The 72089-nt window shown below is 44.5% G+C and overlaps 1 protein-coding gene across 1 annotated transcript; it reads left to right on the top strand.

Moving 5' to 3' along the window:
- Nucleotides 1-29683: 29683 nt before the first annotated feature.
- On the top strand, nucleotides 29684-46614 carry LOC140719975 (zinc-binding protein A33-like). The gene is made up of 7 exons (XM_073034888.1): nucleotides 29684-30961; nucleotides 32579-32674; nucleotides 33093-33326; nucleotides 35049-35071; nucleotides 35159-35277; nucleotides 46320-46516; nucleotides 46603-46614. The coding sequence occupies exons 1-7, from the start codon at nucleotides 30551-30553 to the stop codon at nucleotides 46612-46614; spliced, it is 1092 nt and encodes a 363-aa protein (XP_072890989.1). The 5' UTR covers nucleotides 29684-30550.
- The last annotated feature ends 25475 nt before the right edge of the window (nucleotides 46615-72089 follow it).

Genomic DNA, 72089 nt, shown 5'->3' on the forward strand with positions numbered 1-72089 from the left:
AAAAGAGGTTGAAGAAGCTTTAGGATCACTCCAGAGTAATAAATCCCCAGGAGAAGACGGTTTTCCGCCTGAATTTTATTAAAAAAAATAAAGATTGATTAATCCCTCCTTTTATGGAGTTAATATATCAAGCGGAAAGAACACATAAACTTCCACAAACTTTTTCGACAGCGATCCTAATAGTATTGCCAAAAAAATATAAAGATCCTTTAAAACCAACATCATATAGGCCTATCTCTTTGTTGAATAGGGATTATAAGATAATAGCAAAAATTTTATCTATTAGATTATATAAATATTTATCAAAATCAATACATGTGGATCAAACAGGCTTTATTAAAAATAGACAATCGGCGGATAATGTAACTCGGTTACTTAGCATAATTCATCTGGCACAAAACAAGGAGGAAATGAGTGTGGCAGTTGCTTTGGATGCAGAAAAAGCATCTGATAGATTGGAATGGGACTTTTTATTTAAGGTATTGGAAAAATATGGATGAGGAAAATCTTTTATAAAATGGATTAAAACCTTAAATTCTAGTCCCAAAGCTAAAGTAGTGACAAATGGTCAAATTTCAACATCATTCCACTTAACGAGGTCAACTAGACAAGGCTGTCTATTATCACCTGCCCTATTTGTATTGGCGATAGAACCATGAGCTGAATTAATTATAATGGATCCAGATATTGTGGGCTTCAGAGATAACCAGGAGGAATATATGATTAATTTATTTGCTGATGATGTTCTGATTTATTTAACAAATCCATTGCATTCGTTGCATAAATTTCTTTTAGATTGGAAGAATAAGGGAAAATATTAGGGTATAAAGTAAACTGGGATAAAAGTGAAATTTTACCCCTTACTAAAGGAGATTATAGTCAATGTCAATTAGTAACTCAAATTAGATGGCCGACAAATGGTATAAAACATTTAGGTATATGAGTCGATAATGATATAAAGAATTTAAATAAATTAAATTATTTGCCATTACTGAAAAAAAATACAAGAAGATCTTGATAAATGGATGATGTTACCAATAACATTAGTAGGTAGAGTTAATGCTGTAAAAATGATTATATTTCCCAGATTACAATATTTATTCCAAACATTACCAATACAACTGCCCCAGAAGTTTTTTCAAGAGTTGAATAAATGTGCGAGGACGTTTCTTTGGAAAGGTAAGATGTCAAGAATATCGTTTGAAAAATTGACATGTAAATTTGACCTAGGAGGGTTACAACTCCCAAATTTTAAGAATTATTATAAAGCAAATCAACTTAGATTTATTGCATCTTTTTTTGATGAAGGAAAACCGGCATGGATTGGAATAGAATTAGATAAGATAGGAGGAAATATACCAGAAGATTTTATATATAAATGGGAATCCAAACGGATACGGGAAAAGAAAGAATCTCTTATATTAAAACATTTGATTGATTTATGGAATAAGGTATTAGCAGAGAACCCTAATCCAAAACAAACTAATTCCTTTTACAATGGATAATCAACTTTTATACAACTGATTTCAAAAAGGATCAGATATATAGGTGACTGCTTTGAAGGAGGTATATTGATGTCGTTTGATCAATTAAAGAATAAATATAAAATATCAAATCACACTCTTTTCTGCTATTTTCAATTAAAGGCCTATTTAAGAGATAAACTGGGTCAAACAATGTTAATGCCAAAACCTGATGAAATAGAAGCATTAATTTCAAAAGGAAAAATTAAAAAAATACGTCTTGTATGTATAATTTGATTCAAAATCAGATAATTAAACCAGGAATTCATAAGTCAAGACAAAAATGGGCAACTGATTTTAATATTAAAATTGATGAAAAAAATTGGTCAAGACTATGTCTTGATAGTATGACAAATACAATAAATGTCCGACTTAGATTAGTACAATACAATTTTTACATCAATTATATATTACACAACAAAAAATAAATAGATTAAACCCAATTTTATCTGACCAATGTTTCCGATGTAATCAAGAAATCGGTACTTTTTTACACTCCACTTGGTCTTGTTTTAAAATTCAAACTTTTTGGATAAATTTAAGACTTTTACTGGAACAAATTATTGGAATACAACTCCCACATAGCCCAATATTATTTTTATTAGGCGATATTGAAGGGATAATACCGAAACCTAAATTGGATAAATATCAGAAAAAAATGTATAAAAATTACATTGGCAGTAGCCAAAAAAGCTATTGCAGTTACTTGGAAATCAGATTCATATTTAACTATGGACCGTTGGAATAATGAAATATATAGCTGTTTCCCACTTGAAAAAATTACTTATAATTTAAGAAATGAATATGATATATCTTTGAAAATTTGGCACCCCTATCTACAAAAGATAGGATTAAATATATAGGTCCTTTGAAGATAAAATTATTAGTTATTTGTGGGAAAAAATAAAGATATATAGTAAAGTTATTTTGAACTCCATGGAGCATGCGGGGATCCTCCGATATCCAGGCAATCTTTCTTTCTTTCTTCTTCCTTCTTTTTTTTTCTTTTTTTCTATTTTTTTAGATAGCGATCTTAAGGGGGGGAAGGGTTAAGGGGAGAGGGAGGGTTAATATTAATTTTTCATTATTCTATTATTCTATTCATTTTATGTAATTCTCTGAAAAATGTAATAAAAAATGTATTTACAAAAGAGATAGTTTTGTGAAACAAACTCCGTACATTAATTAGAGATGACCCCGCAACCCCCATATCAGTTTGGAATCATAAATTGGATCTTGGAAACATAAATTAGACCCTGGAAGCATAAACTGGAAATAGATGTTCTCAGGGAAACGTACGGAAGAAATGTGACAAATGTTCAGGGGATATTTGCGTGCGGTTCTGAGTAGGTACGTTCCAATGAGACATGGAACGGATGGTGGGGTACAAGATCCGTGGTTTACAAAGGCTGCTGTAAATCTAGTCCAAACGAAAAGAAGAACTTACAAAGATTCAAAAAACTAAGTAATGATAGGAATCCAGAAGATTATAAGGCTAGCAGGAAGAAGCTTAAAAATAAAATTAGGAGAGCTAGAAGGGGCCATGAGAAGGCATTGGCGGAGAGGATTAAGGAAAAACCGAAGGCATTCTGCAAGTATGTGAAGAGCAAGAGGATCAGACGTGAGAGAATAGGACCAATCTAGCGTGACAGTGGAAAAGTGTGTATGGAACCGGAGGAAGTAGCGAAGAGAGATCTAGGAATAACAGTGCATAGTTTCCTGAAGGTGGAGTCTCATGTAGATAGGGTGGTGAAGAAGGCTTTTGGAACGCTGGCCTTTATAAATCAGAGCACTGAGTACAGAAGTTGGGATGTAATGTTAAAATTGTACAAGGCATTGGTAAGGCCAAATTTGGAATATTGTGTACAGTTCTGGTCACCGAATTATAGGAAAGATATCAATAAATTAGAGAGAGTGCAGAGACGATTTACTAGGATGTTACCTGGGTTTCAGCACTTAAGTTACAGAGAAAGGTTGAACAAGTTAGGTCTCTATTCATTGGAGCGTAGAAGGTTGAGGGGGGATTTGATCGAGGTATTTATAATTTTGAGAGGGATAGATAGAGTTGACGTGAATAGGCTGTTTCCATTGAGAGTAGGGGAGATTCAAACGAGAGGACATGATTTGAGAGTTAGGGGGCAAAAGTTTAAGGGAAACACGAGGGGGTATTTCTTTACTCAGAGAGTGATAGCTGTGTGGAATGAGCTTCCTGTAGAAGTAGTAGAGGCCAGTTCAGTTGTGTCATTTAAGGTAAAATTGGATAGGTATATGGACAGGAAAGGAATGGAGGGTTATGGGCTGAGTGCGGGTAGGTGGGACTAGGTGAGATTAAGAGTTCGGCACGGACTAGGAGGGCCGGAATGGCCTGTTTCCGTGCTGTGATTCTTATATGGTTATATGGTTATATGGTACTTAATGCATACGTTGCTTCAGTATTCACCACGGAAAAGGATCTTGGCGATTATAGAGATGCCTTGCAGTGGACTGAAAAGTTTGACAATGTCGATATTCAGGAAGAGGATGTGCTGTAGCTTCTGGAAAGCATCAAGTTGGATGAGTGACCGGGTTGGACTGGACGGGCTGTGACCCAGGCTACTGTGGGAAGAGAGGGGGGAGATTGCTGACCCTCTGGCAGTGATCTTTGCATCATCAAAGAGGACGGGAGAGGTTCCAGAGGATTGGAGGGTTGCGGATGGCATTCCCTTGTTCATGAAAGGGAGTAGGGATGGCCCAGGAAATCATAGGCCTGTGAGCCTTACTTCAGTGGTTGGTAAGTTGATGGAGAAGATACCGAGAGGCAGGATTTGTGAACATTTGGAGAGACATAATATGATTATAGTCAGCATGGCTTTGTCAAAGGCAAGTAATTCCTTACGAGCCAGATTGGATTTTTTTGTTGATATGACTAAACACATTGATGAAGGTAGTGCCGTGGATGTAGAGTATATGGATTTTCGCAAGGCATTTGATAAGGTACCCCATGCAAGGCTTATGGAGAAAGTAATGAGGCATTGCCTTGTGGAACCAGAACGGGTATGCCCACTGAAGGCAAATGGGGTTGTAGTCGGGTATATTCTGCATGGAGGCCGGTGACCAGTGCTGTGCCTCAGGGAACTTCGGGGAACCATACTATTTGTGATTTTTATAAATGACTTGGATGAGGAAGTGGAGGGACGGGTTAGTAAATATGCTGATGACACAATGTTGGGGGTATTGTGGATAGCGTGGAGAGCTGTCAAATGTTACAACGGAACATAGATAGGATGCAAAAATGGTCTGAGAATTGGCAGATGGAGTTCAACCTAGATAAGTGTAATGCGGTTCATTTTGGTAGGACAAATATGTTGGCAGAATATAGTATTAATGGTAAGACTCTTGGCAGTATGGAGGATCAGAGGGATCTTGGGGTCCGAGTCCATAGGACACTCAAAGCTGTTACGCAGGTTGACTCTGTGGTTAAGAAGGCATTCGGAGCATTGACCTTCATCAATCGTGGGATTGAGTTTAAGAGCCGAGAGGTAATGTTGCAGCTATTTAGGACTCTGGTCAGACGCCACTTGGAGTACTGTGCTTAATTCTGGGCGCCTCACTACAGGAAGGACGTGGAAACCATAGAAAAGGTGCAGAGATTTCTAAGGATATTTCCTGTGTTGGGGAGCGTGGCTTATGAGATTAGGTTGAGTGAACACGGACCTGTATTGTGCTATATGTTTTTATTCTATGTTTCTATGAGGAGGTGGACTTCGAGATGCATAACTAATCTAATCGTTTATTGATGTCAGTTGTGGGAAAGATGCTGGAGTCAATTATAAAGGAGGAAATTACGACACATTTGGATAACAGTAGAAGGATCAGTGAAGGGATTTATGGATCAGTGGATTTATGAAGGGGAAATCATGCTTGACAAATCCTCTGGAATTTTTTGAGGATGTAACTATGAAAATGGACAAGTGAGAGCCAGTGGATGTACTGTACCTGGACTTTCAGAAAGCCTTTGATAAAATCCCACATAGGAGATTAGTGGGGAAAATTAGGGCACATGGTATTTGGGGCAGAGTACTGACATGGATTGAAAATTGGCTGGCTGACAGGAAGCAAAGAGTAGCGATTAACGGGTCCCTTTCGGAATGGCAGGCTGTGACCAGGTGGGTACCGCAAGGTTCGATGCTAGGACCGCAGCTATTTACAATATACAGTCATGATATAGATGAAGGGATTAAAAGTAACATTAGCAAATTTGCCGATGGCACAAAGCTGGGTGGCAGTGTGAAATGTCAGGAAGATGTTATGAGAACGCATGGTGACTTGGACAGGCTAGGTAAGTGGGTGAATGTATGGCAGATGTAGTTTAATGTGGATAAATGTGAGGTTATCCACTTTGGTGGCAAGAACAGGAAGACAGGTTACTATCTAAATGGAGTCAAGTTAGGAAAAGGGAAAGTACAACGAGATCTAGGTGTTCTTGTACATCAGTCAATGAAAACAAGCATGCAGGTACAGCAGGCAATGAAGAAAACTAATGGCATGCTGGCCTTTATAACAAGAGGAATTGAGTACAGGAGTAGAGATGTCATTCTGCAGCTGTACAGGGCCCTGGTGAGACCCCACCTGGAGTATTGTGTGCAGTTTAGGTCTCCAAATTTGAGGAAGGACATTCTTGCTATTGAGGGAGTGCAGCGTAGGTTCACAAGGTTAATTCCCGGAATGGCGGGACTGTCATATGTTGAAAGATTGGAGCGACTGAGCTTGTATACACTGGAATTTAGAAGAATGAGAGGGGATCTGATTGAAACATATAAGATTATTAAGGGACTGGACACGCTGGAGGCATGTTCCCTCTGATGGGTGAGTCCAGAACTAGAGGCTACAGTTTAAGAATAAGGGGTAGGCCATTTAGAATAGAGAAGCGGAAAATCTTTTTTACCCAGAGAGTGGTGGATATGTGGAATGCTCTGCCCCAGAAGGCAGTGGAGGCCAAGTCTCTGGATGCTTTCAAGAGAGAGTTAGATAGAACTCTTATAGATAGCGAGGTCAAGGGATGTGGGGAGAGGGCAGGAACGGGGTACTGATTGTGTATGATCAGCCATGGTCACAGTGAATGGCGGTACTGGCTAGGAAGGCCGGATGGACTAACCGGGCACCTACTGTCTATTGTCTATTGTTTACTGAGTTATTTATCCTCCAGTTTGACCACTTTTGTGGCACCAAACCAATCTGAAAGCAAGAAGGAAGTGTGAGCATTCCCCATACGGGAAAGATTATTGAATTGAACAATCAAACGAAATGCCTTCCTTAACCTCAGAATCTTAATGCGCTTCGCCTATTGTGACTATTGTTGATTATTTGAGGGTGATAGTCCACCTTGTAACGAAATTGAGACTGAGGATTATTTCATGTGAAACGCACCAACTCTGTGTCAGAAAATTGTCATACAATATATATAATGTACAACGTTTTCGTTTGAAGGTGTGAATAAACAGAATTGAACAGAATTGTTATTTTGTAATTCTTCCAAGAGAGCGATTTTCATTGTACGATGACGCAATTCATATAAATAGCTTACCTCAAGTGTTTGTTTAGTGGAATGTCACTGATGTGACTAACCACGTGGGATGATTAATTGTCAGAGGGCACTTTCCTCTCCTGTATAAAAACTTGCAAAGCAATCAACAGTAGCGATCAGTATCTGGACTGCTTTCAACTGATCACCAACTCACACAGAAAATGGGACATCCAGCAATTTACTACATTGCGAGAATTTACTATCCTGTACTGGCAGCGATTGGTATCCCTGGTAAGTAACTGGAATTGGTTCCGACTGTATACGTGTGTTTTGCTCTTGTTGCATTTGTTACAGATGGTGTCTTCTCCGGTTCAGATTTAAAGTTATATTTTATTTTATTCTTTAATTTTACCCTGGAATTGTTGCTCTTTTCTCAGGTCTGATCACTTTGTCAATATTAACAATTGATTGAATGCTAATATTGATACTGTTCCAGCATTTTACCTTTCTCGTCTTTGCAGCTTTACCATCACGTGTTGTTCCAAATCTGATTCTACATCGATACAGAATCCCAAATGTTCACTAAAATGAAAACAAATCCTACAGCATCGCCGCAGCTCTCTTTGCCAGCACCCCGGTTTTTCGGCAACACCCAGTTCCTTTTTTCTCCGTCTCAATGTCACTAGAAAGACTTCTTGTCTGTTTATTTATCGACATGTCTCTGAAATTGCCACGATAAGCTGAAAAACACTTTTATTTTACCGTGTCTTCTTAGTCCCAGTTTTAATTTAAATAAAAAATTATTTCATTTCTTCCATCGAGCGTACAACATGAGGGAGCAAACATCCTTATATTGTTTCTCGGTCGCAATGTACAAGATTGACGTTTATTTGCCACCTGTACATCGAAACGCATTTAGCCGTCCTATCCCTTCACTCCAAATGTCATCTCCCTGAATCTATTTTAACCCTGCAATATATGAAACCTTCAGCATTCTCAGCTGTCTGGGTGAGTGAGTCGATAAGCCGCTCATTGATAACTTGCCGACAACTGGAAAGTTGTGGCTCAACTGTTACTCGGGTCCGTCGTTATCATCCAACCGAAGGACAGTGACGGAGCCCGTACGGAGAACATTTCCGCTCTCGGAGTTGAAGCCTGTCACACCCGGGATATGATCAGATGTCTGAGATTCACTCAATCCGATGTAACACATTTCTATGCGTGTATTCCAAGCTAACATGATCTGGGTGTCTGCGCATGAACCTAACTCTTCTTTGCTTCCTTGCAGTTAATTTAGTGGCGATTGTGATCCTGTCTCTGGGAAACTGCGGACTCTCTAAATGCATCTCCCGTTACCTGGTGGGAATGGCAGCAGCTGACTTACTGGGTGTTATTATTTCTGTTGTATTCGATCAGATCAATAATATTTATGTTTATGCCCTTCCTTTGCTCATTACGCCGGTTTGTGCCGTGACGCTTGTCCTGAGTGTTGGAACCATGGACTGTTCTGTTTGGCTCACGGTGGCTTTCACGTTCGATCGCTGTATTGCAATCTGCAGTCAAAAGCTGCGGGAACGATACTGCACCGAGAAGACGGCGACTATTGTGATAGTAATTGTGTGTTTAGGATGTTGTGCGAAAAGTGTTCCATTCTACTTTGTGGTAGAACCTTACGTTATCATTGACAACATACCCTGGCGGTGCATTTTGACAATGGATTTCCTTACTTTACCAGCGTGGAAAGCATTCCAGTGGTTTAACACCATCACTACACCTTTATTGCCGATCGGTTTGATTCTACTTTTTAATGCTTTCACAGTCAGTCATATTATCGCGGCAAACAGAGTTCGCCGGGGGCTCAGGAACAGCAGTGAGAAAAAGAATGATCCAGAGGTGGAGAACCGGAGAAAGTCAATAATTTTGTTGTTCACACTGTCAGCCAATTTCATATTGTTGTGGATCCCCTATATTGTATATACTATGAACTGGCAAGTTGAGAATTACTCTTACACAGACAAATATTTGAACACCCCGACATATATCCTGCAACAGTTTGGGTTCATGTTACAATATCTCTGTACCTGCACCAACACGTGTATCTACACTCTGGCACAAAGGAAATTCAGGCAGGAGCTGAAGGCAGTAGTCAAACATCTGGTTACGTTATATGATCGACTCTGTCGCTAAAACGCTGTTCGATTATATGCTTCGAATGAGTTCAAATGCATTTCAATGTTATTTCCATGTCTGGTAAATGTGTCTATATTCCAGCAGCCAGGGGAGCAAATGTTAGTAGTTTGCCGGTTCCAGTAAATTCAGCAAAATTACTTCAACAATACGGGGAAGAAACAACAAATGGGCTCTCCAAGGATCTCCAATCCTATTTACCCGTTCCCTCACAAAAATTACTATCGTAACGTTTCAGAAGTTCACCCTGACAACCCTCTGCTGAACCCTCACCAACATTGCTTTTGGTCCATTACAGAGGTCCACAACCCCAGAGACTGGAGACGATACACTATGGGGTTGACAGAGACTAGGGACTATACAGTATAGGGGTGACAGAGACTGCAGACTATAGAGTATAGGGGTGACAGAGACTAGGGACTGTATGGTATAGGGATGACAGAGACTGCAGACTATTGAGAATAGTGGAGTCAGAGACTGGAGACTATACAGTATAGGGCTGACAGAGACTGGACACTATAGAGTATAGGGATGACAGAGACTGGAGTCTATAGAGTATTGGGGTGACAGGGACTGGAGATGATACACTACAGGGGTGACAAAGACTGGAGACTATAGAGTATAGGGGTGACAGAGACTGGAGATTATAGAGAATAGGGGAGTCAGAGACTGGAGATTATAGAGTATAGGGGTGACAGCGACTGGAGACGATACACTATGCGGTTGACAGAGACAAGGGACTGTACAGTATAGGGGTGACAGAGACTGGAGTCTACAGAGTATAGGGGTGACACAGACTAGGAACTATACAGTATAGGGGAGTCAGAGACTGGAGACTATAGAGTATGGGGGTGACAGAGACTGGTGAGTACAGAGAATAGGGGTGACAGAGACTAGGGACAGGACAGTATAGGGGTGACAGAGACTGGAGGCTATAGAGTACAGGAGTGACAAAGACTGGAGACTATAGAGTATAGGGGTAATAGAGGCTGAAGACTACAGAGTACAGGGGTGACAGAGAGTGGAGAATATAGGATATAGTGGTGACAGCGGCTGGAGTCTTCAGTATAGGGGTGAAGAAACGAGAGACTGTACACTTTATGTGTGACAGAATCCAGGGATAATTCACTGTCGGATTACAGAGTCTGGAGACTTGACAGTGTTGGGTGATAGAGAGGACAGACTGTACAGTTTAGGGGAGACAGAGACTGGAGATGATGCAGTGTCGGTGTGACAAAGACAGGAAACTATACAGTATAGGAGTCAGAGAATGGTGTCTAAGGGAGACAAGGACAGCAGAATATGCAGTATAGGAGTGAAGGAGACGATAAAGTTTCGGAAATACAGAGACCGGGGAATAGACCGTATAGAGATAACTGATAAAAATAACGATTCTGGACACAGTCATTCCAAACAGTTTCATTTATTTTCACTGACACCGTTACTTCGGTTTCCAGACAGCAGAACGATCCCAAGAGACCAGAGAGACCTTTTGGGGTGTCCTGAGACAATACCCGGGTTAGTGGGGTCAGGCGCCCCACACCTTGCAGAGGTAGCACCACTGGTGGGAGGGCATTATTGTTTTATATTCTCCTGAGCATGTGGACACTGATCAGTGGGACATTTGTTGTGGAATCAAACTGTAACATGTTAGAACGCTGTTTAAAAAGGTCATTTTCTTCATCTACGATAATTATTATGATCTGGTCACGTAATCCACACTCACCCCCACCCTCCCCCCCGCCCAGACCAACAGTCCTTCTAGGCCAGGCGGAGGCAGATTTAAACCCTCAGTCTGCCTTTGCTGGGAGATGTGGCGGTTGGATTTGACGTTTGGTGGATAGTAATATGGGAAGGTTAAAAAAGAACAAAGTTTGTTATGAAGAAAGCTTTGTATATTAGTAATTTTTGCGGATATATGTTTGTTTTCATTTGCCTCCTTCACAACTTTTGAAGAGCTTTTGCACTATTTCCGCCTGGCACTGAATGAAACCCTTTGCACGAACGTGCTGTTGCGGCACGTCATCGGTTGCTTTTCAACTGGTGACCCTGGTCGGGTACGCTTCCTCAGCACATCCTAGTGACGTGTGAAAGCCCCAAATGCACATTAGATTATCCCAGATCAGGAATCATTTCAAACAGTTCAAAAAATTGCTGCCTCCATCTCACAAAAATAACGAAAACGATGTTCAAAGTTCTAACTGTATTTATCAGTAAAGTACCTTGAGAGTCATCACACATCAAATTGACCTGCGCCCCCTAATCTCCTATATCCGCCGACACACCCCTAAACCTGCGCACAACCTCAGATCTGTGCGAACTCCTAAACCCGCGGACACCCCACATGCATATTAGATCATCCCAGAGCAAGATTCATTTCCAAAATGCTGCCTGCAACTTAAACTAATGTCAAGAACAAAGTTCAAAGAGCATTTTTATTAAAGTATCAAAACTGAAACAACCTTGGGTTTTATCATAACCCCAGGTCCGCTGACACCTTTAATGATGTTATCCACCGTCCGGGTGGTCATCGGTACTGATGCCCCAGGGCTCTTGCACGCTGCGTGGCACCAAAACGTCAACCGTCACATACCGGTTGTAGAGCGATCTGCAAAGTGGGGTAACCTGGGAACCTGTGTCAAGTATGTCCATAGCACAAACACCCGCGATACCTAGCGATAAGCTGCAGATTTCCCTCACTTAGCCTTCAGGAAGAGGACTTTACACTTCAGTGTTTTTCTTGATGTATTGATTGTATTGTGTCCCTATCGAGAAGCCATGCCGTTCCCTCATTGTGTCTCTCTGAAGTTTCCTGACTTCCCTTCCTGCCGGAGTGTCCGCGGGCTCACTCTCTGAGGGTTTTCACGTTCTTTACACTCCCTCCTAAAGCGGCCGCTTTTTCCAGAGACCCCGTTCAACAGCGTCCCTCTGCTCAGTGTATCCCATCAGTGGGTCCGGCTCCCTGTCGGCTTTGTCATGCCTGGTGGCGGCAGCTACCCACTGTAGCCTGGACATCTCAGTTCACAAATCTGCCACAAACACCTGTAACATCCCCGGTTGTGATATATCATTGTTCTCTTCAGCAACGGAGGCTAATACCGAGGGCGCCACCCTGCTGACGGAGGCCTCCCGCTCACCCGTCGCATTTTCCTCCCCTCTTACTTCTCTGATCAGCTCAACCAACGCCGCGGGGAGGGGTACGCGTCTAACGGACATTCGGAGACAATATCGATCGTCGCCTGTGACTGTGTGCCTTTTTGTCACTTGATCCATCCTTAACAAATTCGCCTCAGCCATTTGATTGGCCCATCTCCGCCGCAAGCAACTCAGCCGCCTCTCCGGCCGTCTCTCTCCCCTCACTCTGCCGAAACGACAGCAGCTTTTCATTAAAGTCTCCGCGCACAGCTGCAGGAATCTCCGCTTCCAATTCGGCAGCCTCGCCTCCATCCCCTCTTCTCGAAAGGATCAATGGCCCATGACCTACCCCCGCTCCCGGGGCCGCAAGAGCACCGGACAGATCTACTGCCCTAACGAAAGCGCTAGTATAAACTCAAGCGAAATCTTTGCCTGCCATTTTGTCAAATCTTCGCTCCATGATCGCAACTGTTGCTAATGTTCTAACGGTACTTATAATCATAAGTAACATTTAATATGGGCTACGAATATCCATTCCATTCCAAACACAAGCATTAGCTACCGGTAATCTCTTTGATTCGTTACTTATGAAGCTGGTTTACCATTTTATCTGGAATTGGACACATTAGTTTTGAACACTATGAGTGCGATGTTGTACTGTGAACACACTGACCACTGTGCTCTAAATGTTTTTGTTCTACTTGAGCTCCTTCCTGTAAAATGTTTGAATAACTTGTGTTGATGTTGTTGTGACCGCGGCTTTGCCATGTGTCTGTGACGCTGCTGCAAGTCTGTTTCTCAGCGCACCTGCCTTTGATGCCATTTTCCGTACACAACCGTAAAGGAAAAGACAATAATTGTTACTCCGGATCCGATGCAGCAATAAAAAAGGAAACACACAGTCATTGTGGAAAATCATTTATTTTACCACAAGGTCATTGCGATTCCACATTTGTGGAACTCTGGGTGAAAAGAGAAATCAGCTTGTGTTTGGATCCAACAGCAGACAAGTGTGTGTGTCCTTAGCAGAACAGAGGTGTTAGTTCAGAATGTTCTTTCCCAACCGTCTGCACTTATCTCATCTGTACAGCTGTATTATCGCCCTACTGAGGGGATGTGGTCAGCACAATAATCTTAGTTCTGCAGGCTTACAACTGAACTGGATAAATACAGGCTGTCAAGTCACAAAGCTTTCACAGCACACAACTGTTAACCCTCTCTTCCCTCCTCCCCTTCTCTCTCTGCCACCCTCACCTTCTCTCTACATCTCTCCCCCAGCTCTCTCTCACCCTCCCCCCACTCTCCACCCTCTGAGTTAGAGGAAAATCAGCTCGTGTTTGGATCCAGCAGCGGACAAGTGTGTGTGACCTTGTCAGAACAGAGGAGTCAGTTCAAAACGTTCATTCCCACCCGTCTACACTTATCTCATCTGTACAGCTGTATTATCGCTCTACTGAGGGGATGTGGTCAGACAATAATCTTAGTTCTGCAGGCTTGCAACTGAATTGGATAAATACAGGCTGTCGACAAAGTCACAAAGCTTTAACAGAACACAACTCTTAACCCTCTCTGCCCCCCTCCCCCTCTCTCCACTCTCCACCCTCTGAGTTACAGGGAAACCAGCTTGTGATTATATCTGTGAACAATCCGCAAGGCCTCCAAACTTTAACAACACAGAGCTCTTCTGACTTTATATTTCAAATGTTCTTCCACAGGGCCGGTGACTTTAAATGCCTTGGTGCTACCAGTTCAGAGAGCTGACACGTAATTGCTGTCACAAAGAAGACACAGAGCTTCCACTGCTTGAGAAGTTGCACAAATTCAGCTTGTTGTCCAAAACTTTGTCAAACTTCAGTAAATGCATGATAGACAATACCCTGACTGGTTGCATCACAACCCGGGACAGAAACCAGTTCCCAAGAACGGAAAGATCTACAGAAAGTGTTGGACACTCCCAGCCCAGCAAAGAGAAATTCAGCACATCTACAAGGAGCGCGGCCACAGGAAAGCAGCATCAATGATAACCATCCCCCACCCACTCAGACCACGCTCTCTTCTCGCTGCTGCCCTGGGGAAGCAGGTCCCACACGTGTGGACACATTTTCCAGGCCTCTGCAACTCATCGTCTCAAAATGATCAGTTTGTCAGTCTTCGTGTGGAGTTTTTTATTGATTCTATTGTATTTTTCTGTTCTACTGTGGATGCCAGCAAGAAAATGAATATCCTGTCTGTATGTGGTTACGTATCTGTACTGTCAGAATAAGTTTAATTTCAAATGTGAGCAAAGGCACAAGAACTCACAGACATCCATCCAGAGGAAGAGTGAGACACCCTCGCACGCAAACACACACACACACACACACACTCACACACACACAGACAGACAGACACACACACACACACACACACACACACACACACACACACACACACACACACACACACACACACACACACACACACACACACACACACTGACACACATGCTCGCGCAGACAGGCCCTGAGACTCACACAAAACACAGACACACACACACATCGAGATACACACACGTGCACGCACAGACACATATACAGTACTTACACACTGACACACATTAATGGAAACAAACACGCACACAGACTCAAATACACACATAGACACTCACACGCATACTAGCACGCAGAGACGACACATAGAGACAGAAACACACGCACAGATACAAAAGGAGACACAACCGCATGCACCACACACACATGCACGCACAAACAACTCTCACATCTCCCTCTCCAGCTCTCCACTGTGTTTTCTGTGCTCTCAATGTTTGATATGTTTCATTCTTCTGAACTCTGCAAGTCCAGGCCTTGGAGACATTATTAAGTTGGCAAAGCGTTTGGACCCTGTGTCCTCTCGGGGCAAACTAAAGGAGTTTTGTTTCTCTCTCTCTGCATAATGTGTTTTATATCATCACAAGACTACAAGAACTTCGAGGACTGTTGGTCCGCTGCACAAGTCAGCTGCTCGTTTCGTCTCAAGGGACAATCTTAGATCTGGCAAATCTGTTGGAATTCTTTGAAGAATTAACAATCAGCATTGACAAAGGAGAATCGGTTGCTGCTGTGTATCTGGATTTTCAGAAAATCTTTGACAAGGAGCCACAAAAGCGGCTACTTAGCCCATGGTATTACAGGGAATATACTGGCATCGATAAAGCAGTGGCTGATTGGCAAGAGGCAAACAGTGGGAATAAAGGGAAACTTTACTGCTTGGTTGCCGGTGACTAATGATGTTCCACAGGGATTTGTGTTATGTCAATACTTTGGATGAATTGATTGTTTTGAGCAAAGTTTGCAGCCAATACGAAAATAGGTGGAGGGACAGATAGCTTTGAGGAAATAGAGGAGCCACAGAAGTACTTAGACAGATTAAGAGAATGGGCGAAGAAGTGACAGATGAAATACAATGTCAGGAAATGTATGGTCATGACTTTGGTAGAAGAAATGAAAGGGTAGATATTTTCCGTAGATGGAGTGAAGACACAACCATTTGAGGATTAAAGGGATTTGGGAGTAATTATGCAGGATTCCCCAAAGCCAACTTGCAGTCTGAATCTATCGTGGGGAAGGCAAGTGCGATGTCAGCATTTAATTTCGAGAGAACCAGAATATAAAAGCAAGGATGCAATTCTGAGGTTTTGTAACTCACTGGTGAGGCCTCACCTTGAGGAATGGGAGCATTTTGAGTCCTTTATCTTAGATAGGATGTGTTGAAACTGAAGAGAGTTCAAATGAAGGTCATGAAAATGATTCCGGGATTTGACGGCTTGTCACTTGAAGGGCTTCTGATGGCTCTGGGCCTGTATTCACTGGAATTCAGAAGAGCGAGAGTGACATAATTGAAACATATCGAGTGTTGGAAGGCCTGTGCAGAGGCTGTGGGAGTGTCCTTTTGGAATGGCGATGAATTTCTTAAGCCAGGGATGAGTGAATCTATGGAATTCCATGCTACAGCTAGCTGTGGAGGCCGTCATTATTAATATTTAAGGCAGGTTGATAGATCCTTGAATGATCTGGGCATGACGGGATACGGGGAGAAGGCAGGAGATTGGGGCTGAGAGGGATAATGAATCAGCCATGATGAAATTTCGGTGCGAACTCCATGAGCCGAATGGCCTAATTGTGCTCCTGCAACTTGTGATCTTATAACAAATTCTCATTCAATGTCAGCAAGAGCAAGGAGCTGATTATTAACCCCAGAGGGCGGAAACAGGAGATCCATGAGCCAGTCCTCATCGGGGATCAAAGATGGAGAGGGTCAGCAACTTCAAACCTTTGGAATCACATTCGAGGCTCTTCTTCTCATGTTATTAATATTTATTATTTATTTATTTATCTCTTTTTTTTATTTTGCATTTGCATAGTTTGTTGTTCTTTTGTATGCTGTTTCCTCTTTCTTTTGTCCGTCCTGTTGGGTTCAGTCTTTTACGGATTCTGTTGTGGATCTTTGATTTACTGAGTTTTCCCACAGAAAAACGAATCTCTGGATTATACATGGTGACGTGCGTGTACTTTGATAATACGTTTACTTTGTACATTTTAAACTGACGTGTGAATTTGTGAGTATTTATCTCAACACCAGATTGGGTTGTCAGCTCTAAAGGTTCACCACTGGCCGGGTAAATAATTTTGCTCTGATCTGAATGGTCGTCCTGTCAATGTGAGCCCTCTTTAGAGGAACTCCAGTTACCGGAGACATTCCTCAATCGAACTGGGAAGCCTCAGATTCTCTGTCTCACTGTTACAACACACACACACACACACACACACACACACACACACACACACACACACACACACACACACACACACACACACACACACACACACACGTGACAATCATAGCAGAACCCCAAAAGAGCAGGGTGAGCTGCCTCAATGAGTATCCCCCAGTGACGCTCACATCTACAGTGATGAAGAGCTTTGAGCGGTTGATCATGACTAGAATCAACTCCTGTCTGTGCATGAACCTGGACCCACTGCAATTTGCCGATTGCCACAATATGTCTACAGCAGATGCAATCTCACTGGCTCTCCACTCAGCATTAGATCACCTGGACAATAGCAATATACAAGTCAGGCTGCTGATTACAGCTCAGAATTCAACAAAATCTGACCCTCAATTGTAATCAACAAGCTCCAAAACCTGGGCCTCTGTACCTCCTTCTGCAACTGGATCCTCACCAGGAGACCCCAGTCTGTGTGGATCAGAAATAAAATCTCCTCCTTGCTGACAATCAACACTGGCACACCTCAACGATGTGTGCTCAGCCCACTGCTCTACTCTCTCTACACCACGTCTGTGTTGCTAGGCTCATCTATAAACTTGCTGATGACACAACTATTGTTGCTGGAATTTCAGATGGTGACGAGGAGGAGTACAGGAGTGAGATAGATCAGCAAGTTGAGCGGTGTCGCAGCAACAACCTTGCACTCAGCATCATGAAGACAAAGGAATTGATTGTGGATTCAGGAAGGGGAAGTCGAGGGAACACACACCAGTCCTCATCGTGGGATCAGAAGTGAAAAGGGTGAGCAGTTTCCATTTCCTGCCTGTCAACATCTCTGAGGAAATATCCTGGGCCCAACATATTGATGCAGTTACAATGAAGGCACAACATCGGCTATCTTTCATTCGGAGATTGAGGGGAATCGGTCTGTCACTAAAGACACTTGCAAATTTCTACAGATGTACTGTGGAGAGCATTCTAACTGGTTGCATCACTGCCTGGTGTGGAGAGGCCACTGCACAGGATCGGAAAATGCTGCAGAAAGTTGTAAACTCAGCCAGCTCCTTCATGGGCACTGGACTCCACAGCATCCAGGACACATTCAAAAGATGATGCCACAAAAGGTGGCATCCATCATTAAGGACCCCCATCACCCAGGACATGACCTCTTCTCATTGCTATCATCAAGGATGATGTACAGGGGCCTGGAGACACACTCACCAGCTTCTTCCCCACCATCAGATTTCCGAATGCACAAAGAACCCATGAACACTTCCTCAGTATTTTCCCTCTCGTTTTGCACTACATTTTAAATATAATTTTACACATTCTAATTGTAATCAGTAGTTTTTATTACTAAATATTGCAGTGTACTGCAGACACAAAGGAACAGATTTCACCACATTTGCCGGTGATATTAAACCTGATTCTGATACACAAACACACACAGCTGGGCTCAGACATACAACACTCCCACATTCCTCCCTTTGTGACACCCTGCTTGCTCCGTGGCCCCCGGTATGAAGCTCAAACTGTTGCAACACCTGCCCTTTAAATTCATGGCTGAGGCTGTGTTGTGTCTGTTCACTGTTTGAGTTCGATATTAAATGAAGAGCATTGAATGGGAAGGAAGGTTTGAATACAAGAATAAAGATCTCCTCTGAAGGTATATCGGGTCCTGGTGAGAGCGCACATGGAACACTGTGCACAGGTCTGGTCTCCCTCCCGGAGTCAGCCTGTGGAATGAAGGGAATGAAGAGATTTCCCAGATTGATTTAGGAGGTGAGGTAATGTCCTCGGACAGATTATTCTGACCGGGCCTGTCTCAAAATTAGAGAAATAAAAGGCCGTCTGACTGAGACAGACACAGTCTCACAGGGTATTGACAGGGTAGAGGCAGGAATGATGTTTGCTTTGGCTGTGGTGAGGAATGGGGGTCACAGAATCCGAGTTCACCTCAGCAGAACTGAGATGAGGAGAAATTTCCTCACCCAGAGGGCAGCGAAACTTTGGAATTTTCTCCACAAGGTTTCTAAATTCGAAGGAAAAATTTTGGGGCTCTGCGATGCTGGGAACGTTGCAGGAAAGTGGCGCTAAGGTCAAAGATCAGGCATGTTCTGAGTGAAAGGCAGAACAGGCGCAAAGGGCCGAATGGCCTGCTCCTGATTCCTTTTTCTAAATTCCGAGTTTACCTCTGCGCCTGGTTCTCCCTTGACCTTCAGCCAGTCCTTTTGCACAGGGGAGCGCTCACAGCACCGGAGTTCCATCGGCAGCCGCTGCGGGCCAGCTCCCGTATCCCCGCAGCAGGAGACAGGTCTGGGAGGAAACTCCACGGCGGGGAAAGACCGGGCACCCCCTGTGAGGCTGAAACATCTCACGGAAACTCCGCCCGAATCTTCACCTCCGCCATCGGAAGGATTCAAAACTCCGGCCGCTATTGCAGCCTTTACCCGGGGAGCTGCTCCTAATCTCGTGTCTCTCACCGGGTCCACTCGTTCCCGATTCCAAACTTCGGTCCGCCCAGCGTCCCGCCCACTGACACCCCTCAGCCAATGATGGCAAGAGTCTCCCAGTGGTGCTCTCTGATTGGCTGTGAGTGTGTACGACGGCGGGCTGCTACAGGGAGCCGGAGATGTCAGTCACAGTTTGTTCTCAGAATCAAAGCAAGTTCTCCGAGGCTCAAAGTTCAAAGTAAATTTTATTATTATTTTTTAATGTTTAAATTTTTTTATTGAACACAAACAAAAACAGAAACACTAAACATATGCTAATAAAGCCAGGGAATCACACAAAAGCAGCAACAAATATATAACTATTAACTTTAAATATACAAATTAACAAGGAAATCCGCTCTAAATATCGTTGGACAGAAGGAACTGTATCTAAGAGGAGTCACAAAACAGGAACATTTACAGAGATAACCCAAAACGTTCACAGATTTGTACAGTCTTTAGAGCTTTCTGTTTATGGGAAGTTTTCAGAGTATAAACGTATAGTTTGAAGTCTGATGTAAAAAATATAAATGAAGGTTTCTTATTGCTGTGATTGCATTTATGGATATAAAATTCTTTATCATTTATGATAAAGAAATGATCCCTATGAAGTTTGGTGTTACTAGTAAACCCAAATAAGACATTTTGAAAACAAAAAGTAAAATCCACATTAATATATTGATCTATAAATTGACAAACATCAACCCAAAATGTTTTAACACATTCACAATCCCAAAATAGATTAAATAAATCCTCTGGGAAAAAACCACAAAAAGAACAGTTAGTTTCAATATCAGAATTAACCCTTGTCAAATAAACATTGGTTGGATAATATCTATGTATAATTTTAAATAAGCCCAGATACTCCTCCACCTCAGATTCCCCAAGCGACTATTCCAAAAAATAGCAGAGAACGTATAAGTCGCCACATACAACTCCTAAAAACATACAGAGCAAAGCTACAGAACGGTAACTATATCTGGATCACTGAAAGATCAGCCAGAGTGCAGAAGACATAAACTTCGCCAATGCAAATAAACAACGAAAACATGAAAGTGACAGCAATAGACAGCAAGTGAGTGCAGTTATCCTGTGTTGTTCCCGAGCCTGATAGTTGAGGGGTAGTAACTGTTCCTGACCCTGGTGGGGCGAGTCCTGAGGCTCTTTTACCTTCTACCTGATTACAGCAGTGAGAAAAGAGCCTGCTTGTGTGTTGAGCCTGATCACAGCCGCCTGTATCACCGTCCCCACTGGCCTGCCCTATCCGGGACCAAAGGGATTGTGGAGAGTAAATGTGGTACTCTGTCGAGTATCACTGTGATCCGTCCACTCTGGCCTGCCCTATCCGGGACCAAAGGGATTGTGGAGAGTAAATGTGGTACTCTGTCGAGTATCACTGTAATCAGTCCCCTCTGGCCTGCCCTATCCGGGACCAAAGGGATTGTGGAGAGTAAATGTGGTACTCTATCGAGTATGACTGTGATCCATCTCCTCTGGCCTGCCCTATCCGGGACCAAAGAGAATCTGGAGAGTAAATGTGTTACTCAGTCGAGTATCACTGTCATCCAGGCTCTCTTCCTGCCCCTTATTATTCTTGTCTGTGATTGCAGTGTGAAAATCTTTGTCCCAATGTCCCCTCTTTCTATAAACCCCGTTTCGGTCCTTAGCCAAGTGTCCTCTTCATCTGCACCGTCCGCACAATCCTGCCACCCGTTCTGGGTTCTTCGTCGGGATCCGAACGCCATCTCCTCACTACCGGTTCTCTGTGCACACTCTCGCTTTTCCCCAGTCCCTTTAAAGAGTCAATTGCGCTCGATATTCATCAGAATTTATGTCAGCCGGGGCCACGTCTGACACAGCGAATTCAGCTTAGTTAACTTAAAGGAGTGGGCAGGCTTGTGTCTGAGACAGTTTAGAAAAGTCTGCACTGCCAGCTGGACATACTGATCTGTCCAGGGGTTTGCCGGCATTGGACTCTCACGTATCCTTAAAACGAGCTATCAAGTACGCAAGGGATTCACCTTTTTTCTGTCGTTATCGGGTAAATTCACCAAAATCTGCATGCAGTCGGGCTGTCATTCAAATGGGTTCCCTTACCTCAGTGACCCACCGTGCCATGGCTTGTATTACATCAGCCCCTCTGGTGGCTCCCGGTCACCTTCGGGTATCTGCCTGGGAAAGGGGAACCCACTCCCTGTCCCTGTCCGAGAGGTTCCATATATAACCCTGAGGAGTGGCACAAGTCCCCGGGCAGGGTCTGGAAAGGGGAACCCACTCCCTGTCCCTGTCCGAGAGGTTCCATATATAACCCTGAGGAGTGGCACAAGTCCCCGGGCATTGTCTGGAAAGGGGAACCCACTCCCTGTCCCTGCTCGAGAGCTTCCATATATAACCCTGAGAAGTGGCACAAGTCCCCGGGCATTGTCTGGAAAGGGGAACCCAGTCTCTGTCCCTGCCCGAGAGGTTCCATATATAACCCTGAGGAGTGGCACAAGTCCCCGGGCAGTGTCTGGAAAGGGGAACCCACTCCCTCTTTCAATGAATTCAGGTAAAGCCCCTGGTCCGGATGGTTATAATGCTGAATTTTTTAAATCCTTTTCTTCTATACTCGCTAGTTGGCTTTGTAAAATTTTTAAAGATGCGTTAACTGTAGGTAAATAATCACAATCTTTTTATGATGCCTCCATTTCTCCAATTCTTAAAAAAGTTAAAGACCCCACTAAATGTGCATCCTATCGGCCAATATCCTTGCTGAATACGGATTCTAAGGTTTTTACCAAAATTTTCGCCACTAGATTAGAAAATGTATTACCTCAAATTATCTCTGAAGATCAGACCGGATTTATTTACAACTGTTATTCATCTTTTAACATTAGAAAATTTATTAATATAATTTATACTTCTTCACCTAAAATACCAGAATGTAATTTCCTTGGATGCCGAAAAAGCGTTCGATAGAGTTGAATGGCTATATTTATTTAATACGTTGCAGAATTTTAATTTTAGCTTGAAATTTATAACATGGTTTAAATTAATGTATTATAAACCTTTGGCTTCGGTTCTTACCAATAATCATAGATCTCCTTTTTTTCAGTTGTCCCGTGGTACGAGGCAAGGCTACCCTTTAAGTCCTCTATTATCTGACATTGCTTTGGAACCTTTAGCCGTTGTCATTCGTGAATCACCTAATAGTTTTGGTATTGCCCGTGGGTAAGGGACTTATAAGTTATCATTATATGCTGATGATTTGTTACTATACATATCTGACCCCGAGAGATCTATTCCTGCTATTTCATCCTTGCTTGCTCAGTTTAGTAACTTTTCTGGCTACAAACTGAATTTTAATAAGAGTGAATTATTTCCATTAAATATGCAAGTTCCAATTTTAAACACTTACCATTTAAAGTTGTCACAAATCATTTTACTTATTTGGGTATTAAAATTACCAAGAAACATGAGGGTTTATTTAAAGTTAATTTTTTACCTTTAATTGAACAAATCAAGCAACTTGTTACCAGGTGGTCCCCATTATCTCTGTCATTGGTTGGTCGAATTAATACTATCAAGATGATAGTATAACCCAAATTTTTATATTTATTCCAAGCATGACCAATTTTTATTCCTAAATCTTTTTTTTGATATTATTGACTCCAAAATATCCTCGTATGTGTGGCAGAATAAAAATCCTAGATTAAGTAAAAAATAGTTACAGAAGCCTAAGAAGGAAGGTGGTTTTGCTTTACCAAACCTGAAATTTTACTATTGGGCAGTTAATATTCAATATTTAATATTTTGGAGACAAGAACCGGTCATAGTACCTTGCCCACAATAGGTAAATTTGGAGTGTAAATCTGTACAAGACCTCATTGTTTTCTATTTTAGGATCTTCGCTTCGTTTTGCTTTATCTAAACCGAATAAACAAATAACTAATCCTATAGTTAAACATACATTAAGAATATGGTTTCAATTTCGTAAATTCTTTGGCTTGAATAATCAAGCCCTATTATATCTAACTTCTTTTTCCAGCCCTCTTTTATGGACCAAACCTTTGTGTTATGGAAAACAAAAGGTATAACATGTTTTCGTGATCTATTTTTAGATAACAGTTTTATGTCCTTTGAACAGCTATCCAGCCTTAAACTAATTTTTTTAGATACTTGCAAGTTAGAAATTTCTTGAATGTTAGTATTTTCTGAAATTATGTCCAATGGACATTACAGAAAAAATTCTAGCTCTGAATCCTTGCCAGAAGGGTTAAGTAGCCATCATTTATCATATGATCATGAAAATACAGCCAGGAGTGTCAGAAATAATTCAGAAGGAATGGGAAAAATAACTTCACTGTCTTATGCCCACAGAGCAGTGGGCAAAAATTTTACAATTAGTCAATTCTTCTTCTATTTGTGCTAAGCATGCCCTAATACAATTTAAGGTTGTTCACAGGGCTCACATGTCCAAGGATAAACTCGCTCGATTTTATTCTTCTGTTAATCCAACCTGCGACAGATGTCATTCTGAAGTCGCTTCATTGACCCACATGTTCTGGTCTTGCCTCTATTTGTAAAATTATTGGAAAGATATTTTCGGTATTATTTCAACAGTTCTGAATATCAAATTGCAACCGCATCCTATTACTGCAATTTTCGGTTTACCAATGGTGGAAAATAGTCGTTTATCGCCCCCCCACCCCCCCAGCCCGGCGGATGATTGCATTTGTTACATTAATGGCTAGAACCATTAGATGGTGTAACCCCGGGCATGTGAGTACAAAGATCTCCGTTTGTGAAAGAGATATTGAGCTGATCGCCGTGAGTATGAGGCCATATTATCTGCCGCGAGAATTCGCAAGCGTCATTGTGGTGAATGTGTATGTCCCGCCGCGGTAGCGTGTGACGTCATCAGCTCCGCTGTTGCTAGGCTTCAGAAACAGCACCCTGAGGCACTGGTGATAATTACAGGGGACTTCAACCATGTGACCTTGGACAAGACACTACCTGCTTTCTCCCAGTACGTGGATTGCTACACCAGGGGTAATAGGACTATTGACCTACTGTATGCAAACGTAGAGGAGGCATATAGTGCATCCCCACTGCCTTCATTGGGGAAAGCTGATCACAACCTGGTTTTGTTACAGCCCAGATATAAATCAATTGTGATGAGGCATCCCACTACCACACGCTCTTTTAGGAAGTGGACTCCTGAAGCTGAACAGGCCCTGAGAGACTGCTTCGGTACTACTAACTGGGATGTACTGCAAGGGGGGCTCTGTGGGGGCGTTGAGGAGGTCACTGAATGCACAACGGACTATATTAACTTTTGTGTGGATGCAGTTGTCCCTGTTAGAACTGTTCGCTGCTATCCCAATAATAATCCCTGGGTCACTAGTCACATCAAAGGCCTCCTAAACCAGAAGAAGAGGGCCTTTAAAGATGGTGATCGGTTGGAGCTTAAAAGAGTTCAGAAGGAACTCAGAGTACAGATAAGGGGGGCAAAGGAGCAGTATAGGAGGACGCTAGAACAAAAGCTGCAGAAAAAAAGCATGAAGGAGGTGTGGGATGGGATGAAGATCATCGCCGGATGCGGTGCAAAGCGGGGGGCGAACATAAGTGGAGATGTGGAGAAAGCGAACCAGCTGAACAACTTCTTCAACAGGTTCGACAGCTCAATCTCTTCCTCACCGCAGAAATCCACACCAGGCTTACTTCCCTCACAGGAAAATAGCCACTCACAGGAGACCTTGCCCACGCCCAGGATTACGGCTGCACAGGTGGAAGGTCAACTGAGGAAGATCTGTACCAGCAAGGCGGCTGGACCGGATGGAGTTTCCCCACGATTACTGAGGGCCTGTGCGACTGAGCTGAGAGAACCACTACAGCGCATCTTCAACATGAGCCTGGAGCAGAGAAGAGTACCCAGACAGTGGAAAACATCCTGTATTGTCCCGGTACCGAAGAAACCACAACCAAAGGAGTTGAATGACTTCAGACCTGTTGCCTTGACGTCGCACATTATGAAAACCATGGAGCGGCTGATAATACAGAATCTGAGGCCACAAACCAGGCACGCCCAGGATCCTCTTCAGTTTGCGTATAAGGAGAAGGTGGGAGTGGAGGATGCTATCACGTATTTGCTGCACAAATCACTCTCTCACCTAGAGGGGGTCAGTTGTGCTGTGAGGATTACATTCCTTGACTTCTCTAGTGCCTTTAACACCATCCAGCCCAAGATCTTAAGGCACAAACTAACGGAGATGGGAGTAGACTCTCACATGGTGGAGTGGATAGTGGACTACTTGACAGATAGACCTCAGTATGTGCGGTTGGGAGACTGTAGGTCTGACACGGTGGTCAGCAGCACAGGGGCGCCGCAGGGAACCGTACTCTCTCCGGTCCTGTTCACCCTGTACACATCAGACTTCCAACATAACTCGGAGTCCTGCCATGTGCAGAAGTTCGCTGATGACACGGCCATAGTGGGGTGTGTCAGGAATGGACAGGAGGAGGAGTATAGGAAACTGATACAGGACTTTGTGATATGGTGCAAATCAAACTACCTGCGTCTCAATATCACCAAGACCAAGGAGATGGTGGTGGACTTTAGGAGATCTAGGCCTCATATGGAACCAGTGATCATTAATGGAGAATGTGTGGAGCAGGTTAAGACCTACAAGTATCTGGGAGTACAGTTAGACGAGAAGCTAGACTGGACTGCCAACACAGATGCCTTGTGCAGGAAGGCACAGAGTCGACTGTACTTCCTAAGAAGGTTGGCGTCATTCAATGTCTGTAGTGAGATGCTGAAGATGTTCTATAGGTCAGTTGTGGAGAGCGCCCTCTTCTTTGTGGTGGCGTGTTGGGGAGGAAGCATTAAGAAGAGGGACGCCTCACGTCTTAATAAGCTAGTAAGGAAGGCGGGCTCTGTCGTGGGCAAAGTACTGGAGGGTTTAACATCGGTAGCTGAGCGAAGGGCGCTGAGTAGGCTACGGTCAATTATGGATAACTCTGAACATCCTCTACATAGCACCATCCAGAGACAGAGAAGCAGTTTCAGTGACAGGTTACTATCGATGCAATGCACCTCAGACAGGATGAAGAGGTCAATACTCCCCAATGCCATTAGGCTTTACAATTCTACCGCCAGGACTTAAGAACTTTTTAAACGCTATTATTAATGCTTTTTGAGATAGTGATTTAGATGCATATCATATTTTTTACTGAGTTAAGTATTGTATATAATTAGTTTTGCTACAACAAGTGTATGGGACATTGGAAAAAAAGTTGAATTTCCCCATGGGGATGAATAAAGTATCTATCTATCTATCTATCTATCTATCTATCTATCTATCTATCTATCTATCTATCTATCTATCTATCTATCTATCTATCTATCTATCTATCTATCTATCTATCTATCTATCTATCTATCTATCTATCTATCTATCTAGAAGATCTATCCTATTGAACTGGAAAGAAATTAATCCTCCAACTAGATTTCAGTGGTTTTCTCAAACTATTTCTTGTTCGAGTTTAGAAAAAATTGCAACTGTTGTCTTTGTCCCTCCAGTTAAATATGAAGAAACTTGGAGACCATTTATTCAACATTTTCATATAAGCTAAATTGACTTTTCCTAAACCTTACTTTTATTATCCTTAATTATTTCGATGGAGGTGTGGAGTTATTGACGCTACTGTGTATAATTGATATAATGCAATGGCCCATGTCGGTTAGGTATTTTTTTCTTTTTTGGGGGGGGCTACGTATTTTTTCCATTTTCTGTAACCACTATGAGTTTGGGAGGTTATTATTATCTATTTGTATTTATACCCCAACCTATTAATTATGTACTCTCAAGCTCTTTGTATTCATGTTTCAGTTGTGTTTGTTTAAAATCAATAAAAAGATTTAAAAAGAAAGGACTATTCTGAGGAAAGGGTGGAGTAGGCGCAACGGGCCGAGTGGCCAGGCATGCTCCTATTACTTATTTTCTAAAGCACGAGTTTACCTTTCCGCCTTTTTCTCCCTTGGTTTTCAGCCTGTCGGATTGCACAGGGGAGCGGTGAGAGCTCCGGAGAATCATCGGCAGCCGCTGCGGGGCAGCTCCCGTCTCACAGCAGGAAGGGACGGGTCTGGGAGACAACTCCAGACAACAGGCCCCGATCCTCGGCGGGGAAAGGCCGGGCGCCTCCGTGTAGCTGAAACATCTCACGGAATCTCCGCGGGTCTCTTCAGCTCTGCCTTCGAAAGGATTCACGACCCGCCGGTGGTGCAGCCGAAACCCGAGGTGCAGCTCCCGGTCTCCGGCCTCACTCGGTCCCGGTTCCAAACTCCGACCCGGCCTTGCGCTCAGCGTCCCGCCCACTGACACCCCTCAGCCAATGGGAGCATCCTTCTCCCAACAGTGATCGCTGATTGGCTGTGAGTGTGTGAGGATGGGCTGCTGCTGGGAGCTGGAGATGTCAGTCAGAGTTTGTTCTCAGAATTAAAGGATGTTTCCCGAAACTCAAATTTCAAAGTAAATTTTATTATCAAGAGTACAAATAAGTCACCACGTACAACCCCGAGAAGCATTTTCCTGCGGACATACTTAGAAAAAGTATAGAATAGTAACCATAACAGAAGCAGGCAGTGAAAGATCAGCCAGACTGCTGAAGGTAACAAACTGTGCAAATGCAAATACAGAAACAGCGATAAATAACAAGAACATGAAATAACCGCAGCGGCTGCCGATGATTCTCCGGAGCTCTCACCGCTCCCTTGTGCAATCCGACAGGCTGAAGGCCAAGGGAGAACAAGGCGCAAAGGTCAACTCGTGATTTAGAAAATAAGAAACAGGAGCGGGCGTTGCCATTCGGCCCGTTGCACTGTTCTGCCCCTCGCTTGGAGCATGGCTGATCTTTGTCCTCCGCGCCACTTTCCTGAAACGTTCCCAACATCGCCGAGCCCCTAAATATGTCCGTTTAATTTAGAAAACTTGTGGAGAAAACTCCAAATATTCATGCACTGTGTTGGGGAAATTTCATCTCAGTCCTAGGATTTTGAGTCTGTGATCCTTGGTTCCACTGCCCAGCCAAGAGAAACATCATTCCTGCCCCTACCCTGTAAATACCCTCTGAGACTGTGTCTGTCTCAGTCAGGAAGCTTCTCCATGTGAACCTTGTGTTCATGAAATTGGTGACAGTTCTTTCAGACCAGCAGCTTTGACCACAAGAACACCAGACAGTGGTCAGCATGGAATGTGCTGGATGGACACAGTGGAGTGGTTCCCTTATCAGACCATCTGGCAGAATGCCTCATCACCAGATCTCACCAACAGGCACCAAGACCTCACCTGTCTGGCGGCGAGAGGGTCCCTCCCAGTCTGATCCTTGCTGCATGCCCGGAGATCACTCCCACAGCGCGCTGCCCCGAGATTACTGCAGTGGAGACGAGATGGTCACTCACCTCTTTGCGGACTGTGGGCTGGCAAAGATCTGTGGAGAAAGATGCAAGGGCCTGTGCCACAGCAGCTGCGTGACAGAAGGCTCACTGATCCTTGGGCTGTTCCCAGGACGCGCAGGAAAATAGACAGCGAGTGCTGCCGGGGAGCACGAGGGAAGACGCCCGAAACTTGTTGGTCTGTCATCACATCGAGATGTCCGGAGAGCATGAGAAAAGCTGGGAACCCCTGTCATGCCGGAATACTGCCGACTGGCACACTCTAGGCTGCAGGGACACCATTGAAATTACAGGGCTCCTCTACTGCTGAGGGAGGGGCCGGCTTGGCTGAGGAATCCTCTCAATTATTCGTAGTGAAACAGCCCTATCGGTTTTAACGAATGTAAAAGAACACTAGATACCTCATAGACAACGAATCTAAATTCATTGGGTAAAGGCGCTGCACGATGTATCATTGTCAATATTTTATAGTGAATGAAGTTTATTTTGATAAAAATAGCAACTTTTGGGCTTTGTCCAGACTGATGGAACCGGGTTTTCCATTGGAGCCGGGACAGACATGGGTTACGTTTCTTCACGAAGGGCTGTTGAAATCAGGACTTCACCGAAAATAATAATATTTTCCACCCTGTGACGTAGGATGTCCAGTCCTGTGCTTTTTCCTGCAGCCACAGGTCGGTCATCATCACTGCATCTCTCTCCTCACAGCACAAAATCCTCTCCGCATCCCCAGTTTCATGGCATGAACTCATTTAATAGTGACTACAAATCCTTACTTAACTACCGTTTTACGAACCAGCCAGACTCTCTTTAGACCTCCACAAAAATGAAAACGAGCTGCTGGAGGAACTCAGCGAATCAGGTAGCATCTGTGGAGGGAAATGGAGAATCGACATTTCGGAATGAGACAGTCCAGATGAAGTCTGCAGTCCCTTGTGCCTCTCTTTTCAAAACTTGTCCCTTTCAGTCCGGCCTCAGACTCTTCTCTCCGGTTTCATTTCTGTTCTGCTTCTTCTTTAGCCCATCACGCCTACTGGGATACAGGCCGTCAACAGCAGCTCTCCGAGGGTTGATCGGCCCTGTGGTCTCTGTTTTCCCCACCCGACTACAATCGCCTTCCAGGGGAAGGTCCTTCCGACCGCAAGGAAAAGGACTTTGGAGATTCAGTTGAGGTTTCTGTAGAACTAGGCTTTTACGGGATGGGGTTGTTAACCTCATGCCCGACCCTCCTCCTTTTGCAGCCGGGCTTGGGCAGTCCATGGCCGAGTTTTCATTTCTGCTCCGACCTGCTTAATCTGTTTCTGATCCCTCCCTGAAATAGATAGCACAATTCCTTCGCACAGACAGCAACATAATTTCAGTGGCCAGTATTTCCACTGAACACATTCAGCAAAACCATGTTCACTCCCAGAGACTGCAGCGCGCGTAGTGGACAATCGCGGTACTGCAGGGGATCAGCAGCTCCCCGAAAGTGAAAGCATTCTGAATCAGGAAGTGCTGGGAGTTAACATGGCTTCGAAAAGAAAGGCCGAGAGTTGGATCGAGGAAGTAATTTGTCCCGTTTGCCTGGATTTCTTCACCGATCCGGTTATACTGGAGTGTGGACACAACTTCTGTCGCTCTTGTATCACACGGTCTTGGGAAAGGGAGCAGAGAAACTCCTGCCCGGAATGTAGAGAGGCGATTGCTGACCGCACCCTCAGGGTGAATCGGGCCTTAGCAAATCTGGCTGAAAAAGCTCGAAATATAAATCTGAATCCGAAGGGGAAGGAAAGTAAACGTCACTGCGAGGAACATGAGGAAGAACTGAAGCTGTTTTGTGAAACGGACAAGACACTGATCTGTGTGATCTGTGCAGTGGCGGAGGAACACAGACAGCACCGCTTCAAGCCGATTAAAGAAGCTGTTAAAATCTACAAGGTAAAACTAACGTTAATTTGATACTCAATAGACAATAGGCAATGGACAATACTGCCTTCTGGGGCAGAGCATTCCACATATCCACCACTCTCTGTGTGAAAAAGTTTTTCCGCATCTCTGCTCTAAATGGCCTACTCCTTATTCTTAAACTGTGGCCTCTAGTTCTGGACTCACACATCAGCGGGAACATGCTTCCTGCCTCCAGCGTGTCCAATCCCTTAATAATCTTATATGTTTCATTCAGATCCCCTCTCATCCTTCTAAATTCCAGTGTATACAAGCACAGTCGCTCCAATCTTTCAACATATGACAGTCCCACCATCCCTGGAATTAACCTTGTGAACCTACGCTGCACTCCCTCAATAGCAAGAATGTCCTTCCTCAAATTTGGAGACCAAAACTGCACACAGTACTCCAGGTGGGGTCTCACCAGGGTCCTGTACAGCTGCAGAAAGACCTCTTTACTCCTATACTCAATTCCTCTTGTTATAAAGGCCAACATGCCATTAGGTTTCTTCACTGCCTGCTGTACCTGCATGCTTGCTTTCATTGACTGATGTACAAGAACACCTAGATCTCGTTGTACTTCCCCTTTTCCTAATTGACTCCATTTAGATAGTAATCTGCCTTCCTGTTCTTGCCACCAAAGTGGATAACCTTATATTTATCCACATTAAACTGCATCTGCCATACATTCGCCCACTCACCTAGCCTGTCCAAGTCACCCTGCATTCTCATAACATTCTCCTGACATTTCACACTGCCATCCAGCTTTGTGTCATCGGCATATTTGCTAATTTTACTTTTAATCCCTTCATCTAAATCATTAATGCATATTGTAAACAGCTGTGGTCCCAGCACTGAACCTTGCGGTACCCCACTGGTCACAGCCTGCCGTTCCGAAAGGGACCCGTTAATCGCTACACTTTGTTTCCTGTCAACCCATTTTCTCTTGTCCTTTTTACCATCACGTGAACCTCTAAAACGAACACACCATTCTCTGCAACTTACGCCATCTCCAACGGGATTCTACTATATATCCGTCCCCCATTCCATCCCACACCCCATAACTCTCCGCTCTCTGTAGGAATCGCTCCCCGGACTGTATCGCCCTTATCCACTCGCTCCTCCCCACTGATCTTCCTCCTGGCACTGACACCTAAAAATGGGACAGGTGCCTCGTCTGATTCCTACACCTCTTCCCTTGTCACCATTCAGGGCTCCAAACAGCCCCAAATCCCCCCCCCCCCCCCCCCCGTTACCTCCACGGTCGATTGTCCTCTCGCCTTAGATAACTTCTTCTCCAGCCCTTTACCTCTTCCACCTGTCCCCTCTCAGCTTCTCACTTCATCACCCTCCCCCACGTTCCCCCTCACGATGTCTCACCCGTCACCTGTCAGCTGGTTCTCGTCCCCAACCTTTTTATTCTGGCTTCTGTCCCATTCCTTCCCAGTCCTGATGAAGGGTCTCATCCCGGAACACCAACTGTTTATTTCCCCAGAATAGATGCTGCCTGACTCACTGAGTTCCTCCGGCATTTTGTGTGATAATCGGGTTTGATCACCTGTTTCTTTAGATGCATCTTTGTTTCTATTTCCTTCACTCTCTGACTTCCAGGATCAGCTGAAATCTTCCTTAGACTCTCTCACAAAAAAGAAATCAGACTTCCAGGAAAAGGAGCAGCGTCAGAAAAAGAAGATTTCCAGAGTTCGGGTGAGGTTTCCTGAGGGGAATTTCTGACATTACTGTATAGTTTTGCTCCCTTTAATTCGGAATAGCCGAGTATCACAGCTCCAGTGACCTGGGTTTGATCCTGACCTCTGCTGCTGTCTGTCTGGAGTTTGCATGTTCTCCCTGTGGTCATGATAGTTTCAGACACATTCCAAGGACATGCTGGATGAATGGTTAACTACAATTAACCCTGTGAAGGTGGTGGAGGGTGTATGTGAAGCAGGATAGGAGTTAATGGGTCAATGAGGGAGAATAGGTTTCAGGAAAACGTGAGGGAATGTGGTTGACGGGAATGTTTCAGAAGTAGTATGGACCCCAATGGACCGAATGGTCACTTTTATGTCATAAGGAAATACAACACAGCAATGCAGTAAACTAATCTTCACCTTTTATTCGACAGAAACAGTCACACAGCGTTGAGACCCACATCACATCCCAGTTTGCTCAACTGCGCCGGATTATCACCGAGAAAGAGCAGAGTCCACTCAGGGATCTCAGGAAGGAAGAGGCGAGGATTCTAAATCCAATGGAGAAAAATCTTATTAAGATTCAAAAGAATATAAGGTTTATTCAGGAGGAAATCTCAAAGTTAAAGGAACAGATGGATCAAAAAGACAGTGTGATATTTCTCATGGTGAGGGATTACATTTCAATTTATTTCTGTCAAATTGAACTAAATGAACAGTGGTATATTTAAAATAAACACAGCACAGCGGCCAATTCTAACAAATCAATTACCGCCGCTGGTATCCTCACACAGAGTGTTCTCCTTGCATGACGAACCTCCAATCACTCCGCTAATGACATTCTAAAATGTCGGAGATAGGTATTCGATCCTTTATCAGCAACATACAATATTTAAGCGATGAAATTTCTGCATAATTAATAATAAATTATTCTGCAATGTATCGGTCAACAAATGATATGGCACTTGCCAGTCCCCGGCTCAAAACAGCCCAGAGCAAAGTACGAATACGTAACTTATTCCCTTCACCTTTACCACATACCCACTCACGTTACTGGTTATCGTAATAAACACATAACACAGAATACAATGCAGACAGAAAACAGACGTGTTGCTCCTACAAACAGCATTTACAAATGGCAGTAAACAGTTTCTCACCAGACAATTGATGCAACTAATCAGGGTTGATGTTGTCCTAAAACTGGACTTCCACAACTTCTGTACATCCCAGGACAGAATGCAATCTTTTCTGAAATGATTTACTCTGATTATAACACAGAGCTGCTGATTGTGTCAATTAATTACCACATTAAATATCCTCTAAAAATCCCATTAACACCCAGTTCCAGTCACAGGCTGTGAGTGTGTCTGGTGCGGTGGGTGTGAGGGTCTCTCTGTCAATCAGTGAGAACAAAGAATGTGACCCACACATCAGACATAACCTCCATAACTGGTTTCCGTCAGATTACGGAAACTTTCACTGTCTCTACTTTTTCGGATAAGTTTTACATGGGATTGTGTCCCATTCTCCGTCATGAGCAGGCCATTCGGTCCATCTTCTCCTACCAATTACCCTCGGCACAATCCTCCGGCCACTTACTCACCAAACCCAGCAACAGTGCCCCAAACTCCCTGGTCCCTCACGTGTTTATCCAGCCTCCCCATTACATTCAATATCTGCTGTTCCATTTCATCCACTCCTGTGGCACTGAGTTCCACATCCTCTTCACTAAATTTCTTGTGGGATTTATTAAAAACCACCTGGCAATTTATCTTTGACTAAAGGTCTCCCCATAAATAGAAACATAGAAACACAGAAAACCTACAGCACAATACAGTCTCTTTGGCCCACAATGCTGTGTCGAACATCTATTCACTTTAGAAATTACCTCCCGTTACCCATAACCCTCTATTTTTCTAAGCTCCATGTATTATTTAGGAGTCCCTTGAAATACCCTATCGCATCCGCCTCCACCATCATTGCCGGCAGCTCATTCCACCCATTCCAAAACACTTACCCCCTGACATCTCCTCTATACTACTTCCAAGCACCTTAAAACTGTTAGCACCTGTTAGCCATAAATGAAGTACTTTCTCCACCTGCACAAGATCAAATCCATCACTAATCTTAAATTGTTGCATTTTATCATTCTGATGTCTTATCCAGATGAAAATGCACAGCCTGTCCTGTCTTTCCTGTAAGTTTCATCCTCTCAGTAATGGTCTAACTTTCAGAAACATTCCCTGTAATTTTCCCCATGGTTCTGATTATTTGCGTGAGTGAGTGACTGCGGGAGTGGGGATTTTCAACACCTTGTCATGATTAGGATGAAATTCAAGATGTAGACAGTAAGTCAATGTTTAATCAGATTTGTGTTTTATTTATTTCAAGACGAAGCTTGTCGGAACAGAAGGTAGGACATGCTCTTTACTAAAACTCTGAATGGATTTGTAAAATAGCTCAGAATAGCAATTTATAACCTGCAGTTTAATATTTACAGGATAAATGACGATATCCAGGAATTGTCAGTGACAGATGAGACCCTACCGGTTGAAAAATTCGATCACCCCTATTTGTTGAAAACAGTGTTGAGAGAAACGCTTGATACTATTAATCAAGGTAAAATTTACAAAGATTCATTTCTCCTTGTTTATGAAGTTCAATTGTAATAATTTGAAGCAAGGATTGGCTCTGATAATGGACTGAAGGGGAACTGAAGTTTATTCCACATCAACCCCACCGACTGGGAGGCATCACTGTCCATGGTCAGCTGGAGATGTCAGACCCCTGAACACACCAGCACAGGGTCACTATACAACAAATACACAGGACTGGCAGATAAACCACTGTGTCCCGATCCCAGGCACACTGCACTAACACATCAAGACACGAATTTGAATCCTACCACAGGAGCTGGGAGTTTAATACTGACTTGATGATATCGTAGGGAATAAAAGTGGGTATAAGTGTGGTGACCGGGATTGTCAGAAAAATACACAAGTCCTTTGTGAGCTGTGAGTCTGACATTGTAGTATTTCAGAGGAGTAAAATAAATTACAGTGGTCTGGAGAGGAGTTGGCCAACGCAAATTGGAAGGAGATGCTGGCAGGGATGAGAGCAGAGCAGAAATGGTGTCAGTTTCTGGGAAAATGAGGAAGGTGAAGGATACATGTATTCCAAAAATAAATAAATACTCAAATGGCCAAATAGTACAGCCGTGGCTGACAAGGGAAGACAAGTTAATGTAAAGGCAAAAGAGAGAGCAGAGAACACAGCAAAAAACAGTAGGAAGACAGAGGATTGGGAAGCTTTTGAACCTACAGAGAGGAAATAAAAGAAAAATTAAATGTGAATTGATTTGACTTTATTACGTACATCCTTCATCTACATGAGGAGTAAAAATCTTTATGCTACATCTCCGTCTAAATGCACAATGTGCAACTTATAGTAATTTATGATGAATAATATGTTCAACATGATAGTCAGGATAACACAGAAATACAGTTGTGTCAGCATGATTTAAGCATTCTGATGGACTGGTGGAAGAAGCTGTCCCGGAACTTGTTGGTCCTGGTTTTTATGCTGCGAAACCGTTTCCCGGATGGTAGCAACTAGCGCAGTTTTTAGTTGGGGTAACTCGAGTCTCCAGTGATCCTTCAGGCCCTTTTTACATATCTGTCTTTGCAAAACGAGCTAGCAGACAATATCAATTTGTTTTTCAAGTATTGTAAAAAAAATGAAATCGAGATGAGAGTGAATATAGGCCCGCTAGAAAATGAGGCTGGATATATAATAACAGGGGATAAAGAGATTGCATCAGCCCTCAATGTGGAAGACACTAGCACTGTGCCCGGTGTTGAAGGGTGTGAGGGAAGAGAAGTGAGTGCAGTTACTGTTACAAGGAAGAAGGTACTGAAAAAGCTGAAAGACCGATACTTACACATCACCCGGATGAGATGGTTTAGTAAGGAAGAAGGCAGAAGAAAGGAAATTTTAGACCAGTTAGCCTCACCTCAGTGGTTGGGAAGAAGCTGGTGTCCATTGTTAAGTATGAGGTTATGGAATACTTGGTGACACTGGCCAAGATAGGACAACTCAGCATGGCTTCGTTAAGGGAATATCCTGCCTGACAAACCTGTTGGGATTCTTCGAGGAGATTACAAGTAGGATAGATAAAGGGGATGCAGTGGAAGTTGTATATTTGGAATCTCGGAAGGCCTTTGACAAGGTGCCACACATGAAGGTGGTAATCAGGTTAAGAGGCCATGGTATTACAGAAAAATTACAGGCATGGTTAGAATATTGGCTGATTGGTGGGGAACAGCGAATGAGAGTAAAGGGATCCTTTTCTGGTTGGCTGCCGTGACTCGGGTTCCACAGGAGTCAGTGTTAGGACACCTTCATTTTATGCTGTATATCAAGATTTAGCTGATGAAATAGACCAGAAGATGTTGGAGCAGAAGTAGGCCATTCGGCCCATCAAGTCTGCTCCACCATTCAGTCATGGGCTGATCCAATTCTTCCAGTCATCCCCACTCCCCTGCTTTCACCCCATACCCTTTGATGCCCTGACTAATCAAGAACCTACCTATCTCTGCCTTAAATATGATGGCCTTAACAGCCACTTGTGGCAACAAATTTCACAGATTTTCCACTCACTGTCTAAAGTAATTTCTCCACACCTCAGTTCTAAAAGGACGTCCTTCAATCCTGAATTCATACCCTCTTGTCCTAGAGTAGATGGCTTTGTTGCCAAGTTTTCATCTGATATGAAGATTGGTGGAGGGGCCGGTAGTGTTGAGGAAACAGTTAGGCTGCACAAGGTCTTGAACGAGGAGAATGGGAAGGAAAATGGCAAATGATATACAATGTTGGAAAATGCATGGATATGCACTTTGGTCGTAGAAATAATGTGCAGATTTATTTTTCAAATGGGGAGAAAACCCAAAAAGCTGAGATGAAAATGGACTTAGCAGTCATTCTGGAGAACACCCTAAAGGTTATCTTGCAGGTAGAGTCAGTGGTGAGGAAGGCAAATCCAATGTTAGCATTCAATTCAAGGGGTTTAGATAGCATTCAATCCAAGAGCAGGGATGTGATGCTGAGGCTTTATAAGGCACTGGTGAAGCCTCACCTTGTGTATTGTGAACTTGGGCTCCTCATCTAAGAAAGGATGTGCTGGCATTGCAGAAGGTTCATTTCATAAGGATGATTCCAGGAATGAAAGGGTTATCATATGAGGAACGTTTGATAGCTCTGTGTCTGTACTCGCTGGAATTTAGAAAGATGAGTGAGGATCTCATTGAAACCTTTCGAATGTTGAAAGTCCTAGACAGAGTAGATGTGGAAAGGATGTTTCCTATGGCGGTGGAGTTTAGGACAAGAGGGCACAGCCTCAAGATGGGGGGGGGTCTATTTAAAACAGATGCGGGGAAATTTGAGCCAGCAGCTGGTGAATTTGTGGAACTTGTTGGGTGTATTTAAGGCAGAGCTTGATAGGTTCTAGATTGGACACAGCATCAAAGGTTACGGGGAGAAGGCCAGGTAGTGGGGCTGAGGAGGGAAAATAACGATCAGCCATGATTGAATGGCGGAGCAGATTCGATGGGCAATTGGCCTAATTCTGATCCTATGTCTTATGGTTATCAGACCACTACATTGAAGCATTGTGAGAATGAGCTCGGACACACCAACAAGCATTGACATGGGTCAATATTTCATCTCGGGAGAAGCACACAGAGCATAACCGGCCTGGCAAAGCTCCCTCACACACACACACACAGGAAGGACTGGCAGATTGTAGTCAGAGCCTCAGCAATGTACGTTGTTATTTCCCTCAGTAACCTGGAAACCAATCTCTTCAGAGACAATCATTTATTCATTTAAACAACTCAATCAAGTGTGACACATTGTCAACACACACCAGACATGTGATGACACACTGTAACATACAAATTCTTCAATGTGCACACTCTCCTTCAATGTGTATACACACCACACGGATATTTACCACAATCAACACACACACACACACACACACACACACACACACACACACACACACACACACACACACACACACACACACACACACACACACACACACACACACACACACATCCTATCAGAGTGTGACACACGGCCACAGAAATAGGCACAAATTCCCATTTAGGATTGAAATCTGCCGTCCTTACCCAGTCTGTCTGTTCTGTGGCACTGAGCTGCCCTCTGACGTGACGTCACATCAACACTTCACAGACAGACTCCGGGGTGAGATTGCTCAGGAGGATGATCTGGGAGGGTTTGATGGATGTTGAACTCACGGCCCACTTCATCAATCTGCAAGACTAAGATGTCTTCTTGAGCACTACAGCTGAATAGCCCAAGCTTACCCACTCTCTGCTTTTAACCCAAGCCCCCAGTCCTGGTAACATCCTCCTGAAGCCTCCTGTCCAGTGTAATGACATCCTCCCCATATTCGGGAACCGGAAATGCAGACAATGCTCCAAGTGTGGTCTATCATCGACATCAAAGGCCTTGCTGAATTTCATGTGGACAGTGTGGAATAGGCTGATGAATACAGGACTGAAGGTGTTTTTTTTAGATTGGGACAAGAAGGGTAGCGTGGGAGCTAAATTCTGAAGGAAGGCAGTTTTAAAAAAAAACTTTGCGTACAAGAACGGTGAGACTGCGCAGGACAGCGCGGAGAGTTTAAAAAGATGACCACCCTATACAGCGGGCAGCGGAGTGGGTGGCAGCAGAGTGTAGGGCTTTGGCTCAACGGGCTTAGGTGGTAACGGGAAGAGGCGAGAGCGAGGCACCGACTCTTTTCCTCCCCTTGGCAAATCGGCCCGGACGGACGGAAGAACAGCAGGGCACATTAGCTAACGGTTTAAAAAGTTCGTGTGTTTGGTGAAGTAAGTGGGTGAGTAGACCTATCTTTCTTTGTTTCATTCCTGTAGAATCAGGTAGCATGTCTGCAGGGTTAGTGCTTTGTTCAGGGTGTCAGATGTGGGAATCCTGGGAGACCTCCAGCCTCCCTGATAGCCACATCTGCACCAGGTGAACCGAGATGCAGCTCCTCGGAGACCGTGTTAGGGATCTGGAGCTGCAGCTTGATGACCTACTGCTTATTAGAGAAAATGAAGAGGTGATAGACAGGAGCTACAGGGAGGTAGTCATCCCTAGGCTACAGGGGTCAGAAAACTGGGTGACTGTTGGGAGAGGGAGGGGAAATGCCCGGATAGTGGAGAGCACCCCTGTGGCTGCCCCCCTCAGCAACAAGTATATCGTTTCGGATGCTGTTGAGGGGGATGACCTGACAGGGGACGGCCACGGTGACCGGGTCTCTGGCACTGAGCCTGGCGCTGTTGTGCAGGAGGGAAGGAGGAGAAGAAGAATGCGGTAGTCATAGGGGATTCCATAGTCAGGGGAACAGACAGGAGATTCTGTGAGCCTGGTAGAGATACCCGCATGGTGTGCTGCCTGCCAGGTGCCAGGGTACGGGACGTCTCGGATCGGGACCAGAATATGCTGAAGGGAGAGGGCGAGCAGCCAGCTGTCTTGGTACATGCTGGTACCAATGACATAGAGAGGAAAAGGGAGGAGGTCCTGAAGTGAGATTTCCGGGAGTTAGGAAGGAAGCTGAGAAGCAGGACCTCCAGGGTAGTAATCTCAGGATTGCTACCTGTGCCACGTGCCAGCAAGGGCAAGAATAGTAGGATCAGGCAGATGAATACGTGGCTGAGAGACTGGTGCAGGGGGCAAGGCTTCAGATTCTTGGATCATTGGGATCTCTTCAGGGGGAAGTATTACATGTTCAAAAAGGACGGGTTACACCTGAACCCGAAGGGGATCAATATCATAGCGGGAATGTTTAATAGAGCTGTTAGGGAGGGTTTAAACTAATTTGGCAGGGGAATGGGAAACCGGAATGATAGAGTGGAGGAGGGGGGAAGCAGAAATAAATCTAGGATACTGAGCAGTAAAAATGTCAGGAATGACAGACAGGTGATGGGGCAAATTTGCAGCCACTGGGATGAGTTGCAGTGCCATCAAAACAAAAAGTACCAAATACTGGACTTAAGGTGTTATACTTAAATACACACAGCATAAGGAATAAGGTGGATGATCTTGTCGTACAGCTACAGATTGGCAGGTATAATTTTGTGGCCATCACTGAGACGTGGGTAAAGGATGCATGTCTCTGAGAGCTGAACGTCCAAGGATACACGGTGTATCGGAAGGATAGGCAGGTAGGCAGAGGGGGTGGCGTGGCTTTATTGGTAAGAAATGATATTAAATCATTAGAAAGAGGTGACATAGAATCGGAAGGTGCAGAATCTTTCTGGGTTGAGCTAAGAAATCGCAGGGGTAAAAGGACCCTGGTGGCAGTTATATACAGGCCTCCTAACAGCTGCAGTGAGGTGGACTACAAATTATAACAGGAAATAGAAAAGGCTTGCCAGGAGGGCAGTGTTATGATAATTGTGGGGGATTTTAACATGCGAGTGGATTGGGAAAATCAGGTCGACACTGAATCTCAAGAGAGAGAATTTGTAGAATGTCTACGAGATGGCTGTTCAGAACAGCTTGTTGTTGAGCCCACTAGGGGATCAGAGGTACTGGATTGGATATTGTGTAATGAACCAGAGGTGATTAGAGAGATTGAGGTGAAGGAACCGTTAGGAGACAGTGATCGTAACATGATTGAGTTCACTGTGAAATTTGAGAAAGAGAAGCCGAGATCCGATGTGTCGGTATTTCAGTGGAGTAAAGGAAATTACAGTGGCACGAGAGAGGAACTGGCCAAATTTGACTGGAAAGGGACACTAGCGGGAGGACGGCAGAGCAGCAGTGGCTGGAGTTTATGCGAGAAGTGAGGAAGGTGCAAGACAGATATATTCCAAAAAAGAAGAAATTTTCAAATGGAAAAAGTTTGCGACCGTGGCTGACAAGAGAAGTCAAAGCCAAAGTAAAAGCAAAAGAGAGGGCATTCAAGGAAACAAAAATTAGTGGGAAGACAGAGTATTGGGAAGTTCTTAAAAGCTTACAAAAGGAAACTAAGAAGGCTATTAAGAGGAAAAAGATGAACTATAAAAAGAAGCCAGCAAATAACATCAAAGAAGATACTAAAAGCTTTTTCAAGTATATAAAGAATAAAAAACGGGTGAGAGTGGATATAGTACAGATAGAAAATGATGCTGGAGAAATTGTAATGGGAGATAAGGAGATGGCTGAGGAACTGAACGAGTATTTTCATAAGTCCTCACTGAGGAAGATATCAGCAGTATACCGGACACTCAAGGGTGTCAGGGAAGAGAAGTGTGCGCAGTCACAATTACGACAGAGAAAGTACTCAGGAAGCTGAATAGTCTAAGGGTAGATAAATCTCCAGGACCAGATGGAATGCACCCTTGTGTTTTGAAGGAAGTAGCTGTGGAGATCACAGAGGCATTAGCAATGATCTTTCAAAAGTCAATAGATTCTGGCATTGTTCCGGAGGAGTGGAAGATTGCAAATGCCACTCTGGTATTTAAGAAAGGGGCAAGGAAGCAAAAAGTGAATTATAGACCTGTTAGCTTGAGAAATGGTTGGGAAGTTTCTGGAGTCAATTGTCAAGGATAAGGTTACGGAGTACCTGGAGGCATATGACAAGATAGGCCAAACTCAGCATGGTTTCCTTAAAGGAAAATCCTGCCTGACAAACCCATTGAAATTTTTTGAGGAGATTACAAGTAGGCTAGACAAGGGAGATGCAGTGGATGTTGTGTATTTGGATTTTCAGAAGGCCTTTGACAAAGTGCCACACATGAGGCTGCTGAACGAGATAAGAGCCCATGGAATTACGGGAAAATTACGTACGTCGATAGAGCGTTGGCTGATAGGCAGGAAACAGACAGTGGGAATAAAGGGATCCCATTCTGGTTGTCTGCCAGTTGCCCGTGGTGTTCCACAGTGGTCCGTGTTGGGGCTGCTTCTTTTTACGTTGTATATCAACGATTTGGATTATGGAATAGATAGCTTTGTGGCTAAGTTTGCTGATGATACAAAGATAGGCGGAGGGGACGGTAGTGCTGAGGAAACTGAGAGTCTGCAGAGAGACTTGGATAGATTGGGAGAATGGTCAAAGAAGTGGCAAATGAAATACAATGTTGAAAAGTGTATGGTCATGCATGTTGTTAGAAGAAATAAATGGGCAGACTATTATTTAAATGGAGAGAGAATTCAAAGTTCTGAAATGCAACGGGACTTGGCAGTGCTCGTGCAGGATACCCTTAAGATTAACCTCCAGGTTGAGTCGGTGGTGAAGAAGGCGAATGCAATGTTGGCATTCATTTCTAGAGGAATAGAGTATAGGAGCAGGGATGTGATGTTGAGGCTCTATAAGGAACTGGTAAGACCTCACTTGGAATACTGTGTACAGTTTTGGGCTCCTTATTTAAGAAAGGATGTTTTGACATTGGAGAGGGTTCAGAGAAGATTCACTAGAATGATTCCGGGAATGAGAGGGTTAACATATGAGAAACATTTGACCGCTCTTGGACTGTACTCCGTGGAGTTTAGAAGAAGGAGGGGAAACCTCACAGAAACATGTCGAATGTTCAAAGGCATGGACAGAGTGGATGTGGCAAAGTTGTTTCCCATGGTGGGGGAGTCTAGTACGAGAGAGCATGACTTAATGATTGAAGGGCAACCATTCAGAATGGAGATGTGAAGAAATTTTTTTAGCCAGAGGGTGGTGAATCTGTGAATTTCTTGCGGCAGTGGAAGCCAAGTCATTGGGTGTATTTAAGACAGGGATTGATAGGTATGTGAGTAGCCAGGGCATCATAGGTCATGGTGAGACGGTGGGAGAGTGGCACAAAATGAGAGAATGGATCAGCTCATGATAAATTGGCGGAGCAGATTCGAAGGGCCGAATGGCTGGCTTCTGCTGCTTTGTCTTATGGTCTTATTTGAATCCACCAGTATACGTAATAAGGATCTTGTAGCACAGGTAGAGTTTGACAGGTAGAAACTTAGGCAGGTACGATTTTGGTCGAAGGAATAAAGACATAGACAATTCTGTAAACAGGGCGAAATTCAAAAATCAGAGGTGCAAAGGGACATGGGTGTCCTTGTGCAGGATTCCCTGAAGGTTAACTTGCAGTTTGTGTCAGTGGTAAGATTGGCAAACTCAATGTTTGCTTTCATTTCGAGAGGATTAGAGTGCAAGAGCAAGGATGTAATTCTGAGGTTTTATAAGGCATTGATTAGACCACACTTGGAGTATTGTGAGCAGTTTTGGGTCCCTTCTATCGGAAAACATGTACTGGCATTGGAGGGGGTCCAGAAGATTCACAAGAATAATTCCGGGAATGAAAGAGTTAACATATCAGTAGTGTTTGATGGTTCTGGGCCTGTACTCATGGGAGTTTAGAAGAATGGCTGATTTATTATCCCTCTCAACCCTATTCTCCCGCCTCCTCCCCATAACGTTTGAGACTCGGTGACTAATCAAGAAGTTTACTTATCAACATCCGCTTTAAAAATCAAACAGGAGAAAATCTGCAGATGCTGGTAATCCAAGCAACACAGGTCATGATGAAGGGTCTCCCCAGATCTCTTTGACACCTGTCAGGAGAGAGTTGATGTTGGGAGGATGTGGGTGGGTCGAGAACGGTAAGCACAGCCTCCGACTACAGGGATGTCCATTTCGGACAGAGATGAGAAGGAATTCCTTCATCCACAGGATAGTGAATCTGCCACAGGCAGCTGTGGAGGCCAAATAATTGAATATATTTAAAGCAGAGTAACACACACAAATTGTTGGAATAGCAGGCCGGGAAGTTTCTGTGGGAAAGAGTAAACAGTTGACGGTTCAGATTGAAACACTTCATCAGGACCTGTGTTGCTTAAGGGTTCCTGCAAATTCATCCCCTGTCCTAATGAGGGGCTGTGGGGGATGGGGTTCTGGGAAAGGGGACAAAGTCATCCTCATCTGCCATCTTGCCCCCTCTAGCTTCTCATTACCTCTACACACACAGTTCACCCACGGGGTTTCCACCCCTCCCCCTCCTGGTTCAATCTGCCATTCATCTCTCCCCTACTGGTTCCCATTATCACCTCCTTTACTGTTTCAAACCATCATACTGCCCCACTTCACACTCACAAATGAATGTGAACATTGTATGACGGGGCCTGTTCCTGTGCTGTACTGCTCTATGTTCTCTGTTCCGAGTTTCGAAGAATGAGAGGAGATCTCATGGAAACACAAAGTTCTTTCAGGGGTCAACAGGCAGGAGTGAGGGAGGATGTTTCCCCTGTCTGAGGAGTCAAGGGTCAGGGGTCTCTCTGCTCTCCGTCCAGCGGAAAACCCCCGATTCCCGGGGCCGCGCTGCCCGAGTCTCCCCCCGATCCCCGGGGCCGCGCTGCCCGACTCTCCCCCCGACCCCCGGGGCCGCGCTGCCCGAGTCTCCCCCCGATCCCGGGGCCGCGCTGTCCGAGTCTCCCCCCGATCCCGGGGCCGCGCTGCCCGAGTCTCCCCCCGATCCCGGGGCCGCGCTGCCCGAGTCTCTCCACGATCCCCGGGGCCGCGCTACCCGAGTCTCCCCCCGATCCCCGGGGCCGCGCTGCCCGAGTCTCCCCCCCGATCCCCGGGGCCGCGCTGCCCGAGTCTCCCCCCCGATCCCCGGGGCCGCGCTGCCCGAGTCTCCCCACGATCCCCGGGGCCGCGCTACCCGAGTCTCCCCCCCGATCCCCGGGGCCGCGCTGCCCGAGTCTCCCCCCCGATTCCCGGGGCTGCGCCGCCCGAGTCTCCCCCCGATCCCCGGGGCCGCGCTGCCCGAGTCTCCCCCCCCCGATCCCCGGGGCCGCGCTGCCCGAGTCTCCCCCCGATCCCCGGGGCCGCGCTGCCCGAGTCTCCCCCCGATCCCCGGGGCCGCGCTGTCCGAGTCTCTCCCCGATTCCCGGGGCCGCGCCGCCCGAGTCTCCCCCCGATTCCCGGGGCCGCGCTGCCCGAGTCTCCCCCCGATCCCCGGGGCCGCGCCGTCCGAGTCTCCCCCCGATCCCCGGGGCCGCGCTGTCCGAGTCTCCCCCCGATCCCCGGGGCCGCGCTGTCCGAGTCTCCCCCCGATCCCCGGGGCCGCGCTGTCCGAGTCTCCCCCCGATCCCCGGGGCCGCGCTGCCCGAGTCTCCCCCCGATCCCCGGGGCGGCGCTGCCCGAGTCTCCCCCCGATCCCCGGGGCCGCGCTGCCCGAGTCTCCCCCCGATCCCCGGGGCCGCGCTGTCCGAGTCTCTCCCGATCACCGGGGACGCGCTGCCCGAGTCTCCCCCCGATCCCCGGGGCCGCGCTGTCCGAGTCTCCCCCCGATCCCCGGGGCCGCGCTGTCCGAGTCTCCCCCCGATCCCCGGGGCCGCGCTGTCCGAGTCTCTCCCGATCCCCGGGGCCGCACTGCCCGAGTCTCCCCCCGATCCCCGGGGCCGCGCTGTCCGAGTCTCTCCCGATCACCGGGGACGCGCTGCCCGAGTCTCCCCCCGATCCCCGGGGACGCGCTGCCCGAGTCTCCCCCCGATCACCGGGGACGCGCTGCCCGAGTCTCCCCCCGATCCCCGGGGACGCGCTGCCCGAGTCTCCCCCCGATCCCCGGGGACTCTCTAATTCTCTGCTTCTCCCCCAGTCTCTGTCACCCTGGATGTGGAAACGGCGAATCCGTGTCTCGAGGTGTCTGAGGATCGGAAGAGTGTGAGATGTACCGGGACCCGGAGGAATCTCCCTGACACCGGGAAGAGATTCACATACTGGGCTTGTGTGCTGGGATCGGAGGGATTCACATCGGGAAGACATTACTGGGAGGTGGAGGTGACGGGGAATCGGGTCTGGTGTCTGGGAGTCGCCGCAGAGTCTGGGGAGAGGAAGGGAAGGGTCAGTCTGAGTCCGGAGACCGGATTCTGGGTCATCAGGCGGGTTGGTGACGTGTTATATCGGGATTATGACGAGTCCCGTCTCGCTGCCGGTCCCATCCCCGGGAGGGTGGGAGTTTATCTCAGTTACGAGTCCGGGACAGTTTCATTTTACAACGCGGAGACCAAGTCCCATCTCCACACCTTCACTGGGAATAAATTCACGGGGAAACTTTATCCTCTCTTCCGGACTGGGAATGTAAACCAGTGGCTGAGAATCTGCTCCGGTTCCGCTCCGGGTCTGAAAACGGGTCGGGTCCCGGGACCGGCGTCAGGAGTAAAGTCCCTGTAAATATAAATGTGCGGAGAGTGCAGCTAAATACGTGGCTAAGGAGATGGTGCAGGAGGGAGGGCTTCATGTTTCTGGATAATTGGGATTTGTTCCCGGGAAGGTGGGGCCTGTTCCGACGGGACGGTTTGCCCCTGAACTGGAGGGGGAGTAACATCCTTTGCAGAGGGAGGGGAACCAGAGTGTTAGAGCAGATAGTGAGGTGGAGGAGGATAAAGGTCATGCGAGGACTGCATGTATAGACAGAAATCAAAGGTTTGTACATTAGGTTGTAAATTAATTTTCAGAGCTTTAGAAATTGTAGAAAATAAAGATTTCCAAAATGATTTTGATGAAGAACATGACCAGAACATATGTGAAAAAGTGGCTACTTCAGTTTTACACCTATCGCAATAATTGTCTATGTTAGGAAATATTTTGGATAGTCTCTCCTTTGTTAAATAGTAACAGTGAACAATCTTAAATTGAATTAAACACTGATTGGCAGATATTAAAGAAGAATTGACCATCTTCATTAACAAAGGTCATATTAAGTTCTCTCTCCCAAACTTGTTTAATTTTTAGTGATTAAGGGGATCTGCTTTTTTTTGCAGATTTATTTATTTTTATTATCATTTATTTTGTGATGGTCGATTGATGACTTTTGAAGAGTTAATTAGAAAATATTCTCTCTCTCATACACACTTTCTGCAATATTTTCAGGTTAGACATTTTTTACAAAAATAATTATCTAAGTTTCCATATATGCAAGAATCTGATTAGTTGGATAGTATTTTGAATATGAATCCTTTAGTAAGAGAATTTGTAATTCTCATTGGTAGAATTTATAATTTATTTTTAATACATTAATACAAAAAGATAACCTCTCACCTAAGGTTTCTACATGATAGAAATATTCGTTGTTTCAGACGTGATAGAGGGGGAGGGATGAAAGGGGGAGGAGTGGCATTACTAGTCAGGGAAAATATCACAGCTGTGCGTAGACAGGACAGACCGGAGGGCTTGTCTACAGAGGTCATATGGGTGGAGCTGAGGAACGGGAAAGGTGTGACCACACTAATAGGGGTTTATTATAGACCGCCCAATAGTCAGAGGGAATTTTAGGAGCAAACCTGTATAAAGATAGAAGACCGATGTAAGAAACAGGAAGTTGTAATAGTAGGGGATTTTGACTTTCCACATATTGACTGGGACTCCCAAACTGTAATCGGGCTAGATGGCTTGGAGTTTGTGAAATGTTTTCAGGAAAGTTTTCTAAATCAATATATAGAGGTACCTACGAGAGAGGATGCAATACTTGATCTCCTATTAGGAAACCAGACAGGTCAGGTGACAGAAGTATGTGTAGGCGGACATTTTGGGTCCAGTGACCATAATGTCATCAGTTTCAAGTTAATTATGGATAAGGATGGGTCTGGTCCTCGAGTTGAGGTTCTAAATAGCAGAAGGGCCAATTTTGTGGAAATGAAAAAAGATCTAGGAAGAGTGGATTGGGATAAGTTTTTTTTTCCTGACAAGGATATGTTCAGTAAGTGGAAGGCCTCCAAATGTGAAATTTTGAGGGTGCAGAGTTTGCATGTTCCTGCCAGTACTAAAGACAAAGTTAACAGGCATAGGGAACCTTGGTTTTCAAGGGATATTGGCGATCTGGTTAAGAAAAAGAGAGAAGTGTACAGCAGGTAGAGGCAACAAAGAGCAAATGAGTTACTTAAAGAGTATAGAAAACGTAAGAAAATACTAAAGAAGGAAATCAGGAAGGAAAAAAGAAGACATGAGGTGGCTTTGGCAGATAATGTGAAGGAAAACCTGAAGGGTTTCTACAAGTATATGAAGAGTAAAAGGATAGTAAGGGACAAAATTGGTCCCCTAGAAGATCAGAGTGGTCGTCTATGTGTGGAGCCTCACGAGATGGGGGAGATCTTAAACAGTTTTTTTGCATCAGTATTTACTCAGGAAACTGGCATAGTGTATATGGAAGGAAGGGAAACAAGCAGTAGTGTCATGGAACATTTATAGATTAAAGAAGAGGAGGTGCTTGCTGCCTTACAGCGCATAAAGGTAGATAAATCCCCCGGGCCTGACTTGATATTTCCTCGGACCTTGAGAGAGACTAGAGTAGAAATTGCAGGGGCCCTGACAGAAATATTTAAAATGTCCTCAGCCACGGGTGCAGTGCCGGAGGATTGTAGGGTAGCTCTTGTTTAAAAAAGGCTCCAATAGTAAACCAGGTAATTACAGGCCAGTGAGCCCGACATCAGTAGTAGGTAAATTATTGTAAAATGTTCAGAGAGATCGGATTTACCAGTATTTGGACAGCCAAGGGCTGATTAAGGATAGCCAGTACGGTTCTGTGCATGGTATATCGTGTTTAATGAATCTCGAAGAGTTTCTCGAGGTGGTTACCAACTAAGTAGGTGAAGGAAAGGCTGTGGATGTTGTCCACATGAACTTTAGTAAGGCCTTTGACAAGGTCCCACATGGGAGGTTAGTTCAGAAAGTTCAGACATGAGGTATCCATGGAGAGTTTGAAGAGTGCAGAGATTTACTAGGATGTTGCCAGGTCTTCAGGAGTTGAGGTACAGGGAAAGATTGAACAGGTTAGGACTTTATTCCTTGAAGCGTAGAAGAATGAGGGGAGATTTGATAGAGGTTTACAAAATTATGTGGGGTATAGATAGTAAATGCGAGTAAGTTCTTTCCATTTAGATTAGGAAAGATAAATATGAGAGGACATGGTTTTAGGGTGAAAGGGGAAAGGTTTAGGGGGAACATTAGGAGGATCTTCTTCACTCAGAGAGTGGTGGGAGTGTGGAACGAGCTGCCATCTGACATGGTAAATGCAGGCTCACTCTTAAGTTTTAAGAATAAATTGGATAGCTACATGGATGGGAGAGGTCTGGAGGGTTACGGACTGGGTGCAGGTCAATGGGACGAGCGGAATAAAGTTTCCGCACAGACTAGAAGCACCAAATGGCCTGTTTTCTGTGCTGTAGTGTCCTATGGTTCTATGGAGTGAAATAAACACGACATAAGAATTGTCGATTGATTAATTTTAACTCGTTCACCGCATCCGTCAACCGAACAGAAACACCGGGGATTCAGCAGCAGTTGCGGGCGGCGGGTCCTGAGCTCCCCCGGGTCCTAAAGTCCACCCGTAATGAGACAGGTTAAATGGGACAAGTGGGGGCGGTGCTGACCAGAAAAGACAGTGAAGATTGTTCATTAAGTTCATCTGCCATTTCTTTGTCCCCCATTACCACTTCACCAGCATCATTTTCCAGTGGTCCAGTATCAACTCTCATCTCCCTTTCACTCTTCATGTAACTGAAAACTAAACTTTTAGTATCCTGATTTATATTACTGGCCAGTTTGCCCTCATATTTCGTCTTGGCCATTCTTATGGCTTTTTTCATTGCCTTTTGTTGGATTTTAAGAGCATCCCAATAATCCAACATCCCACTCACCTTTGCTACCCTATATGTCATTTCCTTAGGTTTAACACAATTATTACATGCCTTTTCCAGCTCAAACTATGAATTGATTTAAAGTCAGTCCCATAATTTAATAGTTTTTATTTGAAAACTATCTACCCTCGCAAAGATTGTACTGAAGACTGCATTTGATTTTTCTTCAGCCTTATACGCTTCACATTGAAATAGTATGTGTTTCGACAGTTTCATAATGACAAAATGTACACGACACAGAATGAAGTTTTCCAATTAGTTACAAGGCATAATTAAGCATAGTGTGGACATTTCTATGTCATGTCAATATCATTCCTTCCCTTGTTTTAAGCCCTTCTTCTATAAACCCAACAGATTTATGTATTCTGTAAAGGTGTCTGTCCTTATGTCCATTATCCTACGTCTTGCCATAAGCCCCCAATTCTTAACACTACCAACCCTTTAGCTTCTAATTTGCTAAGTGGAAGGTCTATATCCACAGCTTAACATTTAATAGCTTTTGGTGCTAAACAGTCAACATCATAATTTCCCTCAACAGTGTGATGTGCAGGGCCCATAATGTGCAGACATATAAATCAAACTTTATCTATGAAATACCGTTTGACATGTTTCCAACAGTCAATCTGACCTACTGCCAGAATGACCTGTTTAAGACTTATCAAAACTGAAATGTATTCTGAGCAAATTATAAGGACCAATTTCCTCCACCCACTGTAAGCCTAAACTGTTGGCAAATAATTCTGCTTCCTATGCTGATAAATGGCTATAAGTCATTTCTTTATCATTACCTGCAATTCAGGCACACAAAAACAGGCACACCAACATCCCCAGTTAACTTATCTTTTGATTCATCTGTAAAAATGGTTACTGTATGATAATAACTTTCATTAATATACTGATGAACCAACAGACTCTCAGACAGAACCGAATCCGATCGTGTAACCTAAACTCAACTGAAGTCATTGGAAAAAACAAGGTGTGGTTACAGAGAAAGCTACAGTGGGACATATTGTATCATCAAATACACCCCTATTCCCAGCGTGGTAAGAAACCAGCCACTCAGAACAAAAAACACTCTTCTTGTGATTTCCCCAACCGTCCTCCAGCACACCTTTAACAGGATGATCATTTCCTTGCCCCGCAAATTAATCCAGTATGTTGAGATCAACTTGAACCTCTGTTACTTTGAGGGCAATTGTCCCATTGCAATCAGTAAAGCCAAAACAGGAGGCAACATTACTGCACCAGAACACAATCTTAAAGTCTGTAACTGTATCACATACAAACATTTTTAATTTGAAGATGAAGGTGATCCATAAGCCACACAGACATAATCAAGAACAGATGAAATTAAACAAATATAATTGGTCAACAAAGATTTTCATGTTGCACCCAAGAATACCCACATAGATGTCTGAGGAGATTTAAAGCTCCTTTACATTCATCAATTATTTTACTGATAGGTGCTTCCACGTCAGCTTATTATCCATCCACATACTGAGAAATCTTACCACTGACACTTCCACAAGATATTAATGACATAATTTAAAATCAAGTGCAAGTCTATTAATGCTGTTTGTAAACCACATAATGTGTTTTAACGACTAAAAGCTTAAAATCCTCATCAATCTGCCCACTGTTTGACCTATTAATTGTAAATTGCAATTAATACCTCTAATCCATAAAGCGACGTCATCTGTATATTGTGATTTACCCAGGGTATCCCATTTTCCCATCTCAGAGAAAATATCATTAATCATAATATTAAATAATGAACGGCTACAAATACTGCCTTATGGGATCCCATTCTCTATCTCATAGAAACACCAACATAACATGTAGACCGGTACATGCACAGTCTGTCCAAATAAAAAACTCAGAAAAATTATACAATGTCCCCCTCACTCCTAATTTAATCAAAAGTCCTTTCTTCCATATCATTTCCCTTTTCAGTATCAAGAAATACTGATATTACAACATCTTTATTTAATTGTGTTTTCCGAATATCATCTTTCAAATCTAAAACTGAATCTAGTGTCATTTCACCCTTCCAAAATCCACTCTAATAAAACACTTTAACATCACTCTTTCCAAAATATAACTCAAGCGCTTGATTACCATACATTCCATAAGTTTACATACATGAGACATTCACGATATAGGCCCTTAACTAGAAGGATCAGATGGGGATCTGCCAGGTTTTAGAATTGGCACTACTATTTCCATTTTCCATGAGGAAAGTAGATGCACAATTCAAACATTTAATATTTTCACAAAAGCGAATTAGAAACAATTACAATTTCAAATATCACTCTTTCCTGGGAGCACCTGACCTGCATTATTAATAGACGTCTTAAATTCATACAAAGAAATCTCTCCATCAGTGATACTATCATTACTACAGCTGACTTCCAGCACATCATTCCAGCACTGAAAAACATATCCCCACATTGTTTAACTTCTTCACTTAAATTATCCTGATTATGAATCTCAACAAATGACCCAGCCAGTAACACAACCTTCCCTGTTTCAGTAACAATCATTTTGCCCTCATTAATCAACACTGGAATATTATGATCCCCACAAATCCCCCCATTTTCTAAATCGTATCCCAAACAATTCCAAGTTTGATATCCCTTCCAATATTATCTCCATATAACCTCCAGTAAATAACCTACTTCCTCACAACGGCCTTTGCCCTTTTATTGTTAATAATGTAACTCGGAGACTGATGCACCACCACATAAAAACTCACATTTCTCCCAATTTGCTTCCTGTCCTGTAATAAATCCAAATCAAAAATCATAAAGACAGGAAGGCTGACTGACGTTCACATAAACTAATCACCCTCCGAGTTCCCATTTGAGCGACATGCACCACAGCCAATGACAGCAGGGGTCAGTGTTACGTCTGAGCTACGAAAGGCTGGAGGAAATCGGCCCATGATCAGCCCCTCCTTTTCCGCTCCATCGCCATGGCGGAGATCAGCGTGTCGCTTCTGTCGGTGTCGCCGGCCTCGGCGCCCACAAGGACGGGTGTGATTCCCCTTCGCGCCTCGGTGGGTCTGTTTCGGTGACGTCTGTGGTGGCTGACGAAACATGCTTTGACAGGGAGCGAGCGAGGACCATGACTACAACTCCCAGAAGGCCCCACTGATGACGTTGTGGTGTTGTTTAGGGGTAAGGTATAAAAGCAAAATGGAGGAAAATGTAATGCATTACGTTTTCTGTACTGTGTCGTGCCTTCAATAAAAAATTAAATTAAAAGAGAGATTCCAGCGAGAAATAGATAGAACATAGAACCATACAGCACAGCACAGGCCCTTCGGCCCACAATGTTGTGCCGACCCTTAAACTCTGCCTCCCTAAGGTTAAATTCCTCCATATACCTGTCTAACAGTCTCTTAAACTTCACTAGTGTATCTGCCTCCACCACTGACTCGGGCAGTGCATTCCACGCACCAACCACTCTCTGAGTATAAAATCTTCCTATAATATCCCCCTTGAACTTCCCTCCCCTTACCCTAAAGCCATGACCTCTTATATTGAGCAGTGGTGCCCTGGGGAAGAGGCGCTGGCTGTCCACTCTATCTATTCCCCTTAATATCAACTATACCTCTATCATTTCTCCACTCATCATCCTCCTCTCCAGAGAGTAAAGCCCTAGCTCCCTTAATCTCTGATCATAATCCACACACTCTAAACCAGGCAGCATTCTGGTAAATCTACTCTGTACCATTTCCAATGCTTCCACATCCTTCTTATAGTGAGGTGACCAGAACTGGACAGAGTACTCCCAAGTGTGGTCCAACAAGAGTTTCATAGAGCTGCATCATTACATCGCGACTCTTAAACTCTGTCCCTCGACTTATGAAAGATAACACCCCATAAGCTTTCTTAACTACTCTGTCTACCTGTGAGGCAACTTTCAGGGATCTGTGGACATGAGCCCCAGATCCCTCTGCTCCTCCACACTTCCAGGTATCCTGCCATTTACTTTGTACTCTGCCTTGGAGTTTGTCCTTCCAAAGTGTACCACCTCACCCTTCTCCAGGTTGAACTCTATCTGCCACTTTTCAGCCCACTCCTGCATCCTATCAATGTCTCTCTGCAATCTTTGATAATCCTCTGCAATATCCACAACACCACCAACCTTTGTGTCTTCTGCAAACTTGCCAACCCATCCTTCTACCCCCACATCCAGGTTGTTAATAAAAATCACGAAAAGTAGGTGTCCCAGTCCTCGTGGGACACCACTAGTCACAACCCTCCAATCTGAATGTACTCCCTCCAGCACAACTCTCTGCTTTCTGCAGGCAAGCCAATTCTGAATCCACCTGGTCAAACGTCCCTGGATCCCATGCCTTCTGTCTTTCTGAATAAGCCTACTGTGTGTAACCTTATCAAATGCATTACTAAAATCCATGTAGATTACATCCACTGCACAACCCTCATCTATCTGCCTGGTCACCTCCGAAAAGATCAGGCTTGTTAGACACGATCTGCCCTTCAGAAAGCCATGCTGACTGTCACTGATCAGACCATGATTCTCTAAATGCCAATAGATCCTATCTTTGTGAATCTTTTCCAACAGCTTTCCCACCACAGATGTAAGGCTCAATGGTCTATAATTATCCAGATTATCCCTACTACCCTTTTTGAACAAGTTGACAACATTCGCCTCCCTCCAATCCTCCGGTACCATTTTCCTGGACAATGAGGACATAATGATCCTAGCCAGAGGCTCAGCAATCTATTTCCTCGCCTCGGATGCAGAACTGGGAAGTGGCAGAGGGAGTTCAACACAGATGATGAGGTTCATTTCTGCAGGTCAAATTTGAACACAGAATATCATATTAATGGTGAGACTCTTGGCAGTGTGGAGGGTCAGAGAGATCTTGGGGTCCATGTCCATACGACATTCAAAGCTGCTGTGGAAGTTGGCAGTGTTGTTAGGAAGGCGACTGGTGTGATGGCCTTCATCAACCATGGGATTGAGTTCAAGAGCTGTGAGGTGATGTTGAAGCTATATTTCTCCTAACCTGTACATAAGTAATTGTAATAAGATGATGAGAGGCTTTGACCATGTGGATAACCAGAGGCATTTTCCCAGGCTTGAAGTGACTAACACGAGGGGACGTAGTTTTAAACTGCTTGGAAGTCGGTACCGAGGGAATGTCAGGGGTAAGTTTCTTACACAGAGAGTGGTGGGGGCATGGAATGCACTGCCTGCGGCGTTGGTGGAGGTGGATACAATAGGATATTTTAAGAGGCTCTTAGATAGGTTCATGGAGCTTAGAAACATAGAGGGATATACGATCAGGAGATCCTAGGCAGTCTCTAGAGTAGGTTACATGGTCGGTACAACATTATGGGCTGAAGAGCCTGTAATGTGCTGTAGATTTCTGTGTTCTGTGTCAAAGGCAGGCAGAGGGATTAGTTTAAATGGACAGGAGGACAGCATGGAAAGGTTGGGCCAAAGGGCCTGTGTTAGTGCCGTAAGGGAGGGGTTCTGTCCCAACCATCGATTCTATTCCCCTCAACAGATGCTGCCTGACTTGACAACGTTCTTGAAAAGTTACATTCAGTTCCGCTTAGCATTCTGTACAAAGGATGTTTTGTGCTGGAAGAGTACAGAGGAGATTCATCATGATTGAGGGGGCTTGTGTTCATAAGTCCATAAGGCATAGGAACAGAATTAGGCCATTCAGCCCATTGAGTCAGCCACCTTTCCATCATGGCTGATCCCAGATCACACTCAATTCCAGATATCTGACCTCCTGCCATATCCTTTGATACCCTGACTGATCAGGAAACGATCAACTTCCGCCTTGAATATACCCACACACTCGGTCTCCACCGCATTCTGTGGCAGAGCATTCCACAGATCCAATACACCTCGGCTAATAAAAAAAATAAGCTGCTTACCTCTGTTTGAAAAGGTGGCCCCTCAACATTGTGGCTGTGTCCCACCACAGGAAATACCTTCTCCACATCCACCTTATCCAGTCCTTTCAACATTCGGTAGGTTTCAATGAGATGCCCCGCATTTTTCTGAGTTCCAGTGAGCACAGGGTCAAAGCTGCCAAGTGCTCCTTGTATTTTAACTCCTTCATTCCCAAAATCATCTTTCTGTACCTCCTCTGGATTCTCTCCAATGACATCACATCCTGTCTGAGATATGGGGCCCAACACTATTGACAATACTCCAATTGTGGCCTGACTCGTGTCTTATAAAGCCTCAGCATTATCTTGTTGCTGTTATATTCATTGGACTGTGTTGATCTACAGGGCAGCGGAGCCCCGGGGATCGGGGGGAGACTCGGGCAGCCGGGCCCCGGGATCGGGGGGAGACTCGGGCAGCGGGGACCCGGTGATCGGGGGGAGACTCGCGCAGCCGGGCCCCGGGATCGGGGGGAGACTCGGGCAGCGGGGACCCGGGGATCGGGGGGAGACTCGGGCAGCGGGGCACCGGGGATCGGGAGTCGGAGACTCGAGCAGCGCTGGGAATCGGGGGAGACTCGGGCAGCGGGGCCCCGGGGATCGGGGAAAGGCCGCTGGGCCTCAGGCGCGGTCGGGTGGCCGACACGAACCTTTCCCGTGGTTTGACTCGACGAAAGTGGATGGACATCTAATGTCTCCCCAAGGGTTTTACGCTGCACCGAGAGCAGAGAGACCCCTGGCCCTTGACTCCTCAGACAGGGGCTCTCATGGCCCGCCTCAAAGGGCCTAACTGGGTGGACAAGCTTCCCTGGGTCCTGCTCGGAATCCGCACGGCGCCCAAAGAAGATCTGCGCACCTCGTCGGCTGAGTTGGTGTACGGCGCACCCCTGGTCGTCCCAGGGAGTTCATACCAGCCCCAAGGGGGCAAGAGGAAGAACCCGCAGCAGTCCTGAGCAGACTACGCAAGAGGCTCGGGAACCTGGCCCCCATACCCACTTCGCAGCATGGGCAGAACCCGACCTGCGTACCCAAAGACCTGCAGAACTGTAAGTTTGTTTTTGTACGACAGGGCGGACATCGGGCACCGCTACTGCGGCCCTACAAGGGGCCGTTTAATGTGATCAGGAACAACGGGTCCACATTCCTACTGGACATTGGGGGGAGAGAGGAGGTTTTCTCGGTGGACCAACTCAAACCGGCCCATGTGGACGTGGCGCAGCCGGTCGAGATTCCGGCATCGCGGCGCAGAGGCAGACCTCCCAAACAGAGTCCGGCCCAGACTGTGGACATTGGGGGGTGTATCGCCGGTTCTGGGGGGGAGGGGGTTATATGGCGACCCACTTCCCAGCGCACTCGAACCGGCTCACAAAGTGGTGCATTGAGGCCGGTCCCAAAAAGGGCGCCAAGCCTGCTGGTGAAAAGCCCGCGCGTGGGACGGGACTGTGAATACCTTGGAAGGAGGTACACAATAGATGCCAGAGGTAAGTTTTTTTTTACACAGAGTGGTGAGTGCATGGAATGGGTTGAAAGTGGCGGTATTGGAGGCAGAAACGATAGAGTCTTTTAAGAGACTCCTGGATGGCTAGGTGGACTTTGAAAAACAGAGGGCTATGTGTAAAGCCTAGGTAGTTCTAAGATAGGGGCATGTTCCGCACAGCTTTGCGAGCTGAAGAGCCTGTATTGTGCTGTAGGTTTTCTATGTTTTCCCATATTTGGGGAACTGGAAATGCAGACAATACCCGAAACGTTGTTTATCATCGACATCAAAGGCCTTGCTGAATTTCATGTGGACAGTGTGGAATAGGCTGATGAATACAGGACTGAAGGTGTTATATTTGAATGCACCAGTATACGGAATAAGGTAGATGATGTTGGAGCACAGGTAGAGATTGGCAGGTGTAACGTTGTTGGCTTCACTGAGTTGTGGCTGAAAGGAGATCTTGGCTTGAAGCCTAACATTCAAGGATAACTTTGTATTCAAAGGACAGGCAGGTAGGCAGAGAGGCTGGGGAGGGTCTGTTGGTAAAATATGAAATGAAATCCTTAGGGAGAGGTGACATAGGATTGGAAGATGTCAAGTCATTGTGGGTAAAGTTAAGAAACTGCAAGGGTAAAAAGACCCTGATGGTAATTATATACAGGCCTCCAAATAGTAGCCAGGATCAAAATGGGATACAAATTACACCAGGAGATAGAAAAAAAGAGCAAGGTGATGATCGGAATGGGGGGTTTCAACATGCAGGTAGACTGTGAAAATCATGTTGGTGCTGTATTCCAGGAGAGGGAATTTGCATAATGCCCCCGAGATGGGTTTTTAGGACAGCTTGTGGTTGAGCACAATGGGAGATATGATTGGGAGACTAAGGTAAAATAACCTTCAGGAAACAGTGATCATAAAATGATAGAATTCACCCCAGAGTTTGAGAGCAAGATAAATTCAGATGTATCAGTTTCAGAGTGGGGTAAATTTAGTTACAGAGGGATGAGAGAGGAGCTGACCAAAATAGATTGGAAGGGGACACGAGCAGCGATGATTGGAGAACAACAAAGACTGGAATTCCAGGGGTAATTCGGATGGATAAATCCAAAAGATGAAGTATTATTATTCAGGGAGGATGAGGTAACCATGTTTGACATGGGTAGTCAAAGACAGCATAAAAGCGAAAGAGAGGACATACAATAGAGCAAAAATCAGCGGGATGTTGAATTATTGAGATTTTGATAATCAACGGAAGGCAATTACAAAGCCATAAGGAGTGAAAGTGAGATAGGATCGAAAGCTTGCCTACAATACTCAAGAGGACACAAAACTGTAAAGAGTAGAAGAGAGGTGAGAGTGGATATTGGACCCCAAGAAAATGACACTGAAGAGGAGAAATGTGACAACAAAGACATGGCAGAGGCACTTGTTTAGTATTTTGTGTCAATCCTCACTGTGGAAGATACCAGCTGTATGTCAGAAATGTGAGAGTGTCAGGGGACAAAATGAGTGTTGTTGCTGTTACTAAGTGCGTGGGACGATTGAAGGTCTGAAGGTACCTGGACCAGATGGACCACACCCCAGTGTTTGGAAAGAGTTAGCTGAAGAGAATATGGGGACATTAGTAATGATCTTTAAAGAATCACTAGATACTCGGTCATTCAAGACGATTGGAAATTGCAAAGGTCACCTCACTCTTTTAGAAGGCAGAGCAGCTGAGGAAAGAAAATTATAGGTGTGTTAGTCTGGATGTGGTGTGTTTGGGAAGATGTTGGAGTCCAGTATTAAGGACGAGCTTTCGGGTACATGGAGGCACATGATAAAATAGAGCAAAGACAGCATGCCTTCCCTTAAGGGGAAATCTTGCCTGAAAAATCTGTTGGAATTCTTTGAGGAACACAAAGCCAAGATAGACAGAAGGATGATTTGGATGAGAGAATTGTTGCACAGTAAGCACAGCCTCCGACTATAGGGATGTCCATTTAGGACAGAGATGAGGAGGAAATCCTTTATCCACAGGATAGTGAATTTGCCACAGGCAACTGTGGAGGCCAAATAACTGAGTACATTTAAAGCAGAGTAACACACACAAATTGTTGGGGGAACAGCAAGCCGGGAAGTTTCTACGGAAAAGAGTAAACAGTCGACGGTTCAGACTGAAACACTTCATCAAGACCTGTGTTGCTTAAGGGTTCCTGCAAATTCATCCCCTGTCCTAATGAGGGGCTGCGGGGGATGGGGTTGTGGGAAAGGGGACAAAGTCATCCTCATCTGCCATCTTTGCTGCCTCTAGCTTCTCATTACGTCTACACACACAGTTCACCCACGGGCTTTCCACCCCTCCCCCTCCTGGTTCAATCTGCCATTCATCTCTCCCCTACTGGTTCCCATTATCACCTCCTTTACTGTCTCAAACCAACACATTCCCCCACTTCACACTCACAAATGAATGTGAACATTGAATGACGGGCCTGTTCCTGTGCTGTACTGCTCTATGTTCTCTGTTCCCAGTTTCGAAGAATTAGAGGAGATCTAATGGAAACACAAAATTCTTTCAGGGGTCAACAGGCAGGAGTGAGGGAGGATGATTCCCCTGTCTGAGGAGTCAAGGGCCAGGGGTCTCTCTGCTCTCCGTCCAGCGGAAAACCCTTGGGGTTAGTTGTCCATCTGCTTTTGTCGAGTCAAGGGTTCTTATCGGCCCCCCGATCCGCGGGGCCACGCTGCCCGAGTCTCCCCCCCGATCCCCGGGGCCGCGCTGCCCGAGTCTCCCCCCGATCCCCGGGGCCGCGCTGTCCGAGTCTCCCCCCGATCCCCGGGGCCGTGCTGCCCGAGTCTCCCCCCGATCCCCGGGGACTCTCTAATTCTCTGCTTCTCCCCCCAGTCTCTGTCACCCTGGATGTGGAAACGGCGCATCCGTGGCTCGAGGTGTCTGAGGATCGGAAGAGTGTGAGATGGACCGGGACCTGGAGGAATCTCCCTGACACCGGGAAGAGATTCACTCACTGGATTTGTGTGCTGGGATCGGAGGGATTCACATCGGGAAGACATTACTGGGAGGTGGAGGTGACGGGGAATCGGGACTGGTGTCTGGGAGTCGCCGCAGAGTCTGTGGAGAGGAAGGGAAGGGTCAGACTGAGTCCGGAGACCGGATTCTGGGTCATCAGGCGGGTTGATGACGTGTTACATCGGGATTATGGCGTGTCCGGTATCCCCTCCCCCGAGTCCCGTCTCGCTGCCGGTCCCATCCCCGGGAGGGTGGGAGTTTATCTCAGTTACGAGTCCGGGACAGTTTCATTTTACAACGCGGAGACCAAGTCCCATCTCCACACCTTCACTGGGAATAAATTCACGGGGAAACTTTATCCTTTCTTCGCGACCTGGGATGGAAACCAGTGGCTGAGAATCTGCTCCGGTTCCGCTCCGGGTCTGTAAACGGGTCGGGTCCCGGGACCGGCGTCAGGAGTAAAGTCCCTGTAAATATAAATGTGCGGAGAGTGCAGCTAAATACGTGGCTAAGGAGATGGTGCAGGAGGGAGGGCCTCATGTTTCTGGACAATTGGGCTTTGTTCCCGGGAAGGTGGGGCCTGTTCCGACAGGACGGTTTGCCCCTGAACTGGAGGGGGACCAACATTCTTGCGGGTAGATTTGCCAGTGCTGCTCGGGGGGGGGGGGGTGGGGGGGGTTAAAAAGATTTGCAGAGGGAGGGGAACCAGAGTGTTAGAGCAGATAGTGAGGTGGAGGAGGATAAAGGTCATGCGAGGACTGCATGTATAGACAGAAATCAAAGGTTTGTACATTAGGTTGTAAATTAATTTTCAGAGCTTTAGAAATTGTAGAAAATAAAGATTTCCAAAATGATTTTGATGAAGAACATGACCAGAACATATGTGAAAAAGTGGCTACTTCAGTTTTACACCTATCGCAATAATTGTCTATGTTAGGAAATATTTTGGATCTTCTCTCCTTTGTTAAATAGTAACAGTGAACAATTTTAAATTGAATTAAACACTGATTGGCACATATTAAAGAAGAATTGACCATCTTCATTAACAAAGGTCACATTAAGTTCTCTCTCCCAAACTTATTTAATCTTTAGTGATTAAGGGGATCTATATTTTTTGCAGATTTATTTATTTTTATTATCATTTATTTTGTGATGGTCGATTGATGACTTTTGAAGAGTTAATTAGAAAATATTCTCTCATACACACTTTCTGCAATATCTTCAGGTTAGAAATTTTTTACAAAAATAATTATCTGAGTTTCCATATATGCAAGAATCTGATTTGTTGCATACTATTTTGAATATGAATCCTTTAGTAAGAGGTTCCATTGGTAGAATTTATAATTTATTTTTAATACATTAATACAAAAAGATAATCTCCCACCTAAGGTTTATACATGATAGAAATATTCGTTGTTTCAGACGTGATAGAGGGGGAGGGATGAAAGGGGGAGGAGTGGCATTACTAGTCAGGGAAAATATCACAGCTGTGCGTAGACAGGACAGCCCGGAGGGCTTGTCTACAGAGGTCATATGGGTGGAGCTGAGGAACGGGAAAGGTGTGACCACACTAATAGGGGTGTATTATAGACCGCCCAATAGTCAGAGAGAATTGGAGGAGCAAATCTGTATAAAGATAGTAGACCAATGTAAGAAAAGGAAGTTGTAATAGGGGATTTTAACTTTCCACATATTGACTGGGACTCCCAAACTGTAATAGGGCTAGATGGCTTGGAGTTTGTGAAATGTTTTCAGGAAAGTTTTCTAAATCAATATATAGAGGCACCTACAAGAGAGGATGCAATACTTGATCTCCTATTAGGAAACCAGACAGTCAGGTGACAGAAGTATGTGTAGGCGGACATTTTGGGTCCAGTGACCATAATGTCATCAGTTTCAAGTTAATTACGGATAAGGATAGGTCTGGTCCTCGAGTTGAGGTTCTAAATAGCAGAAGGGCTAATTTTGTGGAAATGAAAAAAGATCTAGGAAGAGTGGATCAGGATAAGTTATTTTTTCCTGACAAGGACGTGTTCAGTAAGTGGAAGGCCTCCAAATGTGAAATTTTGAGAGTGCAGAGTTTGCATTTTCCTGCCAGGATTAAAGACAAAGTTAACAGGCAAAGGGAACCTTGGTTTTCAAGGGATATTGGCGATCTGGTTAAGAAAAAGAGAGAAGTGTATAGCAGGTAGAGGCAACAAAGAACAAATGAGTTACTTAAAGAGAATAGAAAACGTAAGAAAATACTAAAGAAGGAAATCAGGAAGGGAAAAAGACATGAGGTGGTTTTGGCAGATAATGTGAAGGAAAACCTGAAGGGTTTCTACAAGTATATTAAGAGTAAAAGGATAGTAAGGGACAAAATTGGTCCCCTAGAAGATCAGAGTGGTCGTCTATGTGTGGAGCCTTATGAGATGGGGGAGCTCTTAAACAGTTTTTTTGAATCATTATTTACTCAGGAAACTGGCATAGTGTATATGGAAGGAAGGGAAACAAGCAGTAGTGTCATGGAACATTTGTAGATTAAAGAGGAGGAGGTGCTTACTGCCTTACAGTGCATAAAGGTAGATAAATCCCCCGGGCCTGACTTGATATTTCCTCAGATCATGAGAGAGACTAGAGTAGAAATTGCAGGGGCCCTGACAGAAATATGTAAAATGTCCTCAGCCACGGGTGCAGTGCCGGAGGATTGGAGGGTAGCTCTTGTTACTCCATTGTCTAAAAAAGGCTCAAATAGTAATCCAGGTAATTACAGGCCAGTGAGCCTGACATCAGTAGTATGTAAATTATTGTAAGATGTTCTGAGAGATCGGATTTACAAGTATTTGGACAGCCAAGGGCTGATTAAGGATAGTCAGTATGGCTTTGTGCGTGGTAGATCGTGTTTAATGAATGTTGAAGAGCTTTTCGAGGAGGTTACCAACAAAGTAGGTGAAGGAAAAGCTGTGGATGTCGTCTATGTGAACTTTAGTAAGGCGTTTGACAAGGTCCCACATGGGAGGTTAGTTCAGAAAGTTCAGACATGAGGTATCCATGGAGAGGTTGGAGAGATTGAAAGAGTGCAGAGATTTACTAGGATGTTTCCAGGTCTTCAGGAGTTGAGTTACAGGGAAAGATTGAACAGGTTAGGACTTTATTCCTTGAAGCGTAGAAGAATGAGGGGAGATTTGATAGAGGTTTACAAAATTATGGGGGATATAGACAGTAAATGCGAGTAGGTTCTTTCCATTTAGATTAGGAAAGATAAATACGGGAGGACATGGTTTTAGCGTGAAAGGGGAAAGCTTTAGGGGGAACATGAGGAGGAACTTCTTCACTCAGAGAGTGGTGGGAGTGTGGAACGAGCTGCCATCTGACGTGGTAAATGCGGGCTCACTCTTAAGTTTTAAGAATAAATTGGATAGATACCTGGATGGGAGAGGTCTGGAGGGTTACGGACTGGGTGCAGGTCAATGGGACGAGCGGAATAAAGTTTCCGCACAGACTAGAAGCGCCAAATGGCCTGTTTTCTGTGCTGTAGTGTTCTATGGTTCTATGGAGTGAAATAAAGACGAGATGAGAATTATCGATCGATTAATTTTAACTCGTTCACCGCATCCGTCAACCGAACAGAAACACCGGGGATTCAGCAGCAGCTGCGGGCGGCGGGTCCTGAGCTCCCCCGGGTCCTAAAGTCCACCCGTAATGAGACAAGTTAAATGGGACAAGTGGGGGCGGTGCTGACCGGAAAAGCCAGTGAAGATTGTTCATTAAGTTCATCTGCCATTTCTTTGTCCCCCATTACTACTTCACCAGCATCATTTTCCAGTGGTCCAGCATCAACTCTCATCTCCCTTTCACTCTTCATGTAACTGAAAACTAAACTTTTAGTATCCTGATTTATATTATTGCCCAGTTTGTCCTCATATTTCATCTTTACCATTCTTATCGCTTTTTTTGTTGCCTTTTGTTGGATTATAAGAGCATCCCAAGAATCCAACATCCCACTCACCTTTGCTACCCTATATGTCATTTCCTTAGGTTTAACACAATTATTACATGCCTTTTCCAGCTCAAACTGTGAATTGATTTAAAGTCAGTCCCATAATTTAATAGTTTTTATCTGAAATCTATCTACCATCGCAAAGATTGTACTGAAGACTGCATTTGATTTTTCTTCTGCCTTGTACACTTCACATTGAAATAGTATGTGTTTCGACAGTTTCATAATGACAAAATGTAGACGACACAGAATGAAGTTTTCCAATTAGTTACAAGGCATAATTAAGCATAGTGTGGGCATTTCTAAGTCGAGTCAATATCATTCCTTCCCTTGTTTTAAGCCCTTCTTGTATAAGCCCAACAGGTTTATATATTCTGTACAGGTGTCTGTCCTTATGTCCATTATCCTACGTCTTTCCATAAGCCCCTAATTCTTAACACTACCAACCCTTTAGCTTCTAATTTGCTAAGTGGAAGGTCTATATCCACAGCTTAACATTTAACAGCTTTTGGTGCTAAACAGTCAACAACATCATTTCCCTCAACAGTGTGATGTGCAGGGCCCATAATGTGCAGACATATAAATCAAACTTTATATATGAAATACTGTTTGACAAGTTTCCAACAGTCAATCTGATCTACTGCCAGAATGACCTGTTTAAGACTCATTAAAACCGAAATGTATTCTGAGCAAATTACAAGGACCAATTTCCTCCACCCTTGTAAGCCTAAACTGTTGGCAAAGAATTCTGCTTCCTATGCTGATAAATGGCTATAAGTCATTTCTTTATCATTACCTGCAATTCAGGCACACAAAAACAGCCACACCAAAATTCCCCAGTTAACTTATCTTTTGATTCATCTGTAAAAATGGTTACTGTATGATAATAACTTTCATTAATATACTGATGATCCAACAGACTCTCAGGCAGAACCGAATCCAATCGTGTAACCTAAAATCAACTGAAGTCATTGGAAAAAACAAGGTGGGGTTACAGAGAAAGCTACAGTGGGACATATTGTATCATCAAATACACCCATATTCCCAGTGTGATAAGAACCCAGCCACTCAGAACAAAAAACACTCTTCTTGTGATGTCCCCAACCGTCCTCCAGCACACCTTTAACAGGATGATCATTTCCTTGCCCCCACAAATTAATCCAGTATGTTGAACTTCTTGAACCTCTGTTACTTTGAGGGCAATTGTCCCATTGCAATCAGTAAAGCCAAAACAGGAGACAACATTACCGCACCAGAACACAATCTTAAAGTCTGTAATTGTATCACATACAAACATCTTTAATTTGAAGATGAAGCTGATCCATAAGCCACACAGACATAATCAAGAACAGATCAAATTAAACCAATATAATTGGTCAACAAAGATTTTCATGTTGCACCCAAGAATACCCACATAGATATCTGAGGAGATTTAAAGCTCCTTTACATTTATCAATTATTTTACTGATAGGTGCTTCCACGTCAGCTTATTATCCACCCACATACTGAGAAATCTTACCACTGGCACTCCCTCAAGATATTAATGACATAATTTAAAATCAAGTGCAAGTCTATTAATTCTGTTTGTAAACCACGTAATGTGTTTTAACGACTGAAAGCTTAAAATCCTCATCAATCTGCCCACTGTTTGACCTATTAACTGTAAATTGCAATTTATACGTCTAATCTATAAAGCTACATCATCTGTATATTGTGATTTACCCAGGGTATCCCATTTTCCCATCTCAGAGAAAATATCATTAATCATAATATTAAATAATGAAGGGCTACAAATACTGCCTTGTGGGATCCCATTCTCTATCTCATAGAAACACAAACATAACATGCCGACCAGTACTTGGACAGTCCATCCAAAAAAAAACTCAAAAAATTATACAATGTCCCTCTCACTCCTAATTTAATCAAAAGTCATTTCTTCCATATCATTTCCCTTTTCAGTATCAAGAAATACTGCTATTGCAACATCTTTATTTAATTGTGCTGTCCGAATATCATCTTCCAAACCTCAAACTGAATCTAATCTCATTTCACCCTTCCAAAATCCACTCTAATAAAACACTTTATCACCACTCTTTCTAAAATATAACTCAAGCGCTTGATTAACAAACATTCCATCAGTTTACATAAATGAGACATTCACGATATAGGCCCTTAACTAGAAGGATCAAATGGGGATCTGCCAGGTTTTAGAATTGGCACTATTATTTCCATTTTCCATGAGGAAAGTAGATGCACAATTCAAACATTTAATATTTTCACAAAAGCGAATTATATACAATTACAATTTCAAATATCACTCTTTCCTGGGAACACCTGACCAGCATTATTAATAGACTTCTTAAATTCATACAAAGAATTCTCTCCATCAGTGATACTATCATTGCTACAGCTGACTTCCAGCACATCAGGGTATTCACTGAAAAACATATCCCTACATTGTTTAACTTCTTCACTTAAATTATCCTGATTATGAATCTCAGCAAATGACCCAGCCAGTAACACAACCTTCTCTGTTTCAGTAACAATCATTTGGCCCTCATTAATCAACACAAATCCCCCCATTTTCTAAATCATATCCCAAACAATTCCAAGTTTGATATCCCTTTCAATATTATCTCCATATAACCTCCAGTAAATCGCCTCCTTCCTCCCCACGGCCTTTGCCCTTTTATTGTTAATAATGTAACACGGAGACTGATGCACCATCACTTAAAAACTCACATTTCTCCCAATTTGCTGCCTGTCCCGTTATAAATCCAAATCCAAACTCATAAAGACAGGAAGGCTGACTGACGTTCACATAAACTAATCACCATCTGAGTTCCCATTTGAGCGACAGGCACTGCAGCCAATGACAGCTGGGATCAGTGTTACGTCTGAGCTACGATAGGCTGGAGGAAATCGGCCCATGATGAGACCCTCCTCTTCCGCTCCATCTCCATGGCGGAGATCAGCAAGTCGCTTCTTGACGGTGTCGCCGGCCTCGGCGCCCACAAGGACGGGTGTGATTCCCCTTCGCGCCTCGGTGGGTCTGTTTCGGTGACGTCTGTGGTGGCTGACGAAGCATGCTTTGACAGGAAGCGAGCGAGGACCAATGACTACAACTCCCAGAAGGCCCCACTGATGACGTTGGGGTGTTGTTTCGGGGTAAGGTATAAAAGCAAAATGGAGGAAAATGTAATGCCTTACGTTTTCTGTACTGTGTCGTGCCTTCAATAAAAAAATTAAATTAAAAGAGATATTCCAGCGAGAAATAGATAGAACATAGAACCATACAGCGCAGTACAGGCCCTTCGGCCCAAAAAGATGTGCCGACCCTTAAACTCTGCCTCCCTAAGCTCAAATTCCATCTAGTAGTCTCTTAAACTACTCGGGCAGTGCATTCCACGCACCAACCAATCTCTGAGTTTAAAATCTTCCTCTAGATAGATAGATAGATAGATAGATAGATAGATAGACAGATACTTTATTCATCCCCATGGGGAAATTCAACCTTTTTTCCAATGTCCCATACACTTGTTGTTCCAAAAACTAATTACATACAATACTTAACTCAGTAATAATATGATATGCATCTAAATCACTAACTCAAAAAGCATTAATAATAGCTTTAAAAAAAAAGTTCTTAAGTCCTGGCAGTTGAATTGTAAAGCCTAATGGCATTGGGGAGTATTGACCTCTTCATCCTGTCTGAGGAGCATTGCATCGATAGTAACCTGTCGCTGAAACTGCTTCTCTGTCTCTGGATGGTGCTATGTAGAGGATGTTCAGGGTTTTCCATAATTGACCGTAGCCTACTCAGCGCCCTTCGCTCGGTCCCCCTTGAACTTCCCTCCCCTTACCTTAAAGCTATGTTCTCTTGTATTGAGCAGTGGTGCCCTGCGGAAGAGGCGCTGGATGTCCACTCTATCTATTCCCCTTAATATCAACTATACCGCTATCATTTCTCCTCTCATCCTCCTTCTCTCCAGAGAGTAAAGCCCTAGCTCCCTTAATCTCTGATCATAATCCATACTCTCTAAACCAGGCAGCATTCTGGTAAATCTCCTCTGTACCCTTTCCAATGCTTCCACATCCTTCCTATAGTGAGGTGACCAGAACTGGACAGAGTACTCCTTGTGTCGCCCAACCAGAGTTTTATAAAGCTGTATCATTACATCGCGACTCTTAAACTCTATCCCTCGACTTATAAAAGCTAACACCCCATAAGCCTTCTTAACTACTCTGTCTACCTGTGAGGCAACTTTCAGGGATCTGTGGACATGTAGCCCCAGATCCCTCTGCTCCTCCAGACTTCCAAGTATCCTGCCATTTACTTTGTACTCTGCCTTGGAGTTTGTCCTTCTAAAGTGTACCACCTCACACTTCTGCAGGTTGAACTCTATCTACCACTTCTCAGCCCTCTCCTGCATCCTATCAATGTCTCTCTGCAATCTTTGACAATCCTCTGCTGCACTATCCACAACACCACCAACCTTTGTGTCTTCTGCAAACTTGCCAACCCATCCTTCTACCCCCACATCCAGGTTGTTAATAAAAATCACGAAAAGTAGGGATCCCAGAACTGATCCTTGTGGGACACCACTAGTCACAACCCTCCAACCCAAATGTACTCCCTCCACCACAACTCTCTGCTTTCTGCAGGCAAGCCAATTCTGAATCCACCTGCTCAAACATCCCTGGATCCCATGCCTTCTGACTTTCTGAATAAGCCTACCGTGTGGAACCTTATCAAGTGCATTACTAAAATCCATGTAGATTACATCCACTGCACTACCCTCATCTATATACCTGGTTACCTCCTAAAATAACTCCATTAGGCTTGTCAGACACGATCTGCCCTTCAGAAAGCCATGCTGACTGTCCCTGATCAGACCATGGTTCTCTAAATGCTAATAAATTCTATCTTTGTGAATCTTTTCCACAGCTTTCCCACCACAGATGTAAGGCTCAATGGTCTATAATTATCCGGACTACCCCTACTACCCTTTTTGAACAAGGGGACAACATTCGCCTCCCTCCAATCCTCCGGGACCATTCCCGTGGACAATGAGGACATAATGATCCTAGCTAGAGGCTCAGTAATCTATTTCCTCACCTTGGATGCAGAACTGGGAAGTGGCAGATGGAGTTCAACACAGGTTCATTTCTGCAGGTCAAATTTGAACACAGAATATAATATTAATGGTAAGATGCTTGGCAGTGTGGAGGGTCAGAGAGATCTTGTGGTCCATGTCCATACGACACTCAAAGCTGCTGTGGAGGTTGGCAGTGTTGTTAGGAAGGTGTCTGGTGTGATGGCCTTCATCAACCGTGGGATTGAGTTCAAGAGCTGTGAGGTGATGTTGAAGCTATATTTCACCTAACCTGTACATAAGTAATTGTAATAAGATGATGAGAGGCTTTGACCATGTGGATAACCAGAGGCATTTTCCCAGGCTTGAAGTGACTAACACGAGGGGACGTGGTTTTAAGCTGCTGGAAGTCAGTACTGAGGGAATGTCAGGGGTAAGTTTCTTACACAGAGAGTGGTGGGTGCATGGAATGCACTGCCTGCAGCGATGGTGGAGGTGGATACAATAGGATATTTTAAGAGACTCTTAGATAGGTTCATGGAGCTTAGAAACATAGAGGGATATACGATCAGGAAATCCTAGGCAGTCTCTAGAGTAGGTTACATGGTCAGTACAACATTGTGGGCTGAAGAGCCTGTAATGTGCTGTAGATTTCTGTGTTCTGTGTCAAAGACAGGCAGAGGGATTAGTTTAAATGGACAGGAGGACAGCATGGAAAGGTTGGGACGAAGGGCCTGTGTTACTGCCGTAAGGGAGGGGTTCTGTCCCAACCATCGACTCTATTCCCATCAACAGATGCTGCCTGACTTGACAACGTTCTTGAAAAGTTGCATTCAGTTCCGCTTAGCATTCTGTACAAAGGATGTTTTGTGCTGGAAGAGTGCAGAGGAGATTCATCATGATTGAGGGGGCGTGTGTTCATAAGTCCATAAAGCATAGGAACAGAATTAGGCCATTCAGCCCATTGAGTCAGCCACCTTTCCATCATGGCTGATCCCAGATCGCACTCAATTCCAGATATCTGACCTCCCGCCATATCCTTTGATACCCTGACCGATCAGGAAACGATCAATTTCTGCCTTGAATATACCCACACATTCGGCCTCCACCGCAGTCTGTGGCAGAGCATTCCGCAGATCCAATACAACTTGGCTGATAAAAAAATAAGCTGCTTCCCTCTGTTTGAAAAGGTGGCCCCTCAACTTTGTGGCTGTGCCCCACCACAGGAAATACCTTCTCCACATCCACCTTATCCAGTCCTTTCAACATTCGGTAGGTTTCAATGAGATGCCCCGCATTTTTCTGAGTTCCAGTGAGCACAGGGTCAAAGCTGCCAAGTGCTGCTCATATTTTAACCCCTTCATTCCCGAAATCATCTTTCTGAACCTCCTCTGGACTCTCTCCAATGACAACACATCCTGTCTGAGATGTGGTGCCCAACACTGTTGACAATACTCCAAGTGTGGCCTGACTAGTGTCTTATAAAGCCTCAGCATTATCTCGTTGTAGTTATATTCATGGGGCGAGATTGGACTGTGTTGATCTACAGGGAGATCTTGGAATCCGAGTTCATAACTCCCAGATAGTGGTTCCATTGTCAGGCAGTTATATTGCAGTTGTATAAATCTCTAGTTTAATCACATCTGGAGAATTGCATTCGAATACAGGAATAATGCGGAGGTTTTGTATGGTGAGTGGAAGAGGCTTAACGGGATGCTGTCTGGATAAAGTGAGACTGGACAATCTCAGGTAATTTTCTCCAGAGTGGCAGAGGCTGAGGGAGGTGTGACAGACGTTTACAGGAATGTGAGAGGCACAGACAGAGTGGACAGCCGAGATTTTTTCTCTAAGGAGGAAATGTCCAATGCCAGTGGGCATGCACTTCAGGAGAAAGGGGGAACACACCCTCATTGGTCCTGTTTGCACTATTGAAGTATTTTGTAATTTAGTGTAATTTCCTATCTTTTCTCTGCATAGCTGCTGTTGGAAAAAAACAATTAGAAAAGACAATGATGTTAAAAACTTGACTCAGAATGTTTAAAGAAGATTTGCGTTTCAAGTTTTGTTTTTCATTCCCATAGTGGTGGGTGTCTGGAGTGAATGTCAGGGGCGGTGGTGGAGGCAGATGTGATAGAGGTTATTAGATACCACGTGAATGTGAGGAGAATGGAGGGATGTGTTCCTTGTGTAGGCAAAAGGGATTGGTTCAGTAAGGCATGAGGTGACCAGT

The sequence above is a fragment of the Hemitrygon akajei genome, unplaced genomic scaffold (genome assembly GCF_048418815.1).
Source record: "Hemitrygon akajei unplaced genomic scaffold, sHemAka1.3 Scf000034, whole genome shotgun sequence".
Classification (NCBI taxonomy): Eukaryota; Metazoa; Chordata; class Chondrichthyes; order Myliobatiformes; family Dasyatidae; genus Hemitrygon; species Hemitrygon akajei.

Coding starts and splice junctions, on each gene's coding strand:
- LOC140719975 (XM_073034888.1), top strand. CDS start 30,551: ATGGCTTCGAAAAGAAAGGCCGAGAGTTGGATCGAGGAAGTAATTTGT. Junction 30,962..32,578: donor AAGCTGTTAAAATCTACAAG/GTAAAACTAACG, acceptor TCTGACTTCCAG/GATCAGCTGAAATCTTCCTT. Junction 35,072..35,158: donor GAAGCTTGTCGGAACAGAAG/GTAGGACATGCT, acceptor TAATATTTACAG/GATAAATGACGATATCCAGG.